The 72089-nt window shown below is 37.9% G+C and overlaps 5 protein-coding genes across 6 annotated transcripts; 4 read left to right on the forward strand and 1 right to left on the reverse strand.

The window, feature by feature from the left end:
- Nucleotides 1–22595: 22595 nt before the first annotated feature.
- LOC110865161 (F-box protein SKIP14) lies at nt 22596–25278 on the forward strand. 2 transcript variants are annotated; one of them, XM_022114385.2, is made up of 3 exons: nt 22596–22859; nt 23023–24145; nt 24259–25278. In XM_022114385.2, exons 2-3 carry the CDS (start codon nt 23312–23314, stop codon nt 24790–24792), a joined length of 1368 nt encoding a protein of 455 aa, XP_021970077.1. In that variant the 5' UTR covers nt 22596–22859; nt 23023–23311; the 3' UTR covers nt 24793–25278. The 2 variants fall into 2 exon arrangements, with proteins under 2 accessions (XP_021970077.1, XP_021970076.1); XM_022114384.2 differs by having other exon boundaries at nt 22596–24145.
- A 5822-nt stretch (nt 25279–31100) lies between these two features.
- On the forward strand, nt 31101–33672 carry LOC110865162 (trihelix transcription factor GT-4). Its single transcript, XM_022114386.2, has 5 exons — nt 31101–31716; nt 32383–32421; nt 32878–33009; nt 33084–33308; nt 33369–33672. Exons 1-5 carry the CDS (start codon nt 31194–31196, stop codon nt 33569–33571), a joined length of 1122 nt encoding a protein of 373 aa, XP_021970078.1. The 5' UTR covers nt 31101–31193; the 3' UTR covers nt 33572–33672.
- Nucleotides 33673–34260: 588 nt separating this feature from the next.
- On the reverse strand, nt 34261–36747 carry LOC110865160 (mitotic spindle checkpoint protein MAD2). Its single transcript, XM_022114383.1, has 7 exons — nt 36468–36747; nt 36347–36362; nt 36118–36248; nt 34952–35072; nt 34774–34877; nt 34570–34691; nt 34261–34476 (listed from the first exon to the last, which is right to left on the reverse strand). Exons 1-7 carry the CDS (start codon nt 36538–36540, stop codon nt 34420–34422), a joined length of 624 nt encoding a protein of 207 aa, XP_021970075.1. The 5' UTR covers nt 36541–36747; the 3' UTR covers nt 34261–34419.
- Nucleotides 36748–36952: 205 nt separating this feature from the next.
- Nucleotides 36953–39610, forward strand: LOC110863906 (5'-AMP-activated serine/threonine-protein kinase catalytic subunit alpha-like). Its single transcript, XM_022113126.2, has 3 exons — nt 36953–37142; nt 38231–38328; nt 38427–39610. Exon 3 carries the CDS (start codon nt 38747–38749, stop codon nt 39587–39589), a length of 843 nt encoding a protein of 280 aa, XP_021968818.1. The 5' UTR covers nt 36953–37142; nt 38231–38328; nt 38427–38746; the 3' UTR covers nt 39590–39610.
- A 26260-nt stretch (nt 39611–65870) lies between these two features.
- On the forward strand, nt 65871–71009 carry LOC110944602. Its single transcript, XM_022186257.1, has 7 exons — nt 65871–65969; nt 68747–68934; nt 69086–69797; nt 69892–70033; nt 70103–70210; nt 70281–70557; nt 70673–71009. The coding sequence occupies exons 1-7, from the start codon at nt 65871–65873 to the stop codon at nt 71007–71009; spliced, it is 1863 nt and encodes a 620-aa protein (XP_022041949.1).
- Nucleotides 71010–72089: the final 1080 nt, after the last annotated feature.

Genomic DNA, 72089 nt, shown 5'->3' on the forward strand with positions numbered 1-72089 from the left:
TTATTAGGGTTCATTACACGTGTCACCACATCATTGGACACGATTTTACGAGGTGTTACATCCTCACCCCCTTAAAAGAAATCTCGACCCCGAGATTTGCTCAAAAAGATGGAAGTACTTTCTGTCGTAAACTGAACTTAACTTCCACAGTCATTTAGGGACCCTTACGGGTATTCCAGTTGACCTATCCAATAGGTGCATGCTTCTTTTCGGAGTTTCTTAACCTGTCGATCCTTGATCGATATAGGTCTTTCCATAAACCTCAGGCTTTCATCAATCTATACGTCTTCATGAGACATTTCTAGCGATTTATCAGCTAGGCATTTCTTTAAGTTAGAAATGTGGAACACATCGTGAATTCCACTGAGCTCCTTAGGAAAGTTTAACTTATGAGCTATACTGCCATCACATTCGATGATCTCGAATGATTTATATATCCAAGGCTTAACTTGCTCTATATACCGAAATGTATTGTATTCTTTCATATTTGATATTTTCGATAGAGCCTTGTTCCCCAATTGAAACTTTAAGAGATTTGCGCCTTTTGTTCGCATTGCTCTTTTGCCATTTATTGGCAGTTTTTAGACGATTACGGATCCATAATATCCTATCCGTCGTCCTTAAGACAAATCTCAGATCCTGATAAATGAGCTTTCCCCAATTTCCTGCCCAACAAATGGGCGTTGGCTATTTCTCCCAAATAAGGTCTCCAAAGGAGCAGCTTTGATGCTTATATAACGCTTTTGGTTAAAAGAACTTATTCAGGGTGGGATAGTTATTCCAGCTACTACCCGAATCAATCTTAAGGAATCAACTATCCCCTCATGGTTATTCGAACAAGTCGACGATCCTGGGCAACTAATATGATTCTTAATCGCTTCCTAGTAGATTGCAGAAATTAATGCACAAGCGTATTGCATCGTGCTTTCCTTTATCAACCATAATCAGAGCTCTTAAGATGACGAGCTAGGTTGTACAAGCCTTTCTCCAAAAATACTCATCTAGTTAGCTCTCGGTTCTTCTATTTCCGTTGATGCTAACCGATATGGAGCTTCTGTAGTAGATACAGCTCTTAATAGGATGTAAATCCTAATTCCATTTTGCCTCTCTAGAGGTCAAACAGGGTAGTTCAACTGAGAAGAGATCAAGTTATCCAAATATGATAGAGGTAGCTTCAATCTTCGACGTCGGTCCACTTACCGTCGCTCGTGCCATGCAAATGACGCATTTGATTTACGAGTGCACGGATGCCTTAAGTAGAGACGCCTACTTAGGCATTTCTATTATGGATATCTTCTTTGAATACCACTAGCTGACTTTAGTACAATATGACCATTAGAATATCTTAGTGGCCCCATGCATTAAACTTCCATACTGATCAGGCATGGACATAATTTATGGGAGGCACTGGGATACACAATCTTCATATGGCGCTTTTGTCAATCATAGTTGGCACTCGCAGTTGATAAAATTAATGAGAAAAATAAGAAAAATAATTAAAATAACATATATTGTCGTACTCTATTCAAAGAAAGAGTACTCTTAGATTATACAGAAAGATCATCGCCGATAATAGAAGAACCGGTCTCTCAGGTTTCAGTGGTAAGCTCTACCTGACTTATAAGCGAGAGTTCTTATGAATATCATCAAGGTTTTGCTATGCTTATGGTCTATGAAAGACTTGTTATTGCCTGTATTAAAACAGGATACCTAGCAGAAATTATCATTGTCAAAATGACAAGAAATGTACTGGATGGCATCATGCACTGCCTCTTGGCATTCATCAGGTGAGTTCAGGCAATTCCTTCCTTAGCCTTTCCAGACTTAGCTGCACCTTCTTTGGCAGCTTTATGGCATATAATTCTGATGTGGCCTTACTTACTACAGTCGTGACAGACTGCATTCTTTATGTCCCTATATTCAGGGGACTGTTGACCATTTCCTTTGCAGATGCCACACTGCTTTGGTCTTTGATCTATTCGACACTGTCCCCAGTGTCTTTTATAACAAGTCTTACATACAGGCTTCTTACTGAACTTATGATAGTTCTTATTAAGCCCGTAATTTGCTCTTTTTCTTCGATTTCTGGGAGTTATCCTCCCCCTGGTTCATCCTTCACATTCGAAGTGCGAACAAACTCTTTTCACGAGCCATTGATTGAGGTTTTGAATGAAACTCAGAGCGAGAAGCATTCGGCTCTTTGAATTGTTTCATGACCTTTTCCATGGTCTTTCAAACTGTTGTGTCCATTACAGCTTGGAGATTAACTCCATTAATATTGAGGTTTACATTTGTAGCATTATTAGCTTTTGTCGCATCAATAGAATCGCGACTGCTATCCACTTCATTCGAGTTTTCCATACTCGAAAGTTGGTACTAACCAGCACGTTAAGCAATTGTTAGTCATCATCCTGATGACCTGACATAGATCAGCCACGACATTGTTAGTCATCATCCTGATGACCTGACATAGATCAGCCACGGCATCCATAAGCCGTATAGGCTTTTATTTTCCAAACATTCCTAATGAATGTTATTTGAACGTATATCCATTACATTTAGTCTAGATCTCAAAAGGACCATTAACGGCGCTTAAGGTTTGGAATGAGTTCATTACCTGTTTGACAGAGGATCATAATGTCACAATTGTCTTTGTCACAAGGACAATTAAGAATAGCTCGAAGGCTAGCCTTACATGACTTTTATTATAATTATATACATATATGGCATAAATGCCCGTCGCGAAGGACGTATAAATATATGGCATAAAGCCTAGTCATGAAAGACATAGATGATTATATGGCACGAAGGCCTTGTCGCAAAGGACAATGAAAACATAATCAATGATCTCTTGGATCAGTGATCTTTAAGGGTCGAGCATAGTTCATCGCCTTTTGACAAGAAGTTTATAAAATAAAACTATCATTGTCATGAATACACCTTCGCCCAATGGCATACATCTTAATTGGATGTTTTGATGTATTCTTCATACTGTTGTTTAATAGCCGTGATTCGTATTGATCATATAGGCTATGAAGGTGGCTTTGGAAAAAGTCCAAGTACTTTTGGAAGCTAGTGTGGTCTCTCAAGTCACACAGCCAGGAATGTTAAAATGTTCTCAGATGTTAACAAGGATTAATTATCTTAAGAGGGTTTTACCATCATAGCCATGTTTATAAACATATAGGCTAGGTTATACCATTAAGAGGATCTTTTGAAATATTTCAGCTGATCGATAAAGTTCGAGTAAATTCAGAACTATTGTTGGATAAGGGACGAAATGAATACCTACATAAAATTTTCAAAACTTTCCTAGATTATTAGGAATTTATAGTAGTGCCTTAAACAGGACTTTTAGTAATATATTTATCCACGGAGGACTTAAAGAAAAATATAAGTCCGTATAAGGACTATAAAATATTACAAATCCAATTATGGATTATAATGAAATATCAATGTCCTCAAAAGGGACTAATTCAAAATAGCGTATCCCCAAAGGGATCTTAATGAAATAACATGTCCATAAAATGACTATATTGGTACAGCGTGCACACAAAAGGGCTTTGTTGTACAGATGTCCTCACAGGGACTTTTAAATAACCCTAGTCCATGCAGGGACCAAAAGGGAAATATAAGTCCGAAAAGGGACTATAAAATATGTCCATATAAGGACTTTTATGATATAACATGTCCATGAAGGGACGTCAATATACAATTGCCCTCGAAGGGACTTTATGATGAAATAATATGTTCGCGAAAGGACTATGATGAATTATTATGTCCGCCAGGGGACTCTGATAAAATAATATGTCTATGAAAAGACTTTTAATGAAATACTATGTCCATGAAAGGACTATGAAGGAATATAATGTCCATGAGAGGACTATATCGAAATATCAAGTCCATGAGAGGACTAAATAGCAAATGCCCATATAGGGTCTTAAGTCAAAGGTATGTCCACACAGGGACTAAATAAAAGAGATAGGTCCTTTTAAGGACTTAAAAGACAAAGAATATTATGAAGGAATGATTATCTAATGTCTTCCTTGCTCCATTCGATTGTTTCTCTTCTGTGTTTACCATACATGGTGAAGGTACAAAAGACCTTAGTGAATAATGCAGATATTCCAATCAGGATCCGTTACGGAAATAGAATTCAAGGATTCAATGGTTAAAGGTATAATATGGATTACGGATTGGGTTTTGACTGATACAATCCAAATCTTGGGATTTCAAAACTTGAAGGTAAGGAATATGGATCATTAAGATCCACTGGTATTATTTTCAAAACGGGAGCCTTAGGGGCCACCTGGTATGGACTCCACTGGCGCAGACTTTAAAATTTGAGCCTCAGGGACCTCCGGTATGGACTCTGAAGTCTGATTCCAAATCAGATGGGTTTGGTTGTGGGAATGAATCCATAAAGGTCTTCCTCCAAACTGGTCGCACGCTTATTCCAGCCGTAGGGTGAAGCTTGGCATTCCTTGGCTTCGGATGAGGAAAATCTCTATTAACGGCTTCCATGCTCGGTGACTTATTTAAAATATATAAAATCGAAAACAATGTTTACTTATTAGGGATGAGAGCATTCCTATGTTAAGTCTAGACTCAAAAGGTCTAAGGAATATGCTACTGTGTCATTGAGATTAAACACAAAAGACTAGTGTTTAATTCACTCAATGTTGGCTCTGATACCAACCTGTCACACCCCGATATTTCCACATATCACCGGTGGGCCCGGTGGGGAGTATCGTGACGTAGTTGATATCTTCATGGTCAAACACACACAGAATAGCACAGCGGAAGTCTTGGAATATAAAATATTATTACAAACTCAAATGTCTGAAAATATCAAAGTATTTATTATAGACGAGTCTGTAATATCGAATCCACAGGAGGATCAACACAGAATGTTTAAAATGAAGCTTAGCAGGCTTTATGGCATCTTTAAGGATTTGCAAGATCCTCTTTTTTGACACCGAGCAACTCCCAGCCTATTACGAGTAGTACCTGCCACTTAGCCTTTTGAAAATACGTCAGTTTTCACTGGTAAATACAATTTAACTGACTCATTTGAAAAGAGTTTATAAAAATTGATTTAAGTGCACAAGGCACAAAACCTTTTATAACTTGGGACAATTCATAATAAAAATCTTGTATACTGAATTACATGTTTACCGTACATCTAGGGCCTAGTACAGAGACTGAGACATGATTAAACGACACACCACTTTTAAAACCCATAAAGGAGTTATCCCCAACTTGTGGTTAATCAATAATTTATTATTGGCATCTTTTCGGTGTATGCCTACACCCTGTGCATAAGTCGTGGCCATTTACAAATGAATGAACCAAGGATATATCCAGGACACGGTCGTTAACCCCCAATGTTTAAGTCATCAACAGAACAGTATCAAAACAAGTTTTGTGGATTTACTAGCCACAATCCGGCCTTTGATTGATCCACACCCGACCAAGCGGTATTAATCTACCGTATCCCAAACCCGTATAAGGGAAAATAAGTTAAAAGTATTTACCTGAGCTAATACTTGATTCACAGCAAAAATAACTCAGTCGTATCCAATCTATCTAAATGCAGGTAGCTTTTACCGGGTAGCTCTAGTCTGGAGTGATGGTAATATATAACCAATTCAGAATACTAACGGTCTTTATTTAAGTCATAGACTTAGACCGGCTAGCTTAAAGTATCTAAAGCGGTACGACACGCTTAGATCAAGCGATGACCGGAATAGAATGTTATTTAGACCCAACAAGTTTGGATACTTGTATAATATGGGTAAACTAAACACATTCCGGTTTTTGAGACAAAAACGATAAGGTTAAACCCGTTTCGGCAAACATACGTAAACTAGTTACATAAACCGATCTGAACGCGAAAAATGCGTAACGGGTAACCAAATGAATCATATACAAGTTCAATATGTTATTATGCTTAGAATATGTCAATAAATTAGTAGGATGTCAACATATATGCCCAAAAAGTATTTAAAACCATTTTAAGTCCCGTAGGGGCATTTTGGTCATTTTAATACTTATAAAAGGATTTTATAACAAACTGAAGTTCTGGTCCTTTCTAATTAGTAAAAATATTTATTTTATCTCATTACATCAGTAAGATATCATACATATGTGAGGTTTACCATTTATGGCCAAACTATGTCCCGAAAGGGTATTTTGGTCATTTCACATATGCTTTTACGTGCATTTTTGGAAGTCTGAGTTCACGAATTATACCTACTGTAATAATATTAAAATTTGTTTAAAAATTCAGTAGGTAATAAGTCTTAGGTGTTAATTATGGTTTAAAACCATACTATGCACCTAAATAGCGTAAAAATCGCTAATTGGAGATAATTAAGGGGTTTTATGGAAATCTGAGATTTTGATCAGTTTTGAATGCTCAAAATAATTTATTTAATATATGAAATCTGTAGGAAAAGGTTTGGCATTCAAATCATTTGTAAATCTTATTTTATGCATGAAAAGGGTATTATCGTCATTTACCGAATAATACAAGCACTTTATGGTATGATCAGTTTATAATCTGATCAATAATTCCAACAATCCCTAAAAATAACATCTTAACAGTAGGTAATGAGTTTTGGGTCAAAATCCAAGTTTAAACATGCTTTATGCAAGATATCGCAATTTACTTAGTTAAAAGTTTCTAATTACGATATCGAGCATAACTCCTATTTGGGACCAAGAACTGATGTCAAATTTTCGGGACAAGCTTATATATCAGTAACAAAGGTTTTTGTCCTCTCACATTTCTAAAAATCTCATCCTTATGTCAAAAGGGCATAATGGGTGTTTATAAGCATAATAGCGGAAGCTAGCGTATAATTCAAACCACAAGGAACCATGCAATATAACTTCAGAGGGTTATACTACTGAATAATATGGTCCTAATGAAAGCTTAAAACATGGAAGAATCAAGCTTAATCGGGTCAGAACTGAAAAGTCAAAGCAATGTCAAGCTTTTGCGACTTTCGGTTGTGAACCGACCCTAAACTTAGAATTGTCGGGTTGGACCAGCCTAGACATGTTCTAATAATCATTACCAAGTTATTAGAGTGTTAAAATATAATTTATAACCTCTGCATCTATGGTTTAATTAATACACACAAATCTACCAGGTTTGACTTTTTACCTAAACGGTTTGACCCGACAATTAACTAAGCAAACGAAGTAATTAGGAGGTGCCCTTTCAGGGGTTAATCACCTACCTAACTATGGTCTTATATCCACTTTCAATTCGATCAGTGACTGGACCATGAGAGTATAAACCGAAAGTCAAAGCTAATATACGATAACTTGACTTTTCGGTTATTAAAACATAAATCTGAACTATAAGGTGGGCTAGGACACTTACAATGGGTCCATGCTATCTTTTCTACTAAGATAAGTTCCCACTTCAGTTCATGAGCTCCAGGTTTGAGAGAAGGGAGGAATGAATGAAAAGTGAACAAAAGAATTGGATGGGTTCTTATCCTATATATAGTTTTTGGATTTGAATTGGATCAATACATGTGTTAGGAGGATTAATCAGGTCCTTACACCTCTTATAACAGCTGTTACTAATGTCTTGATGACCAAGGATTCGTTTATGATTGGTTGGAAGATGATAGGAGTGGTCACCAAGCAAAACAAGAGAGGAAAAAAAATAAACTGTAGCTCTGGGCCTCGCGGCCCGCGTAGATGTGCAGCCCAAGCTCACGCGGTCCGCCTGGGGTCTGGCCCAGAAAAATAAGTTTGGCAGCTTGGGAGTTTTAGCCCCTGCACCTACATAATGCCATTTTCAACACATCCGAGGCCCGCCAAGCCATGTTTAAGGCTCTACAAAGTCAATAATGTTGAGAAGATTCAAAATATGCCTGGAAGTATCTCGGATGTCGGTTCGTTTGGTCGTATGGCCACGTTATGCGTCTAATTACGACGAAACACGAACGGACGCTAAAAATGGTTCAAATTACGCGACGAGTGGAATTTTATCATGCCACACACTAAGATAAAATATTTTAGTGCTTACATAAATTTTTGGGTATCCAGATGTGGTCAGAACGTAAGATATGTGCATAAATGCAAACTTACGCCGTTTTTGACACTTTTAGTCCCTGTAAGATCAAATAAGCATATTTTCGCACACCAAACCATTCAAAGCTTATTTCTAAGCTATGTTTAGGTTATTTAAGGCATGTTTAACTTATGATCATATTCCGGAAGGTTCGGAACCACACAAAGCGGCATATTTTTGCAGTTGACGCAATTAGTCCTTTAATTGCGCAAAGTAGCGCGAAATGTCGCTTATATCCGAGCTTTCCATGGCCCATAAAGGGCATTCACAAGCATGTACCTAAATATTACTACGCTCCCGTTTGCTTAAATGGTCACCGAAAGGCGTAGATTCAAAAGTTGACGCTATTGGTCCTTCTAATGCGCAAACTTGCGCATATCATCGTTTAATAGCATCGAAGCCTTATGTAGTCCATGTTAGGCATTCTTGAGAGTATTATAATACATCACGATACTTCGGGTTCGTTAAAAGGTCATTCAGAGGTATAATTAAACATGTTGACACTTTTAACCCCTCTAACTTTTAAACTTGCGCATAACTTCACTTATTGGCATAAAAGCCTTGCATAGCCAATATTAGGCATTCCCGAGAATATGATGAAACATAATGAAGCTCTCGGTTTGTTAAAAGGTCATTGAGAGGTAAGAATTAACATGTTGACGCTTTTAACCCTTTATCGCGCAAACCTTCAAATAATTATGCAAACGGCTCTTCTCGTCCAACAAGTGGCTCATTTGAGAATACGGACACCGTATAAAGTCACTCAGAGGCCTAGTTTAGGCATGTTGACACTTTCAGTCCTTCTATAGTCAAGGTTTTCGATTTTTGACAAAATTAGTCCCTCATAGTCAACGTTTGACTTTATTAGGGTTCATTACACGTGTCACCACATCATTGGACACGATTTTACGAGGTGTTACATAAATGATGCACAAAACACAGTTAGCACAGTGAGCGGATAACTCAGAAAAATGCTGACGAAGTTCAGTACATAAGCAGACAGTGTTTTGAGACCCAGTATGGGCCAGAGACTAAGTACTACACTAGTATAGTGTGTAGAGAAGTAAGGACCACAAAAAGTGCTGAATTCAGCAAAAATCAGCTTTTTAACAAGCTAGTAACATGCAAAAATATGACTAAATGGTTGTGAATGCTTTCCTAAGTGTCGGGAATTAAAAGTGTCACAAAAGGGTATATAAAGAACACTAAACGGTATAGTTTGACACTTTAATGAACCGGTACCTAACCGAACAACCGGACATTACCTGAAACACCAAAATTATACTAGAAGCATTGTTTTAATGTTTCTGAGCTAGTTATGATCCCCGAACACCCTAACACACTATATAACACATAATACACTTAAACACTAATCATCACACTTGAAATCTAACTAGATTACCTAACCTACCATTAAACCCCAACCAAGACCCCCCCCCCTCTAATTGACGGTCACAAGTGGGTCCCCCACTTGTGATTTCTTTTGATCTCATAAGATTGTGATCTTGGATTTGTTATGTACTTAGAGAACACTTTATCCATTGGTCAATCCCTAAACATGTGTATAAGTAAGACACAGAAGATCACAACCTCATATCTCACACACACTCAAACACACACCATCTTTCTCCTTCCCTTCTTCCCCCTCTCGGCCGAACACCATCAACCATACCACCACCATTGTCAAGCTTTGATCATCCAATCCAAGTTCATCACAAGGTGCAAGAAGGTGTCTAAAGAAGCTTGGAGCTCTTGGAGATTGAAGGACCACTTCCATTTGCTTTTATCCATCACATTTACCACCTTCATCTTCTTGTGTTCTTCCCTAGCCCTTGTGCTAGTAGTAAGCTTCTTGTCACTTGAATTTACTTCTCTTTTAGTTGGTTAAAAGATGATATGTGATGAAAATCATGAAGAACACTAAAGAACCTAATCATGAAACATGAACATAAGCTTGATATATGAAGTAATCTTGATGAAACTAAGTTGTTTATGTTATGAATGCATATTGCTCATTGATTTGTTTGTAAAGATGATGTTGATCATCATAGCATCTTGCTAAATCATGATTAAAAACATAGTTTAGCAAGATGAGAAATGTAAGAAGTTGTAGGATGAAAGATCATCCACCACTAAATCATGAACTTGAAAAGAATACTTGATTTCTTGAAAAATAATAATCAAAGTGAGTTAATAATCATATTGATCTAAGATTTATGAATGGTTTTCCAAAAAGAACCAAGTTCAAATTATGATTTTTAGTAGATCTTGGTTCTTACTTAAACATACACTATTTTTGGTGGTAAAACAAGTGTAGAAACACTTGTGAAACAAGAAGATTTCATAAAAAAAATGTTTTTGTAAAACATGCTTACAAGTTGTAAACACCTAAATCTTTCAAGAATGAAACTTTTAAAGAAGCAAACACATTTTAAAGGATAACTAACCCTACTAAACACACTACCAAGTTACTACAAGTTTTTATGAAAGTTCAAGTTCATGTTGTTAGGTAAATTACATAATTTTGGCACTAGGTAAGTGTTGATTGAATTGTTGATTGTTTGAGATGATTTTAAAAAGAAAATGATATGCTTTGATAGCATTGACACCTCCATTTTTAGGGGAAACTATGGCAAAATTTTCCAAAAATATAAACACTTAGAAAAATATTTTCAAACAAGTATTTATAAGCGTATTTTAACCGTGGATTTTCTACACAAATTTTGCCATAATTTTTGTTACAAAAATACAAGTATTGGAGGTTGATTTTTTTAAAAAATGGCTAGATATATACTAAAGACACGTGTGTGAATATTTGTATACTTTGTGTAATAGTTATATTATTTTAGGGTTAAAATAATATGACATAACAAAAATACCAAGAAATTACAATCTAAAATATTACCAAAAATCTCAAGGAATAAATATATAAGTTACACACATAATAGTGTGAAACTGAACGAAAGAACGTAACTTACAAAATATTCCGGAATACCTTTATAAATATATTTTTGGTAAATACTATTTTGGATACAAGAAATGAAAATATGATTTTTGTAAATATTACCAAGTTATATCATATTTTTGACAAGGAGAAAATATATTATTTTTTGGAAGTAAAAATATATTTTCTTGGAATATTTAGAAGATATATGATTTTTGGAAAAATATATATTTTCTTGGACGAACTTGAAATACATTATTTTCTAAAGTAAGACTTGAAAATATGTTGTTTTGGAAATATATATTGGATATTTATTAAGAAAATACGTACACACCGGAATACGACACCAATACGTGGCAAGATATACAAATACTAGAATACGGATATACATATATGAGATACCCCCATCCTTGGGAAGGAAATATGAGAAGTATTGTTACAAAATATTGTTTAACAATTATTCCAAAATTAAATATAATTTAAAGTTAAAATAATTATTATTTTAAGTAATTATAACTTGGAATAATATTGAAGGCATAAAAGAAACGTAACTCAGAAATGTAAATACTAAGGCAAGGCACGGCCCGTTCGTCTAATAGACCCTAGTACATTGTAGGTAGTCGTGTTTGCTGAAGGGATTTGAGTTACGAGTACCGAAGACGCAAGTAGTGAGTTCACGTCCCCATTTTCTTTTAACTATTTTCAGTTTTATAACTTCGGGGGTGAAATACATGTTACAATTGTTTACAAACGTTTTATACATGGTATGGTTAGCTAAGGAGGGTTACTGCTTGATCATGTGAGTGGTGGGTACAACACTTAAGGCCATTAATCCTCGTCGTAGGGCCGAGGGACATGAGTGATAGATCTATTTGGGTGTAGCGAGCCCACACCCATGAGGACCAGGGTGGCCCATGTGGTGACTATGTCCACATACTAATGCCGTGGCAAAATCCGCTAGGTTTGAGTTTTCATGCACCATTTCACACATACTATTGGCCTTGCAAACCATTGGTGATCTGTTTTTCCTTATTGCCACATACCAGGGCTTACATACATACAGACATACTTTAAAGGTTTATTCATACACACGAACAATCACATGAACTCGCTCAACTTTTGTTGATGTTTTCAAATTACATGTATTTCAGGGAACTAAGTGGATCTGGCAGGTGTTTGCATGTTTCAAGCTGCGTCATGAATAAAAGATGTCATCCAAAGTAATTAGGGTTTAGGAGATGTATCTTACTCCTGGACGAGATACATGGTTCTAAACTCGGTTTATCTAAGGTCTTTTGTCAAGTCTTAGTGAACTCTTTCAAACATGTTGTGGTTTGTAATTTAAAATTTGGTGTCGACGTTTCAGACAATTTATGTTGTGGTATTTTCAAACTTAATATATGGATGAACATCTACTGGTTTTTATCATATAGTGTTGTTATGATTGATTGCTATGGTATTAAGAAAGTCACACCAAGAATTACGCTTCCGCAAAAGTCAGGGTGTGACACTTTCGAAGTATAGACCCGAGAACTTCTCGGGTCGTTCAGCGTGATTAGCCACTGTGGACGCTCCCACAGTGGTGGCGTTCAGGGGGGTTCTCGTCACAACATTCGTGTTGTTAACGTTGACATTATCGGTCGACATTCTGAAAAATTAAAATTTAAAGTTTTAGACAAAAAATCTGATTTACGCAAAAACCAGAAGTAAACTAGTAAATTTTAATTTTACCACAAAATTACTGTTTCGGCTTCTAAGTCTAACTTTGAAGACCAAAAAACAGAAATTTTTAATAATTAGAACTTACTGATTGGCTTCTAAGTCCCACTTTGAAGACCAAGTCAGAAAGTTTTTAGCAAATTTTTAGGGCAATTCTAAAGTAACCAAATTGTTTTCAACCAAAGTCGCTCATTTGAAGAAGAAAACAACAAAAAATTTGTTTTTAAAACACAAACTGAGTGAATCAAAACTGGTTTGAGTCACAAACCAGAATGGTTTTGATTACACGAACGGTTTTAAAAAATTTGTTTTAAGATTGTATGAACCGTTCGCTTAAATAAATAAAATAAACAAATTTTATTACCGATTACAATACAAAGAAAGCTGAAAATAAACAATACTATTACAACTGAAATAAACAAATACAAGAAATGGAGTAGAAGCAGAAAAAACCGATAACTGAGGCACGTGTTCAACACGCTTCCCTTAAAACAAATTCCGAGTCTCCCAGGAGTACTCATTTTGTTTCCCAGGGTATAACAGCTGAAGCAGCGTACTGCCGGTGTTAGCCTGCAACCCGAAGGCTACCTTGACGAGAGCAGAAGAAGATTAGAAAGTTGTAGAGAGAATGTTGAATATGCTGTTGTGTAGCTGGTATCTTCTGCAGCTGGGTATGGAGCTGTATTTATACAGCTCCTAAGTCGAAACAGTCAAAAGGAATTAAGGAGAGGTTTAAATTGCATTAAACGTCTTCAATGCAATTTAATACATATTTAATTCGCTGTTATAACCGTTTGACTTGTCAGTTTCGAATGCAGAACTGAAACTGCTTCGTCATTAAATGTTGGAAGCTTCTGCGCGCGCGCGCAAGACACACTGGTGCGCGTGCAGGTCTGCACGCTCATGCGTGTTGCGTCCTTTTGGCTCATTGCCATGCGCGTGTGCGCCACACTGACTCAGGTCCATGCGCGCGTGCGCCACGTCACCTGTGAGCCTATACGAGCACGCCACACAGTCGCGCCGTATTGGCTCACTCTGGTACGCCGCGCACGACACATCAGGGCCATGCACCATGCGCCTTCATGCCATGTGTACTCGCGCGTGGACTGCCACGTCACGCGCCTTGAACCTGCACGCCTCTTCACCACTTGGTCCTTGCAGCCTCTGTGATCCACCACTCGCACGTGGTAAAAAATACAAAGGCGGCTCTCTCGCGGCTCGCGGCGATGCGAAGTGCAAAGTGCGCCATCAAATCGCCACATTGCGCCTCATCGCCCACGCCACGCGCGCGTGTGCGAGTGCGAGTTAGGGTGCTCCGCACCCTTCGCGAGGATACTTAGTGTGTGTTTCCATGAAACAATAAGGATGGAGAGTTCCCACTTAAATACCCATTTAAGTTTCGTCTCTCCTCCTATGTGGGACAAGGTGCTACTCTCCCTTTTATTTCAGCATTCAATATTTCAAACACCCAACTTTGAGCATCGATATCTCATTCATTTTAGCTCCGTTTTGGACGCGGTTTAGTTCGTTGTGAAGCTCTTCCAACATAGAACACAAACCCACAAATAAATATATAAAACCCGCTCATTTTATTATATTTATTTCTAGTCCAAAATAGGAAAAAATCATTTTCCTATATTTGTGAAAAATGCTATTTTCACCTATTTTTCCAACACTAAGGACATACACAACGCTCGCAGAAAAAATTAGAGCCTCAAAGTTCGACCAAAAAAACATCTCCCATGTAGAGACTGGAACAAATCCTTCAGGAGAAAAAGATAACATATTACATACAGGAGGATCCTTGCACCAACGTCGTTGAGAATATATTTTTTGTCATGACAAGTCCTTTGAAATGTGGCAGGCATTCCCGCATGTTCTTATGACCGACACGACCTACCAAACTAACATCTACTATCTTCCTTTTTGCAACTTGTGGGTATGACATCGACAAACCAAACTTTTTTTGTTGTGCATGCCTTTCTTTCAAACAAGCACGAAGTAATGTACGTTTGGGTCCTGGAGAGGATCAGGTCTATGTTGCATAAGTGTATGGAACCGCGTTTAATTCTTATGGACAGAGACCAAGCTCTGATAAACGTGTGCCAAAAAATATTCCAAAGCACACACATATATCTTTGCAGGTTCCACATTTTACAGAATATCGTAAAATACTACAAGAATTCCTTGCTCAACCAGACTGGGAGGACTTTACTCATAAGTGGAAAACTGTGTGTGAATCTCCGAATGAGGAGTTATACAATTATAACCTCGCCAACCTTCATAGATACCTTATCAGTCAACGTAAGTTTTGTTTTAAATTTATACATTCATTTAAATAGATACATAATTTGAATATGTTTTATATTTTTCAGATGTTTTTGTTTACCTATGGGATAAATGGTTAAACACACCCCGACATAAAATTGTATCTGCATGGACCAATCAAACGCTAACCTTTTACCAAAATACGACAAATAGAGCCGAAGGTGCACATGCTGCTTTAAAAAAAACTTACTACACCTAAATTCAGTCTGGATACCATGGTTAAATAGGTCGACACTTTAGTGTTAAAATAATATTCACAAATAAAGAAATGTTTGCAAGAAGGTAACACCAAGCGAATGAACGACCACCTTGAGATTCCTTTGTTTCGCAACCTACTTTGTAAAGTTTCCATCCATGCTCTTAACATACTAGAAAAGGAGCTAAAACAGAGACTATCCATCTTGCGGTCATTTGGATCAACATGTTGTTGCCAGCTGTACATGGGTCGCGGGTTGTTACGTGTCTGTCGTCTAGAGAAATTACAAAATATAGGTAGTTATAAGCTTATTTCAAGATTTATTATATTACTTTAATATGCTTGCGTAATATTTATTTTTTTGTTTGCATAACACATTATTGGGCTCGATGATATAGATATCTTCTGAAGAAATCTTGACCTAAATCCATCAAGAATTGGCGATGAAGACGTTGATCTAGAAAAATAATTTGAAGATGTGAAACAAAAAGTGCGTTCTGAACCCCCGCAAGTGAAGAAAAGCATGATGTCAAAGATAGAAGCGGTGTTAAACCCACTTATGAATGACAATAAAACCTCCCGTTGTACAAGAAAACACTCGCAGGCGTCCAACATCGAAAGTCCAACAACAAAGGAGAGAACATGCTACTAAGCATAGTTCAGTGGGGCCTTCCGAACAAAGCAGGTGTGACCCTCCCCGACACAGCTCCTACGTACCATCGCAAGACTCTCTAATACCATCTATTTCTTCTATGTCTCAAAAGTCTAAAAAGTTGTTAATGCAACGTGATCTTTCAATGGCTTCCAGGAAAAAAGAGCAACACGGGGACCATGGATTTCCATTAATCCCGGAGGTAGAATCGGTTAATTATCTTATCAGATACAAAAATAAATTCCATAACTGTTCCACATATACGTTTCAAGAATAAAAGATGTCAAGCCGGATGGACACTATGGGTTTCGGGCTATGGCTTTGGGTTTAGGGTTGGAGCAAGACTATTATGGTTCTATTCGGAGCGAACTAGTTGAGGAGTTGACGGGCAGCAACAAAGAAATATGGAGGTACATTTTTTAGGAGGGTTTAGCGAGAGAGTACGTCGTGCAATTAAAGAGAATAAGTTTTACCGGAGTTGGGAGAGCACCCACGGAGCATTGGGTGGAGATGCCTCAGGCGGGACTCCTGCTTACCCATAGGTATAGTGTGATTGTTCACATATTAGACATGGGAGGCAGTTCGACTTTTTTCCCCTTATATCCTCCAACACGCAGATGTTTCCCTCATCAAGTGGTTACATTTCATCCATGTAAAATTGGAACCATCCATTAGCAACTTCCCTTTCTACATTATTCAACTCTTAGTTTTAATACCCATGTCAATAACACTCGTTCGCAATGATTTATGTTGTGCATGCGACATGCAGGAACTTACTAGCTCAAGTGTTTGTAAATTTGACATGATTCAATAGAAAGCTTTCCATATTTATATGAGTATCAGGTTAGAAACTCATGTATCATGAATTGAATAAACAAAATACTAAACAAGTAGTAATGAATTTTTACGAATTATAAAACAAAGTCAAATACAGGGTCGTCTCCGAAAATTTTTGAAAATTTGCGGGCCCTGTGCGAAAATAAAATACGGGCCCCTACAATATAAACTTTTAGAAAATACACAAATTTATTTAGAAAATACACAGAGTTGAAAAACAAAACAAAATAAGACTTTTTTGATAAAAAAAATGGAACACACAACTAGTTGTAGATTGAATAATATTTTAAGAAATTAACATAAATAATCATTTTTAAACTAGATTTGAAAAGTAACTATGGTTCCCATTTTGATTTAATGTAACATAAAATTAGTCAATTAATGTCGTTTGCATTAATGCATAGGTAACAAACATTAAGAAAAAAAATCAACTAAAATTGACGCTATCAAGAGTAGAACCCAAAGTCTATTTGCTAATAAAGTGACATGGGAACCACCAAACCATGCGCCTCATCATGTTATTTTTCAATTCAGTACTTACATATTCTAAGTTCTATAGCGTAACTTTATTAAAAAATAAATAAATTTTCGGGCCCCAGAGGGTTTGGGCCTTGAGCCGTCGTCCACCCCGCACCCCCTCCAGGCCGGCCCTGGTCAAATAAGAATTTAATATATTTGAACTTAAATATCTCACGTAAGTTACAAGCTAATAGTTTAATATATTATGTTTTATTAGTATTGTTTTCTTTCAATTATCTTTTTCAGGTTCTTAATTTATAAATTGTGAAATAGAATACGGATGAGTGAAATAAAAGAATCAAGAAAAAATATATTGGGATTTGGTATCACAAAAACATGACACGTGACACAACCAATTAACTATTTGTTATGATAGATTTTCTTTTTGCTTTCAATTGATATGTGATCCATGTTGTCTTGTTTGAGATTTTGATACGAATCTAGACATGGGTAATGGGTGGGAGGCAAAATGATAAGTTCCTACTGAAAGTGTACACCTGAAAGAGAAAGGGATTTGGGTTCAATAAAAAGGTGGGATGATCCATGGAGCAGATTCAGTGGGTTTTCGGGTATCACCTTGACCCATCGGTCAAAGTCTTTCCCAGATTTAAGCCCTTAGCCTACTATGTCAAGTAATTCCCATTTTAAGCAATTCCTAGTTTTAAGTTAGCGAAGAATTAATAGCAGCTTTGTAACTCCTTAGTTAACAAAATAAATAGATGTTTATTTACATTCTTCTTATTATTCAATTTATCCGTAATTATATTATAAAAGCAGAAATATCTCATCACAAATCACGTCGATTAGCATATCAATTTCAGTGAATTTACTTTATAGATTTTTGGATTCTATCATTGGTTCCATTGTCGAGAAACAAAGAGAAGAAGACCAAGGAGACAATTTCTGATTTTGGTTTACTTATCGCTTAGTTAGCAACCATTGCAACGCGATTAGACTCTCTAATTGCTCTGAAGAAGGATATTGCAGCCATCAAGAGGCTTAGATGGATGAAAAAGAACCCAATGATGAACTTCAAGGTACATTGACAGATCTTGTCAAGAATATCACAACCACTTAAACGGAACTAACAGTTCTTCCCGGTAACACGAGTATTGAACCAACAGTAGGAAGTAGAGCATTGTTGGAGTGCTACTAGGAAACACCTTTCATACATGTCAATACCCATAACGGTGACGTCCAAAAGAGTGTTTGATGATGGAATTGTAGATCAAAAACATTAGAGGCATGCAGGTGCACAACAAGATTCGAATTGCAGGGAATAATTGATGTGGGTGATGTTGTTTTGCAAATCCAACCCTATGAGAAGCTATTTCCCCGACCTTTTGGGACATACCATACCATTCGATAGATCCAATATTTGGTTTCTCATTGGGACAATGACGTAAACTCACTCACGTCATATAGTTATGACGCAGTTAGAAAACCCCATGATATGTATGAACGGTTAAGGATCCATGTTTACAAATTATTATAGCGTAATCCACATGTACTGACCACACTGGCTCAATACATGATGCCTACCACATTGGTCAAATGGTTGCATAGGTCTGCAAAACGTGCACCCTTTTGACTCTTCAATGGGTCTTGAATTAGGGTCAACCTACAATTAAATGGATCATCACTTGGCACGACAATTCTCATCTTTTCCGACTTGAGGACAAGTCGTTTTTCCAGGTGGGCATAATTGATACGAATCCAGAGCTGGTTAATGGGTCAAAGGCAAAAATGATAAGTTCATGTTTAAATTGTACACCCGAAAAAAGAAATGGACCTGGGTTCAATAAAGAGGCGAGAGGATCCATGGAGCAGATTCAATGGGTTTTCGGGCATCACCATAACCCACTCGGTCAAAGTCTTTCCCAAATTTAAGCCATTGACCTATTTGGTCTGCTTATTTCCTTCGCTTTTATTGTTTAAGCTTATCAGTAATTATATTGTAAAAAGAGAACTAGCTCATCTTGAATCGAGCCGATTATCATATCAATCCAGTGAATCTAATTCCAAGATTTGTGGGTTCTATCTCATTCTTATAAATCAAAACAAACACAATTAAGATTCTTAAATTGTAACTAGTTATTAATCACATTAACTGTAATTTTTTAATTTGATTAGGAGATTGTTATTAACGGTATAATTTAATATGTCTTCTTCATGTGTTAGATACAAGAAAATTCTCTAACAACACCATGGGTTGTGTGAAGTTTACACAATAGTATGATGAAGCTTTCAAAAAAGTTAGGTTAGTAGGCAATATCATCTTTTTTGAACGTTGTATTTTTAGAAATAGATGTCGAGCATACTTGAAGAGAACCATGTCAAACATGAACCTCTAACTTCCTTTTATGTGTTATGTATGTGTACCTAATATTCATATTCCTTCTTTTATTCTTTTTCCACTCCTACTTTTGTTTCTATTTCTGTTTTTCGGTTTTTATTCTATAACTATAATATGATATGATATGATTTAGTGAATAAAATCATTGTCTCATACTATAACAATGATAACATGAGTTATCTTTTAAACACCCATAATATTTGTGAATTTTATATGTATTAAGGTGACCCGGGGCACATGCGTTATTCTATAACGGAAATGTTTTCAACGCGTGATGGCCGGCCGCCGCTACCACTTCAACGCGTTAATCTTCCACGCGTTAATCATTTTCGTGATGGTGACAACGCGTTATGGTTTATTTTTGTGAGGGTATTTGTTGGTTGGGGGGAATTGTTGGGTGTGGTGGTGAGTGATGACCACCCCCACTAAAAATGGTTGTGAGTGATGGAAAAATGATCAATGACATGGCGAAACTTGATTGGTGCTTGTGAGTGATAAATTCTATCACTAGTGAACCACCCCTAGTCCCCTAAGAAAGGATTGCAAGAAGCCTTGGATAAACTTGATATTATTGATAAATTAGGTTAACGACATTTTGTAAATTTCTATATGTACCGAGAAAGGTTTTGCAAGAAGCCTTGGATAAACTTTACATTATTGATAAAAACCATATCAATGATAACTAGACTTATCTTTTAAACACCCATAATATTTTGTAAATTTCTATGTATTGAGAAACGTTTTGCAAGAAGCCTTGGATAAACTTGATATTATTGGTAAAAGAAGCCTTGGATAAACTTGATATTATTGATAAACCAAACTAAAACGTAATTATCACTTCATCTTATATAAGTCAAATTCGGAAAATATGGACTGATCCTATATATTATACTTATTATATACCACCCTTGAAAGTTTTGGCTACCAAATATTTAGTAAAACATTATAAGAGAAAACGAAAGCGTGAACATGTAAAACATTAAGAGAAAACAAAAGCATGAACATGAGGAAAAAGATATTTAAAAAATCATACAACACAACAAACCACATTATGGGATTTCCTTATGTACAAGCAATGCCAAGCATACCATTGGGTGTTGTTTATGTTAGGCAACCTTTAATTATATATCGTACGAATGGGGTTTAAAATACACAATTGTATTTGAGTCTCATGTTATAGCACTTCCGATGAGAAGTCTAAAAGCACCATTCATGTCACCACTTGTCTTGGTTGCCTTTCTCAAAGCAAACAACACACCACTCTTCCTCTCCTCCCCTTTTACAGAACCGTTCCACCCATCCTTGTACACGAATGACGCATCCAAGAAATACGCAACATAAGCTCAAACACACCCATTATGCTACTATAAAAGTTATAAAAAACCGAATATATTGCTTTTAAATATTATTGATTATGATTACGATTATGATGATATGATTAAATATTAGAAACTAGCAGGATTTCCTTGCACTACGCTGCAAGAATTTGTCCGTAATTGTTCAAATAATGTTTGGTCGGAGTTAGTCGGTTAATTGTTAAGGTACCGACAATACGTTGTATTATTTTTTTTTTTGACACAACCGAGTATTCTATTTTTTTAAAGTTAACGAATAAAACTTTATTAAACGTGTTAAATAGGTATATCATATCAGTGTACGTTAAAAGAAAGAAACTTTAAATATGTATGATTGTAAAATAAATATGAGAAGACAAAGTAAGAAGGGACTAAAACAAAGAAGTTTGAAAATTTGGTGATTAAATAAAAAAACAAAGAACATTACTATTCCTCAACACGTTATAAATATGTTATACTACATATTAAAACACATCATCAGCTACAAGAAACTTTTTATGTTTTGTTTTTAGCCACACTTTTTTGTTTTACCACTAAACTAACATGTTTGCTTTGGTATCAATTTTGCTTTAATTACACTAATGCCATCTATACTCATATATTTAACTTTTCTTTTTTATTGCATTTATGAAATTTACTCAATTTTTTGTGGCATTTGTAACAATCCTACGAGACACTTTATTAATTTTTTTTTTATGTTTTGACCACAAAGGTTTTGGTTCTTACACTTTAACCCCTTCAAATTTTGTTAAGTTTTTTAAAACAAATTTACATTCTTACCCCCTGAGTTTTAATAAATTGATCACATGTCCGATGAACTTAAATAAAGTTATTTTTACTCTTTTAAACCCACATTACACTACAACCCCCGAATTTTAAAAAAAAGTTACTGCTTTAAATTTTAAATGAATTTTCGTGGTGACGTCATGATTTTTTTTACATGTTTCATCTTTTTCTATATATTTTCAAATAATATTAATTTATGTTGTTGTACTAGAAATTTGTAGCCGAAACATAAATAAATCGTTGTTAATAACTAGACTTATAATTACTATGATTATTTTGGTTTTCCAAAAAAGTTTGAAATACCGCAGCAACACGCGAGTTGAAACAAGTAGTGATCTATACATATAGTAAAAAATAGTAATACTAATCACATCTGAGTTTCACACAGAATTTATGGAATTTGAGGCGGGTATGCCAAGTTTGTTGAACAAAAAACTTTTTTCTTAATGTCCAACAATACAAATATAATTTATAAATCTTAATTTATCCGATAAGAGTAGTTTAAAACATATTAAAAATAACAAAATTTCTTTTCTAACAAATTTTCTTGCTCCCGAAGCAAAACTATTAACGAATATTAAGACGATAATAATAAATAATATTCTGATCTACCAAAAAGAACGAGTAATTTGACTTTGACCACCCTCCAATCTAACCGGTCACCGGTAAAACCCACCACAAACAGTCCGAAAACTCGGGCTCTCACCACAACAAGAACCAGTAAAACCATTCCAACCAGACACGTGTCGGTCACCCCCTCTTCTAGATGTAATATTACATTTACATTACATATATCTATATCCCCTCTTTCCCCAACACTCTTTCTCTCTCTAGAGATAACCCTTCTCTTTCTCTCTCTCTCATCCATCTCGCTCTCATAAACTCGATCGACAGATTCGTTCGTTCATAATTCGTTCGATTCTCGTTGTTATCTATCGTTACTATCAGGTTATGTTCGTATTCCACCCTAACGGCGTTTGATCAACGTTATTCACGGCGTTTTAACGGCATCCTGTTCGTCGTTTCATCAAATTCTATCGATTTGCGTTTGTTGTGAGCGAAATTACAGGTTTTCTGATCTTAATTTAGCCTTATTGTCCCACTTATTGATTGTGTTTTGTTTGTTTTATCGGTTAGGTCGATCTAGGGTTTCGAATTGAACCTGTTTATCGTTAGGGCATTATTATTATTCATTGATTCTTTGTCTGTACATTTGTTATTGTTTTTTTTAGGTTTTTGGTTAGGATTGTTGCTGATATGTATATTCGTTTGGATATTGATTCGTTACAAGAAACTCTGTGATATTTTTCGGTGCGTTGTTTTAGTCTGCCCCCAAAATTGAGGGTTTTCTTGTGTGAGTTTTGCCGGTTTTTTCTAGGGTTAGGTTATTATCGAACCAATCAAAAGAAACAAAAAAAAAGCGAAAAAAGCAGAAGAAAAAAGATTTGATTTGGTGAATTAGCCGAATCTAGGGTTTTCTCAGGAGTGATTGTTTGTTTCGGATTCGTGGGTGTATAGAAAATGGCGCTTAATTATTCTCAGCGGCCGATTTTTCCTGCCCATACATCGGAAGATAATATGGTGTCACCGTTGAGGATTGTGAATGGGTATGTTGTGGAAGGGTTGACGGAGAAACCGAGGCATGGGAATGGAGAGATTTGTGAGTGTTTTGGTTATGGAAGAGAGAAAGTTGATAAGGGTGGCTCACCAGATCCGGTGTCGGCGGATATTATTGACTTACTGCCGTCGGATCCGTTTGGGATGGATATTGATATTAGTACCACTTTTACGGCCATCACCGGGTGGCTTGAAGATTTGGAAGTGGATTACGGGGCTTATGTTAGGAACAGCATTGTGAATACGAATGAAGATTACGAGTTGTTTGCGGGGCTTAATTTGATTTGGAACCGTGCTATGAGGTTTCAGTCGTTTCCGAGCAATGAGGCACCTGATGATAAGGGTGGTGCTGGATCTACGGCTTTTGATTTTGGTAGTACGAGTGCTGTGTTTACAAAAGGTGAGGATCTTGTGGATGATTTTCGACGATCTTCAAACACAGTTGGAGGAGACCCCCATGAGGCTTTTGTTCTTGCTCTCAGTTATTTAGGAACAAAAGATCTTCTTTTAGTGGGGCGTGTTTGTAGATCTTTGTGTTCTACCATTCACAATGATTCGCTATTGTGGAGGAATATTTACATCGACCAGCCACTGAATGAGAGGATTACTGATGACGTTCTTGTGCAACTAACTAACAGAGCTGACGGCAATCTTTCTTCTTTGACACTTGTAAAATGTCCAAGGATTACTGATGATGGTCTGAAGCGCGTATTGGAAACCAATCCAAAATTAACCAAGGTGAGCAGTGTTTCACTTATGTTAACTCTACTTTAATATCTTTAATATCTTTCTTCTCAATAGTTTTACTTTGTGGTGCAAAATTGACTACATGTGTATTGTTTATCATGCAGTTGTCTATTCCTGGATGCACACGACTCAGCATCGAGGGTATATTGACCAACTTAAAGGCTTTCAAGTCAAATGAAGGCACTTCAGGCGTCAAACAAATAAGAACCGGTGGGTTCTATGGCATCACACTTGATCACTACAAGGAGTTGAAGTTTTTATTGGGCAGTGATGAGGACACGCATCAAAATAATTACAGTCCACATTATTATCATCGTGGAAACTTATATTTACCATCCGATGATAACCGTGACATAGATGTTGAAATATGCTCAAGATGTCAGAATGTAAGGCTTGTCTATGACTGTCCTGCTGACAGCTGTCAAGTGAAAGATGAATCTGCTGATTTATGCAGGGCTTGCATAATTTGCATACCAAGGTGTGCCCAGTGTGGTCGTTGTGTACACAACAGCGAGTATGAAGAGACGTTTTCTTTGGAGTATCTTTGCTCGGGTTGTATAATAGAGCTGCCAAGTTGCCATGTGGCACAACCAATGGAGGTTGATGTGCCAGGTGGGACCGTTTGTTTTCATGGCTAGGTGATGATACTTTGATTAAGTGGTTTATCCGTTTATGAAGTTCCCTGATGGTTTTCTGATGAAGAAATTAAAAGAAACGAAATAGATAACGAATGGGTGACTGTTGAATGAGTCTGTTGGTGTTGGTGTAGCTTTGGATGATGAGATAAGCACCGAGATGGGGTTGACTATGACTTTTTGTTGACTTGCTGTCGAGTACAGCTCCAATACGGAAGAGGGGATTGATGAAAGTTTTCACCGTCTGTATTTGAAGGATATTGATGACCGGTTTGATTCTTGCTGGTTTGCAGGTTGTATTGGTTGGTTTGAAAGGACTATGGTGTCTAATTTGGGATTCAGGGTTTTATATTTTGATTTGATGTTATGTAGATGTTCGTTCATGTTGAACTTAAAACCTAATGTTTTCTTGTGTAACACTTGATTTGATGATGTTCATGTTGAACTTAAAGCCTAATGTTTTCTTGTGTGACAAGATTTAGTCGTTCAGATGTTATGTTTGTGGAAATATGTGTTCCTGTGTTTGCCTTTTCATAAGCCAAGAGCCGTGCAGGTGGACTTGATGGGGTTAGTTGACTAGTTTAGTCGAAGTCAACAATCGGTGATTGTAGATCGGAGTAGTTGATGGGCAGGGTAAGAAAAAGTTGGGGACTGAAACTCGTTGCTTTATGGTGAATAAAAAGGATTCTAATAATGCAGCAGGCATTTCATTTCAGAAGTCTACAATAACCATTATTAACTGAGAAAATTGAATATAATTTGTAACTAATTTTTTTTTTGGGTAAACATGTGTCCCTTTTGTTCATATATGGGTAGAAGAAAAACCAAAATGCCCCTCACATGAGAAGCACATGGCTGAAATCAAATGACAAAATTGGATAATGTTAATGACATAGTCTAGAATGACAGCTTTAATGTCCCTCAGGGTGATAATATAAACAACGAAAACCAGCCAGATTCTGGGTACAAACACCTTAAAGCCTCTACATGTTGGGGGATTAGTAACTAAAATTACACCAAGCAATTCAATCAAGAAAATTTAACTTGGCTCTATTTTTATCCACATAAAGCTAGCTGTCTTCCAACACCTTATACATCAATGCAAGCTTCCGTTGAAGATCATGTGGTTTAAAGCCCGCAACAGGAACCAAAATGTACCAGGAAAACTGAGTAAACTGCTTTCTTATGTGCAGGGTGGGTTTGGGTGATAATTATAACCAATTATGACAACCCAGTTTACTACGAATTTTTTACGAAGGACCGATAGTTCTTTTGTACCCTATCCTTGCTGTTTGTATTGCATCCAAGGCAAGCTACAGATTGTAGGCTATAGTTAGTTGTTATTATCAAATTATGCCTTTTTTGTAACTTAGTAATCACTTTTGCAAGGGATGCTTATCATGTGTTCCTTTTGGCGTCTCTTCTTTTAAAAAAAAACTTTGATTACACTAATTTTACTATATATTTGTTTAACTCACATAGTTAAAAAACGTGATCACTATAAGACCTAGTGTAGTGGATGCTAAGGGCACCCACGTGAGTGTGATAACAGGCGCGAGGGGAGGTGCAAAAATCTGTGTTGGATCCATTTATTAGTCAATAAGAAGTCTCGTACGGGACGCCATTGCCGCTACACATAGTCTAATTTTAACTATTTATCTTTTTGAGTATCACTTGCTAGAGTAGGGTTCGCATGGAAAGTGTGTTTTTCCTAGAAAGTCTAGGAAGCGATCTGATCCATCCGATTGGTGTGTTGAAGGGTTGAAATTAAATCAATAGCAATCTTGTAATATTTGAGTTATATAATTAGAGACTTTTAATATAGTGAGGGTATTTTGGTAATTGGAAGTGTTTAAAATAAGTCGAGAAACTGCCATATCAATAACCAATCCCTAAATTCATGCAATTTCCCCTCTTTCTCTATCTCTTTCTCTATCTCCCTCTCTAAACCGATCTCTTTCCCCTTGCTACTGGCGACGCAAAATAGGACCCCAAGAGCATTCAGATTTCGGTTCCAAGGCTTGTTCATACCCCTTTTCTTCACTAGGTATTCATATCTTGTGTTGTGATTAAAGTTCTTGAAGTGCATATACGTTTTCGGTCTTAATCTGCTTGTAACTTGGCTGCGTTTTTTCTGTTTTAATTGATGATTGTAGAGAGGCTTGTACCGTTGTTTCTGAGTCGTTCTTGATAAATGGAAGGATTACCAGCATGGATGGTAAAACACGGCGTCAAGAAATCTGCTTGCAGTTAAAACACAGTGTCAAGAAATCTGCTTGCTGTTAAAACACAAAGTCAAGAATCCTCCAGCAATCTGCTTGCTGTTAAAACACAGCGTCAATAAATCTGCTTGTTGTTAAAACACAATGTCCAGAATCCTCCAGCAATCTGCTTGCTATTAAAACACAACGTCAAGAATCTGCTTGCTGTTAAAACACAGCGTCAAGAAATCTGCTTGCTGTTAAAACACAACGTCAAGAATCTGCTTGCTGTTAAAACACAATGGTCTGCTTGCTGTTAAAACACAATGGTCTGCTTGCTGTTAAAACACAATGTCAAGAAATCTGCTTGCTGTTAAAACACAATATCAAGAATCCTCCAGCAAATCTGTTGACTTAAAACACAATCAGATTTGTTAAACTCCAGTATAAAAACAAACTGTTGTAAAACACATTATGATGTAATGTAATCATAAAAAAACACAATGTGATGTAATGTGACATAGACAACAACATAAAACACATTCAGAGTGTTAAAATGCAAAAAACTGTTAAAACACAACCTGATTATATATTGACTTCAGAGTGTTAAAACACACTGACTTCAACCTCTCTAACTGGTAAAACACATCACCAAGACATGCTGATAGTTTTTCCAGATAAACACATTGACTTCCAGATTTGAATTCGAAAACAACAAAAATTCCGAAAATCATGGAATGTTAGTTAATGAAAAATAAATTCCAAAAATAAAATTAAAATGTGAAATTACATAGTTGCCCTTTTAGTTAAAATAACTCAATGCCACATGTCCAATTCTCATTGCTTCCTAGACTTTCTAGGAAAAATACACTTTCCACCCAACTCCTACTCTCACTTGCTATATGTTTTTGATAATACAGCGAGCATACTTATGTTTTGTAACATGTTCTATGCGTGCGCGCAAATTCGATATTGTGCTTTCTACTCATAAGTTCGAAATCCTTTTAAAAGAGTTACTTCCTCGCTTACAAAATTATCCTTATTTCAATTGTTTTTATAAAACGTATATAACTTCCATTAAATTTTTAAAGAGTTTTAATTTCTATATAGGAATTGAAACCGAGTGTGTTGAGACTCAATGAGCACGCCTCTTCCGTTGGAACAAGCACCATATTTGAGTTTAAATCAACCAGTAAAATTCCTTATACACACATTAATTTCCCAAAAAAGAAAAACTTATGGTCCAATCATGGCTTGCCACGTGACAAATGGACCAACCACAACAAAACACTATTAATTAGCCATGGTAAATTATATATAGATAATGATAGGTTAAATAATAATCGTTAAAAAATTCGACATTGTCTATTAAAAAACCCTAGGGCTAGTGTTTTCTATTTCAGGGTTAAATTTGGAGGGGAAAGTTCCTGTACAAATAAAGTCAACGTATTAAACATACGAATAGCATGAAAAAGCAAAAAGCACACGATGACATTTTTATAATTATCTGCTTGTAGGGTAATTATCAAAATTACTCTACAAAATGATACTGTAGAGTAATTTTGTAAAATGTTCTTGTTGTAGAGTAATTTGGTCAAAAAACTATACCTAACAAAAAAAAACCCTCAAAAAACCTAACCACCCCCCACCCATCCCCCCCCCCCCACCCCAAAAAAAAAAAAAAAAAAAAAACTAAAAAAAACCTAACCCCCACCCCAAAAAATCTAGAAACCCCCTCCCCCCCCCCCCCCACCCAAACCAAAAGTAAAAACTAAACCATAAACCTAAACCCCATAACTAAATACTAACAAAATTACTCTACATGATCATTTTACAAAATTACTCTACAGGATCATTTGTATAGTAATTTTGAATTGTATGTTGTTTTGATAAACTTGCAGGGTAATTTTGATTCACTTGTAAAGTAATTTTGATGCAGAGTAATTTTGATACATTTATAGAGTAATTTTGATAATTACCCTACAAGAACAAAATTACTCTACAAGAACATTTTACAAAATTACTCTACAGGATCATTTGTAGATTAATTTTGATAGTTACTGATAATTACGAAAGTGTCACCGCGTTTTTTTGTCTTTTCTTTCAGTTCGTACGTTTTGTACGTTAAAATTATTTGTATTTGATCTTTTGTCTAAATTTGGATTGTTTTTTTTAGTGACAAACTCCACATTTTTTTAAAAGGCAAAAATTCATTTATGAGAAAAACTATCGAGGAGTTAGAACAAACAAATCGAGAACCAACAGGTGGAAAACACAAGAACACAACCAAAACACTAAACTATCGAAACTCGAACTTTCTCCAACAATAGAGAGAAGATAAATTTTGGTGGGTTTTCTGTTTGTGAGAGGGTATGAGAAACTATCGAAACTCGAACTTTCTCCAACAATAAAGAGAAGATAAATTCTGGTGGGTTTTTTGTTTGTGAGAGGTTATGAGAGAGAAAGCCATGAGCAGACATCATGTCTCACTTGTTTTTGAGCCTCTTATTGTGGTTGCTCTTAGATGTCACGAGATGGCATGGTCACATCTGAACATTAACAGGTAGTTGTTCTTGCATTCTTCTCCTCTCCCTTTTCCTTCCCTCTCTCTCTATTGTACATGTTGTGTGATTACTTTCCTCTCCCTTTTCCTTCCCTCTCCCTATATTGTACATGTTGTGTGATTACTTTCTTTCTCTTTGGACTCTTGTACATGTATAAAGTCAGTTTAAGACTATAACTTGATGAAGTTTTGGTACTATATTTATTTATCCATATAGAACTATCTTATCATCACCTAATAAATTATATAAAGTTATAGAAAGTATATAGAACATATTAAAATCTTCTAATAGAGTCTACTATGCTATTATATAAACTTATGATGTTAACAATAATCAACAAAGTTTGCAATGATTAGGGGTGCAAACGAGCCGAGCTACTCGCGAGCTACTCGAGCTCGGTTCGAAAAAAAGCTCGAACGAGCCGAGCTTAAACGAGCTCGAGCTCGAGCCCGAGCCTAAAAACAAGCTCGTTTACTAAACGAGCCCGAGCCCGAGCTTCGCTTATCGAGCTCGAGCCGGCTCGCGAGCTTAATCGAGCTTTCTGTTTATATATATTTTTTATTAATATATTAAACATATATTTATATAATAACAATTACCATTTATATATATATAAATAAATAGCTAAATTTTATGTATAATAATAATTATAATTAATATAAATTAATTAATAAATACTAAATGAGTCGAGCCCGAGCCGAGCTCGAGCTTGAAAAATTACCTTCGAGCCGAGCTCGAGCTTCAGAAATAAAGCTCGAATCGAGCCGAGCTCGAGCTCGAGCTTTCATATGTTAAACGAGCTCGAGCCCGAGCCTAAAAACAAGCTCGTTTACTAAACGAGCCCGAGCCCGAGCTTCGCTTATCGAGCTCGAGCCGGCTCGCGAGCTTAATCGAGCTTTCTGTTTATATATATTTTTTATTAATATATTAAACATATATTTATATAATAACAATTACCATTTATATATATATAAATAAATAGCTAAATTTTATGTATAATAATAATTATAATTAATATAAATTAATTAATAAATACTAAATGAGTCGAGCCCGAGCCGAGCTCGAGCTTGAAAAATTACCTTCGAGCCGAGCTCGAGCTTCAGAAATAAAGCTCGAATCGAGCCGAGCTCGAGCTCGAGCTTTCATATGTTAAACGAGCTCGAGCTCGACTCGTTTGCACCCCTAGCAATGATATGTTGTTAGTTATTGCAATTTGTTGTAAAGAGGTTTTCTTTATAATAACCAAGAGTTTAAATCCTCAACATGCTTCCATCAATCCATGTATATATTTCATCTTGACCAAAGCAATTTTCTGGTTGTACCAAAAGCTTTTTAATTAAGAGTGTATAGTTTAGGATTAGGATTAAGATTAAATACAAAAGCTCCTAAAAATAAGAAGTGTACAAACGTTTTAAAAAATAAACCCACTAAAAAAACCTAAAGTAGAGCATGGTATTATTTTTGCTAAAAAAGAATATAATTATATTAACGATTATATAATATAATATAATGTAATATGATACTAAATTTAGTAAAGCTGTATATCAATCATCATCATTCCATCACCTCCTATAAACATTAAACCAAAATCAGTCAATCTCTCTCACTAAAACAAACACTTGAATCCCCAAAATCCCAAATGTTTTCACCTGCAAAACCTCAACAACCCATCAACTTCTACCCCCAACAACAACAACCCACCATGATGATCAACTCCACCCCCCAAATCATCGACACCACCACCACCACCAGCAGCGAAGACAACACCACCACCAAGTCCTCCGCCATCGCCGCCGCTGCCACGTCAGCACCGGTCAAAAAACGCGCTGAAACCTGGGTCAAAGAAGAAACCCGAACCCTAATCATCCTCCGTCACGAGATCGATTCACTCTTCAACACTTCAAAGTCAAACAAGCACTTGTGGGAACAGATTTCGTTGAAGATGAGACAAAAAGGGTTTGATCGATCCCCCACTATGTGTACGGATAAGTGGAGGAACTTGTTGAAGGAGTTCAAGAAAGCTAAGGAGAATAATAATAGTAATAATGTTAATGGGTTTTCTGCTGGGAGTAAGATGCAGTTTTATAAAGAAGTTGAAGAGGTTGTTAGGGATAGGGATAAAGGTTCTAAGGTTGACTCTTTTATGCAGTTTTCTGATAAAGGTATGATTTTTCTTCATTTTAGATCTCATTTAGATCAATAGCATCCTGAAAATTAGGAATTCTATTTTGTTTTTTTAAAAGATTTCTTTGTGGAGTGTAACCTTTTTTAGAGTGCGTTGAGTTGTTTTTTATATATATTTATATGTTATTTAATTGTGTTAAAGATTGTGATTTCTGTCATATATTTTTATGTTTAAAAGTTTTGAAGCTTGTTTAGGGTTAGAGACATTAATTTTTCTTATGACTTGTCTTTTTTGTGGTGTGGTTTGACTTTTTGAATCATGATAGTTGGCTTTTTTGTTCGAATCAGCCGTTGTTCTTGCATAAATGTTGAAATAAACACTATGTAGCTTTTTCAAATGAGCAATTTTATACGAATTGTGGATATTTAAATGCAAAACAAACCGACATACTTGGCACTCCCTTTTGTCGGAAATCGCCCATTCTTCTAAAAAGTAGTGTTCGTTTTGCATTTGCATATGAACAATGTGTTAACTACAAAAAGTAAGCACGATTCACCTTTAAAGTCAGGGTGGACCGTTAAATCCCTTGTGTAACCATTTGTCTTCTAGTTGATAAACCACAACACCTTTGTAACATACAATCATCCTCCTTCTTTGTAATTGTCATGTGATGCAATTTGTGCACCCTTTTGCTTTCGTGCAGGTGTAGAGGACACCGGCATTGCATTTGGGCCCGTGGAAGGTAATTTCTCTAGCACTTGATCCTTAAGCTTTTGTGTTTACAATTACGCTGTTGTGAGCAGTAATTATCTCATTTTTCATGTTCTGTTATCGCATTATGTTGTAAATTTCGTCTGGATAGGGTAAAACAGGTCTTGTTAAACCCACTGGGGTTCCACTCTAAAACCAGTTGACAATGGAGCGAGTAACCCATAGGCTTATCGCTTATGTATGTATACATACACCTTTACTTACTTATTTTTCCAATGTGGGTGGTCAAATAAATAGGGGCACTATCGTTCCACATTCGAGCTAAAGTTTGCTCCGATACCACTTGTTAGGACCATTTAATTAGCAGACATGCCAAACATATAAGCCCACTAGGTTTATACCATAGAACCAATTGGCAATAGAGGGAGCAGCCCATAGGCTTTTTTAGCCTTTTATATACAGGCATTTACTTTCTTCTTTTTTCTAGGTGATGCTAGAGGTGCACTTAATCTAGAAAGAGGGCTGGATCAAGAGGGACACCCTCTTGCCATCACTGCAGCCGATACCATGGCGGCAAGTGGTGCTTCTCCGTGGAATTGGAGGGAAACCCCTGGAAATGGTTAGGCTAGTTACCAACTTTGTAGCTTTTACACTCCTGTGTGAGTGACAAGTATGTGATATTTGTATATGCAGGTGTTCAAAATAACAGTTATGGTGGCAGGGTAATTTCGGTGAAGTTGGGAGATTACACACGAAGAATTGGTATTGATGGTTCACCTGATGCCATTAAGGATGCCATCAAATCGGCTTTCAGGTTGAGGACAAACAGAAGTTTTTGGCTCGAAGATGTTGATAATATCGTGAGGACAATTGATAGGGATATGCCACTTGGAAACTATACTCTTCATGTTGATGAAGGTACATGTTTCATTCAAAGTTTTTTTATTTGTTAGTCAAATGTCTAAAATATCATTTCAGGGCTGATGATCAAAGTGTGCTTGTTTGATGAGCCGGATCACGTGCCGGTCCATACTGAAGACAAGGTCTTTTACACAGAGGATGATTTTCGTGACTTTTTGTCTCGCAGAGGCTGGATTTGTTTGAGAGAATACACTGGCTACCGCAATGTTGATGTTATGGATGAGCTTTGCCCCGGTGTTATTTACCGTGGTGTTAGCTAAGATGTTATTATGTATGCACACAAAAAAAAAAGCAGTCTTGAGACATTGTAAATATTCTGTGCTATGATGTTTTACTTTAGTGGATAATTTTGCTTGTACAATGTGCATATTATATTATATTATATTATATTATATTATATTATATTATATTATATTATATTATATTATATTATATTATATTATATTATATTATATTATATTATATTATATTATATTATATTATATTATATAATTAACGAGAGCCGATGAATAGTAACTTTATTTTTAAAATAATATATAGTTTTTCATTATTTTTATTAAATACATTATAATTTAATATATTATGATTGTTTTATTATTATATTTACTTTAGTTAACATATTTTATTTTTTTTCTTTTTTAAAATCATATGTTTCCTTTATCATTAGATACTTTTTTAATAATTTACGTTTATAACTTTTTTTTTCTAAAAACTTAAGTACGTAGTTATGCTTGATTTTTTTCCCTCGACATTCCGTTATAAGTTTTGTTAAAACGAAGTTGTATTCAAAATAAAATAACTAAACCGTTCTAATGAATTGACTTTCTAAACAACTTGTTTTATTTTCAAATCACGTTTGTTTTGCTCGGTTTCGAAGCAACGCGCGACGTCAAGAAAACTAGTTATCTTGAATTGCAGTGACAACACAGTGTGCCATCTATGATAATGATTCAGGAAAAGTAACAGTTGTCATTAAAATTAAAAGCCAAGAGGAAACAATTTTCCAGATTCATATTTCATGCTTGTTAGGTTACACAAGAAGGGAATCAAAATGATTCACATCAATCTTAAAGGATCAACACACAAGATTAAAGTAAAATCCCATCTTTTACTGCTCATCCCATTCATCATTCTTGTAAGACACCAAAGTGTCAACCTTGTGTATCTGCAGCATCATAAATAAATACAATAATATATTTTGTTAGGACATCATTCTTATTTAATATATGTCCAAAGTTCATATATTGATTGATGTTACCTTGGTATCAAAAGAATGCAATTTCACCATTTGGGGGTTTGCTATCAGTTTTGGATCACTCTCTGTCCAAGTGAATGGTACTGCAACATCCGCATCAGTATACGCCAACACATCAAAGATACCTGAAATTAAATCATACTTACTAAATGAATCAATCAAACACGATACCATAATAACAAAAACAGCATGAAAAATCTTACTTACAGGGTTCATCAAGGCATGGCAGGTATGTAATGCTGGAAGCAATCTGCCTCATGATAGCTTGAATCTCCCTCATGATTTCTTTATCGCTCTTCTCCCTTGAAACTCTGGAGACCAACAAACATTAGCTCGATACGAAAAACAACGTGCAAAGGGGTTAATGATTCAATGTGTATCTTACCCTTTTTCAACCACTTCACTATCAGTCTCTATACTGAAATTCCACCTTTCAAGTACTTCATTGGTGGCCTTACTCATTATCACAAGAACAATCCTCTGCAGTTTCCCAGCTTCAAGCCATTCTTTACATGTTCAAAAGTGAGCCACATAAGCAAAATACAACCATAAGTTTACCCAAACCAAATATTAAATATATTGTAATATATGGCACATGAACAGTGGCTATAGTCTTTAATCCATTCATGGTTGCAAAAGTCACTAGGCGCTCCCTAGTCGGTTGACCAGGGAGTTGAGAGTACTCGGTCTACGCGGAGAGTACTCGGACATGTTAGATTAAAAAGAAATTGCTTTTTGGAGATTAAATATATGTCAAATAACACAAATTTACTAATATTTATAACAAAATACGTGAAAATGATATTCATTCTTTAATATGATAGGCATAGAAATTATGTTATATTATTATTTAAGTCAAACTAGGCCCGAGCTGACCTACTAGATCCAATTCTGGCCGAGGTTGACCGCGTTTGACCAACTCCGAGTAATTAGGCGGAGTTAAAGAAAGTCGTCTCGGCAGCCTGCCTTGTAGCGACTACTCGGGGAGTACTCGGCCTTGGAAACCTTGTTTTACAACCATGAATCCATTTAATTATTATTTGATTTACTTTTTCTCTAATAACTTGCATTCGTTAACTTTTTTATAAAAGTTGAATACGTAGCTATGTTAAATATTTTTTCTCGACATTCCGGTATAAGTTTTGTTGAAAACGGAGTTGTATTCAAAATAGAGTATTATTTTGGAATCATAGTGTCGGTACCGTACTGTCACCATTACGAACCAAACCGATTTCGAATGAACAACTTTGGTACCAGTATTAGTATTATCGAAACTAGTTCAAGCATTCGTTTCTATGGTTTGCGGTCGAAGTAGAACATGTCTCGTTAACCTTTTGTGCACATCGCAGCTTTACTTTTAAAGTAATCTTTTCGGTTGCTATAGTGAGTGTCGATAACATAGCGAATCAAACCTATAACAACCGAATTCACACGCGATATAGCGAGTGCCAGTACCCTAACAAATTGAACAGATACCGACCCAAATCAAACCGCATCGCGTTAGGTAATCCCACTAGTAGTTATATTTGATGAAATGGAAGGCTAGGTTACCTGAAAGCTGTGTGTTCAAATTTGCAATGAAAGTCTTGACACCTTCATCTTGAGAAAGCAACAATGGAAGTCCATATTTCTTCACTCTTCCAAAACTTTCTTCAGGATAAACACCACGGTTGTACAGAATGCTACACATTACACATTATCCCCGTCAAATTTAGCAGTTTTCAAGTCAGACCCACAAAAGATTTCACCCACAAAACGAGAAATCGCTAGTAATTCTTACCTGTTTGCCGCATAACCTGAAAAGGGGTTGCAAAAATGGAGAAATATAAGCATCAGGGAACATCAAATTGAGTTTCAAAACATAAAGGACATGATGACGAGAAACAAGAGATGGGTATTACCGAAGAATTCGCTGACGATGGCGGTGGATCCACGGAGAGTGATTATGTCTTTGCTGGCGGTTTTTGAAGCCATATCTACAGTAGAAAGATTCGAACTTCTTAGGTTTGTTTAAATGGGTAGAGCGTTTCCTGATGTTTTCCTTTGGGGAATTTTATCGAACAGGTTTAGTGCATCGTGAAGAAGCAAATAGGGCTAGGGTTTAATCGAGAAAATGAGAGCAACGGCTACTAAAAACGGTCGACTCAAGTGGGCCCTTCATAGATTCAAACACACCACCATTCATGATTTGGTAAAAAAAAAAAAAAAAAAGGATTTTTACATATTTCCCCCTATTAAGAGGCTTAATTACATATTTACCCAACTCTTAAATTTAATTACATATTTCCCCTTTTTCTTAACAAATTACCACTTTACCCTTTTGTAATTCCTTTTCTCAAAATTAAAAACATCAAACGAAGGTTCATTCTCCATTCGTAATCTGGGTTATGATGCTCCTTCCCCTTCAACAATCTGGTTCACTACGATCTGGTTCCCCACGGCGAACGACAAACCATACTTGACGCAAACGGAAAACCCTACACTATGCAATCTGGTTCGTGACAAAACGAAAAACCCCCACACGATGCTCCTTCACTCCGCCAACCCTACAAATTTGTTTCATTGATTCTGGTCCAGTAAGTCGATTTTGTCTATATAGCTTATGTTCGAATTATGAAAAGGTTCCATGTTGATTTAACAATGATGTATCATCCCTTGATTATGCCTTTTGGTGATAACGTGACATTCATTGTGTCTTCAGGAAAAAACCTATTTTTAATTTCATTGTTTACAGATTTAATATCATGATTGATTCTTAAAAGTGTGTTACTCAACAGCAACAAACTGAGAACAATCTTTGTTGCAGTTTCTTGAAGGAGTAGGGTATCTTTTTGACTTTTTTACAGGCATATGTGCTTTTTAATGTTGAAGATTGACATATATGCATCGGTTTTTAATTTCTTTTATCATAGAAAATTTACTTTTATATTATATTTTTTTAAACTTGCTCAATAGTGGTATAAGTGAATGTGGATTCAAGGTCTTACTTTTCAAAAAGCTAGAGTACGACATCAATGCTCAAAATATGAGTTTGAGACACTGTATTTCTTTTGAGCAATTAATTATGTGATATTATGATATTGTATTGGAAGAAGATGAAGTAGATGAATTGGGGGAATCTGTAAATAGTTGTTCATTAAGGGTAAAATAGTAACTTAATAAGAGTATTTTTAATGAAATGGACAAATATGTAATATATATGATTTAGGAAGGGGAAATATGTAATTAAATATAAGGGTTGGACAAATATGTAATTAAGCCTCTTAATAGGGGGAAATATGTAAAAATCCCAAAAAAGAACACCGAATGGAAGAGGCTTTAATAAAAGAAAGAGTTAAATTGATCCCTGTGGTTTGCAAAAATTTCACACTTGGTTCCAGTGGTTTACTAATTACACTCGTGGTCCCAAAACTTGTCAAAAATGCACTCGCTTGGTCCCCAGCCCTAACTTAAGTTAAATTTCTCTGTTAAAACCCCTCACGTGCTTATCACGTGAGGGTAATTTGGTCTTTTCACCTCGATTTGATGTCTACTTTTGCAATTGCACAGTATAGTCCCTGGATGTCAGTTGATATTTATGGTTTTCCCTCTCATTTCTTCTCATCTCTCTCACACTAACACCAAGAAACCCTCCCCGTCTCTTCACTTTCTCTGCAAAATCCAGGCGATTGAAAAGATAATCAGCCGTATAGGATCGATCGAACAGAATGGGTTGGTACATTAGGGACGAGTATGATGATTTCATTCCAAATCGTGATTACAGTAAGTTTTTTTGTCTGATTGTGCTAAAGTTCAAACATTTAGCGATTTTGAAGTGTCTGATCGTGTTTTGCCTGTTTTTTGTTATGATTTTTGAACAGAAGGAAACCCTAGTGTTTATGCAAAAATCTTCTATGGTGGATCTTTTAGGAGGTTTCCAAGCAGCAGGTATCTACAACGAAGGTCAGCGTATGTGGATTACATCGACATTGATGAGTTTTCTGTTCATGAAGTTGATTGGATGATGTGAGAACTAAAGTTGTTCAAAGAAAAGGTGCCACTTTATTATCATTTTCAAATACCAGGTAGAGATTTAGATACTGGTTTGGTAGCTTTAGGGTGTGATGCCGATGTTCGTAACTTGGCAAAATATGTGGGTGACAATAAGTTAATCAACTTTTACATTGAACATGGAACATCTATGGTTGATACTTATTTAAAATCACCTGAGGGATCTAGGGTTGTTATTGAGGAATTAGTAGAGGAAAACCATGAGATTGTTGGTGTTAGACAAAACAAAAAGAAGCTGGTACCTAGAAGGAGATTGATGCTTGAGTATGTTGAAGGGTCCTCTAGTGCTAATAAGAATACAAGTAATATAGAGACTGAGACTGATAATGCAGTAGGTAACAATGATAATGCAGTAGGTAACAATGATAATCCAGTAGTTAACAATGATAATCCAGTAGGTAACAATGACAATCCAGTAGGTAACAATGATAATATAGAGATTGAGACTGATAATGCAAAAGAGGGTACATGTGTAGATGGTTTTAACTTTGATGACATTGATTTTTCTGGAGTATTCCTAAACAATGAGGGTCATAAGGATAATGAGGGTGAGGTGAATTGTACGAATGAGAATGAGGGTAATAGGGAGGCTGAGGATAAGGGTGGTAGTGAGGATGAGGGTGGTAGTAAGGCTGACTGTTCTCATCAAAGTGAGAATGAGGGTGATGATTCAGAAGACAGTGACTACATAGTTGATAATGATTATGAGGTGGAAGAAATGGAAGTTGATACGAGGGACTTCAATGTTTTTGTAGATGAGGATGAAGAATATGTGGGCAGTCGTAATTCTGGCATTGATGATGTTAGAAATGAAGTGGATTATGAAAATGAAATTGATGACAACCTTAGCTATGAATCATTTGATAGCTTAACTGATGAATCAATGGAAGATTTTGAAACAAGAAGGAGCCAAAAGCTAAGGGAAATCAGGAATAAACAAAAGGTTAGCATTTGTATAACAACCCTAAACTGACACCTTCGTAATATTTTCTAACACCCTAAAAATATTTAAAATATCCCAATACGTCTTAAAATACACCCCATATGCGAAAACGGGCCCTGAATACCTTAAATATTATTAAAAATAATTAAAAATCTGATTTTGGGGTTTAGGCGGGCCGCGTAAGCCACCCTTAACCCTTACGCGGGCCGCAACAACTTAAGGATCAGGCAAGCCCCGGTGTTGACACGTGTCGTAACGCGTGCTGAACCTATTGATGACTCGAATCACCTACAACCCTATTTCCCTACTACGCGGGCCACGTAGACCGTGGCCTGTGTTCCCGCGGGCCGCGACAAGGCCAAGATCAGGCCCTATATAAAGGAGGCCTCGGATCTTCAGTCAGTTCGTCCCAAATCTTTCTTTCTCACTTAATTTCTTAATAGTAGAGGCTATACACGGGTATAATACCCTCCTAAATAGCGAAGTTCTGCTCCGTTGTAAGTATTATAACCCCTGGATACGTATTAGATACTCTGCCCGATTGATCTAGGGTTCCGTAACGGCTGTCGTGGTTTTTCCCGACGTAGTCGTTGGAATGTCGTCTTGGGGAGGGTATTGCTAATGTTAGAATGGGTTATTATACTAACACGCGTGCATTTGTGTAAGTTATAGAATATTCCCAGGAAATCCTTACTGAAAATCCTAAGACAACAATGTGAGTAATCCTCTTTTTGTATTAACTATTTTTACAAAACCTCACTTAATTAATTATATATTAAACAGTTATTGAGTATTTGTAAGAGTACAATTATCATGAGTATGTTGGGGTTTTATATACAAAATTTGTTACCACCTGGTCAAGGAGTAACATTTCCACAAGTTGAGTATGACAGTACCATGGATGTTAATTGGTATTACTTGGAAACAAATGTAATTGCGAGATCGCCCTCAATATTGTACAATGGTTTTTATTAAAACTTGATTAAACTGGGATTCACTCACCAGTATTTCCCACTGACAAAATATTTTTAAAACGCGTTTCAGGTAACAAAATGTGAAAGCCAAATAGAAGCCAGCTGGACAGCACTGAAGATTTGGAAAAGTGGCAATAAAGTTACCTAATAAGAAAATAGATGTTTTTATTAAATAAAATAGGGTGTATCCCTATGAAGATATGTGTCTGAAAACTTGGGTTTTACCCATGTGTTTAATGATATGGAAATGTGGTATTTTACTCTGATAAAATATTTCCTAACTACGGTCTTGATGAAAAAATTTCGTTGCCAAATTAGACAATAACAGGATACCACCGAAACTGGCTCGCGGCAGCTCGTTCCTGGGAATTAGGAAACGGGGGTTGCGACAGAAGGTGGTATCAGAGCTAAGCCACTGATTCAGCCACAGAAGTGTTCTGCTGACGCCAAAATTCAATGTGTTAGGAAATAAATAACGGAAATACGTGCATAATTGTATTTTCTTGTCATGTGTTATCTGACTATTTGTTAGTTTATAGTATGAGCGACCAAGGACCATCTGACATGTATCGTCAATTGTCTGGTTCGCCTAGGAGCGAAGGTGCCTCTTCTCAGCCTGCCCTCTCGGGGTACTCTGCTGATACAGAAGAAGGAATATTCGTATTTAAGGCTCAATCTGAAGAGCCATTTCCTCAGAAAAAGATGGGATGGTTTAGTAGGGGAGCAAACGAGCGTAGGAAGCGTATGAAAAAGTTACAAGAACAGAGAGCACTAGCCGCAGCTAAAAGAGAAACTGATGCATATGCCCAGGATACCCTTAATAGGGGTATAGCCAATATCCATATCTTAGCAACCACTGCAGTTGACCCTAACCTGGAGCAAATGCTAGCACCCCAACCACAACCACCAATTCCTGATCAACCGATGGAGATAGAAAACCCTGAAAACCAAGTAGAAATGCATGACTTCAATCTAGAGGAAATACCTAGGATACCCGCACCAAATCCCTTAGACCCAAATTACGACCCATGGTCGGACGATAATAGGGATTATGTGCCACGTTACCACATGCAAGAAGACATGCCCATGCAAAACCTAGGAGCCTATCCAGGGTTAGATCCTCTAGATCCCTATTTCGACAACGATGTGTACATTAGGGAGATCTTAGAGAACCCTTACCCATTTCAGACCCCTACACCTCCATACCAGGAACCCGCACCCCAGATTCCGAACCCAGTCCTAGAACCTGCACCCCCAATGAGTGCAGACAATGTACAAGAACTTAGGACATTTGGTTAGGAAATTTTAGAGAGTAGTGAGAGAATGCGACAGGTGGGAGAGCGTCTCGTATGGAAATACGACGAACGCAATATGGATTTCTGGATGAATCCATACCCATGAATGTGATGGTGGAAACGGTAGTAATATTAATAATAATAATATAATATAATATAATAATAAAATATATGTGTATGTGTTAGAAAAAAAACTACGGATGCCTATTATTAGTAGTGTAACTTTAAATTTCAGTTGGTATTATAATTTTTATTTCAGTACTAGTGTGTAATAGACGCATAGTATATGAATAGAGTAAAGTCGCAATGCTCGACGCTTTTGACCAAAGTGTGTGTCATGTGATTGGCTATATTCAAATATTATTGATGATATTAATATGTGGTAAATGTTTAAAATTCAGATGGACAACGAAGTGAATCAGGAAAACCAGAATGATAATATCTAGAACGACAACAACTCGAATAATGATAATCTGAATAATGAGAATCCAAACAACAATAAGAATGGAAACCACGTGGATAATAGTGTCATCCAACACATGGTGGCACAAGGAATCATAGATGCAATGCCATTTATTATCCAAACTGTTAAAGAAGCTGATAATAAAAGTAAGCGTAGCAGTAAGCGACCAATTGAACCAGAACACATCGTGAACAATGGACCCGTACTTCAAGTGCCCATTCCCAAAAGAAGAAGAACCATGCCATATGGTTGTTCTTATAAAGAATTCTGGTCCTGCAAGCTAATAGAATTCTCGGGCAATGAAGGACCCATTGCAGCTCTACGCTGGATAGAGAAGACTGAGGTTGTTCTGAAAATAAGCAAGTGTGCGGAAGAAGATAAGATAATGTTTGCTTCTAATCTGTTTAAGAACTCAGCCCTAGAATGGTGGAACACTATCCTCCAGTCAAGAGGAAGTGATAGGGTATACAACATGGAATGGGAGGAATTTAAAAATATGGTAGAAAGGAAATTCTGCCCTCCTAATGAAAAGGAGCAGATAGCAAATAAATTTCTGAACCTTAGAATGACCGGAGTAGATAGTAAGGGTTATACTACTAAATTCTTTGAATATGCTAGAATAGCACCAACCCTTGCATCACCTGAACCGGTATTAATCTCCCGATACATCTGGGGATTAATCGGGGAGATTAGGCATGTAGTCAAGGCAGCTAGACCCCAAACCATAGAAGAAGCTGTAGAACTAGCCAATACCTTGACAGATGAATTAATCTGTACTAGAGAAGAAGACCAGATGAGAAACCTAACCCAAAGACTTACTCAAGAATTCCGTTATGGAAATTCCAACTGTAGGAATATAGGTTCTACCTCTGCACCATACTGCAAAACCTGTAGAAAGAAGCATTCAGGAAGATGCTCCACTCACTGCAATTTCTCCAAGGCACCAGGACATAAGGAAGAAGATTGCAAGAGGAAATCTAGTAATGGACTGTGCTTCAATTGTGGAGAAAAAGGTCACATCAGGCCAAATTGTCCGAAATTGGCTCCAGCTGCGAACAACAAGAACACTAAAAATGCTAGAGCATTTGTTCTAACTGCAGATAAAGCCAAGATGATCCCAGACGTCATAGCTGGTACGTTTTTAGTTAATGATATTTTTGCTAAAGTATTATTTGACTCTGGTGCAAACCAAAGTTTTATCAATACTTCATTTTGCAAACTTCTAAATCAATCGTTAACTAAACTACCACAAGAATGTCTAGTAGAGACAGCAAATGGAGAAAGCGTTAGGATTTCTGAAATCTTGCAGGGAGCAAGAATAGAAATTTTTAATCAAAAATTTATTGTAAACCTTTACCCAATGAATCTGACAGGATTTGATGTCGTATTAGGAATGGATTGGTTAATAGCCAATAAAGCCAATATTTTGTGTGATCAAAAGTCAATCCAAGTAAATTCACCAAGGGGTGAAAAGATCACAATTCAAGGAGATAAACCATTTAGATCCACGAAATTCATCTCTGTGATGAAAACTGCAAGTTATATAAGAAAAGGATCTATAGTGTATTTGATTTCTATAATCACTAACACTAAAGGAAAGGAGCTAAAAGACATTCCAGTAGTGTCTCAGTTTTCAGATGTATTTCCAGAAGAATTGCCAGGACTACCGCCAGATAGAGAAGTTGAATTCAGAATCCACCTATTACCAGGAACAGCACCAATTGCCAAAGCACCTTACCGTTTGGCACCCCCCGAAATGCAGGAGCTAAAGAAACAATTAGACGAATTATTGGAAAAAGGATTCATACAGCCAAGCTCATCGCCATGGGGAGCACCGATTTTGTTTGTCAAAAAGAAGGACGGATCGATGGGTATGTGCATTGACTACCGTGAATTGAACAAGGTCACGATTAAGAATCGGTACCCATTACCAAGAATTGATGATCTGTTCGATCAACTTCAAGGAGCTCGATTTTTCTCTAAAATCGATTTAAGATCAGGATATCATCAATTAAAGGTACAGGAAGAGGACATTCCTAAAACCGCATTCGGAACAAGGTATGACCATTATGAATTTACTGTCATGCCATTTGGTTTAACCAATGCCCCAGCCGCATTTATGGACATGATGAACCGAATATGTAAGCCATATTTGGATAAATTCATAATTGTCTTCATAGATGATATTCAAATTTACTCTAAGAGTAAAGAGGATAATGCGAAGCATTTGCAAGCACTTTTAAGTCGATTAAGAAAGGAAAAGCTTTATGCTGAATTTTCAAAGTGCGAGTTTTGGTTAGAATAGGTACAGTTTCTTGGACACTTAGTCGATCATGAAGAAATTCATGTGGATCCAACAAAAATCGAGGCAATTACCAAATGGGAAACCCCTGAATCGCCAACCGAGGTTAGAAGTTTCTTAGGATTAGCCGGTTATTATAGGAGATTCATTCGAGATTTTTCTAGAATAGCCATTCCTTTAACCAAGTTAAGCTGTAAATCCATTAAGTTTGAATGGGGACCAAAACAAGAAGAAGCCTTTAGAATCCTTAAGCAAAGATTAACCCATGCACCCATATTAGCGTTACCAGAAGGAACTGAAAACTTTGTAGTCTATTGTGACGCTTCTAAGTTAGGTTATGGATGTGTGTTAATGCATAGTCAAAAGGTTATAGCTTACGCCTCTAGACAGCTTAAGAATCATGAAGAGAATTATTCAACCCATGACTTGGAATTAGGAGCCATAATTTTTGCCATTAAGATTTGGAGATATTACCTTTATGGTAGTAAGTTTACCATATTCACTGATCATAAGAGTTTAAGGTATGTTTTTGGGCAAAAAGAGTTGAATATGAGACAAAGACGCTGGATGGAGATACTTAGTGATTATGATTGTAATATCCAGTATCATGCAGGGAAAGCCAATGTAGTGGCTGATGCTTTAAGTCGAAAGTATCATGAAAAGCCGAAAAGGGTACGTTCTCTTAAATTAAATCTACAAGTAGATTTAAATGAACATATTAGAAAAGCACAAGAATTAGTAATCAAGGATGATACTGAAAAATTAAAAGGAATGATTAAAGAATTAGAACAAGGAACAGATGGGATTTGGAGATTCCATAAAAAGAGAATGTGGATACCCAAATTAGGAAACCTACGTCACCGTATATTAGAAGAAGCTCATAAGTCTAAGTATACGATGCATCCAGGAAGTGATAAGATGTACCAGGATTTAAAGAAAAATTTCTGGTGGATAGGAATGAAAAAGGATATAGCAGCTTATGTTTCTAAATGCTTAACTTGTTTAACTTGTTCACAAGTTAAAGCTGAACAACAGAAACCCTCAGGTTGCTGCAACAATTGGAGATGCCAGTGTGGAAATGGGAATTGATAACAATGGATTTTGTTATCAAGTTATCCAAAACAAGAAAATGTAATGATACAATCTGGGTGATTGTAGATAGGCTAATTAAGTCAGCTCATTTCCTACCAATGAAAGAAACTTTTAGCATGGAACAATTAGCCAAATTGTATGTGATGATGGGGGTAGCCCAAGACAAAATAAAATGACTAAAATATATGAGTGCCCAAAGGGTTAAACGGTTCAAAGGTTGAAAAGCTGAGGAGGTGAAGTAAAGCAATGTGAGAACAGTAAATGGTCACATCTCCACCAACTCACCAGCCGCAAAAGCAATGCAGGTCCACAGAGCACACCCTATTATCCAGGGGTCAAAAGGCTTTAACCCCCGAAAGGGTAAGCCCCTCACTGCAAGCAAGGTCGCTAGTCAAATGCATCCCTCTTTGGGAAGGTGTCTTCTCCTATATATTTGACACTTCATTTACTGAGAAACACATTCCTGACCAGCCCTGATTCTCGATATCCCTGGTCATTCACTTCAAGTACTTGCATCTTGCAAGATACTTCTTCTCACATCCAACACACACATTCTGTTTGCTCCTTCATCTGAATCTGAAGACATTTCAGAGGAGGACCTATAGCAAACAACAAGAATAAAACTAGTGAACCTCCTTCCACGTCTTGCAAACGTGGGGGGACCCCACGACCTGCGTTAGGCAAAGTTGAACCCTTCAACCCTTTTGCCTAACCAGCCCAGCTACTACCCTTGGTCTATTATTTGTTGCATCAACAAGTTGGCGCCCACCGTTGTAACGTCCGCGTTTTCGTCTAATAAAAGACGACTAAAGGACACTAGAAGAATAAAAATTTATTAAGAGTGTCCAACTTTTCGCAATTTAAAATGATGATATCAATAACATATGCATTAATTTTAACAAAATTTGGGCATGACCCGTCCGTAAAACGGGCATACCCCTGTTTTAATCATAATCAAACTAGATACAATTCTACAATTCGTTCAACAAAATACTACTAAAAACCATTACAAAAATTTTTGGACCAAAAACATTTGGACAAGCTAGCGGAAGCATTTGGTATGACATAACATGAACACGCGCTCGCTCCGATTCTCCAAGCCGCCTAAATTGAGGATTTACCTACATTCAATAACAAAGTTTTAAAAAGTTAGTCAATATACTTATCTGCTTATAAAACCATCATTTTAATTCCATTTGAGTATGTACTTTCATTTTTCTTACGCATTCGATTACCCAATTAAATGGGTATGACATATATTTTCATGTGACTCACCGGTTAGTAGATGATGACGACCAAGCATAAAATATTGTATAAACTAAAACGTCCATAGCGTATTCTAACCGCATAAGTTACTTCCACCCAATTAACCTTCCATCATTCAATCGTTTTATTTCTATATCAACACTTCGAAAGTCCGACATACATAACCTGCACTTTCAAACATACTCAATAATAACTTGGTTAGCAAACCCGTAATCTCAACATGTTCAAGTGCTACATCTTCGTAAAAAGGGTGCCAACCGTTTATATACATCTATTTAACTATCACATAATGTACACCTTTCGCATAACTATGAACATGCATATGTATATATATATATATATGTATGTATTTTCCATACACATCATGCATACTAGTTTATACGATTTAAACTCACCATGACACCAATTATTCATACCTACATACCATCCTATTCACTTCAACTTAATTAACACACCTCCCTAGTCATGCATATGACCATCCGATAATAGACTACTTATAAACAATTCCTTCCGTACTAGTCAATTCATAAATCACGATTAAATCCCTTTTAATATTACAAAAATCCCATACTCGATATTACCACCCCTTGGTTTAATCCACCAAACCTGTTTCCAATAATCTTATCCCTATTAGTTCCAATTCCTTTACTTCGTATATTAGACAAGCTAAATATATATATAAAGATCACATACCTTATACTCAATACTCAATAAACGATCTTGTGGTAAGTCTACACTGCTTATTACTCCCAGTATCTGCATCTTACTCCCATCACCTTGTTTATGATTTAATCATACTAATAAACTCGGATATTTATATCACCGACAATAATTACCATTATCACACAACTTCGTACTAAGATTAACTCTCCTCTACAATTCTTACCGCACGCCATATAAATATTTTCACCAAGGAATTTATATAATTAATAAAACATGCTACATGAGTAAAGCGTCACTCACCTTTTCCCATAGAGGTGTTGTCTTCCATGCCATCCTTGTGACCCGTTGTTTCTCATCTATGTCATACCACTTTACTGAACAAGGTTAGATGTTTGCAAATTGAGGTTCATGCATCCGATTTTCATTGAGATTCCTACTGAATTTGATGAAGTTGGTGAAACTAGGGTTTCACCTTGCCTTCTGCCCCTGTACGATCGCAAGAAACCAAACACTGGTTTCTTTTTTTTTTTTTTTTAATTCCATTACACATTTACACATTAGCCCCCTTGTCTATCAAAGTGTGTTTAAGTTTGTTATTTCCCTTACTAACTTGGCCTTTTATCTTTATTTAACTTAGATACACACACATATATAAATTTACTATCATTTCCTTACGGTACCGTTTTACAGTACCGTCTTCCGTTGTCTAGCATCACAAAATAATATTATTTTATGACATACGAAGTTTGGGGTGTTACAAGTCTACCCCCCTTAGAGGAGGTTTCGTCCCCGAAACCTTGCTCATTTCCACTTAACATTGAATACCTTTCCTTACGGGTTATCACCAACCCTTCTATTTAGCACACTTAGGGCACACTTGTAAATTGTATACAATTAGATTTCGAATTCTTGCCTCATGTTAGTTCCCTAGTGATGATTATCAATACAAGTTCATTCGCTCGTTTCATTCAAAACGCATATCATGGCATTAATTCACTCATGCCTTATAACAGGGGCTTTGTTCAGGAACAGAATATAATCGTACGCATTGACCCTATCTCCTTAAATTAGTAATTTACTTTCATAATCACACAAGGGTCAGTGTCTGACCCAGAGCTCTTATTAGTGTCTTTTACTTTATAATGCTAGCTCATAGCGCATACCATCACTAGCGTTTCATTCATCAAATTTATTCCAATTCTATGCAATTATTAATCGTGCATACCCAACTCTATTACTTGTTTCTAACTTCCTAATTAAGCATATTACATTCATATATTTACTAATCGAAATAAATCGATTTATTTCATACTACTCATACACCATATGCTATCTTTCCTTTTGTTAACTATGAGTCATCCTAAACATTCCATTACTATCATTACTTTCGCTTACCTTTAAGCTCATAGGAGGGGTCGATATATTACCATACGCATACTATAATCATTCAAGGACTTATTATTACAACTATAATCACCCTTCCTAAACTTACTTATCCGTACTTAAATCACGAAGGCTAAACATTATTCCCATAGTTACTGTTGTCATTTATGCCATGTGTATCTTTTTCTACAATGTCTTGTTCAAATGAACATGGCCAACAAGCCGAGCATCAAGGTTAGTATTTCTTAACGATACTTGTCGTCTCTTATATTCTATCAGAATTTCCACAGTTACGAGCATTCAAGTTCTATACCACTCGACGATCATTACGAGCATTTTGAAATTCATTCTACATTTTTGCATTACGGTTTGTATATATACATTCTATTTTAACACATCCATCTCTAGTCGAGTCATAACCTCCTATTTATGTCATAACTCTTTTTATACATACCTGACGGAAGTAAATTCCATTGATTCGTTACCCATGCCTTACGATGATCATTCCTTTCCGATTAGTGACATTGCGTCTCTATTCTTCAAGCTCACCTATGAGTATAAAACTTAACAAATCAAATCATTAACTACCGAGTTCAAATGGCGATCGCCGTCTGACCCGTATGTCCCATTTATCATTTCTACCATTCTTGCATACGACACATTTGCATAAATATATTCATGTATATATATCATATATATATATGTAAGTTTAAACCTAATTTGGGTCATATCACTTAAGGAATATTTACTTGTTCGGTCCGTAACTACTTACACATTCGAATATTTTCATTCTTATCATTCTTTTGCTCATTTGTTTTACATTTACTTATCATGGTCAAGCTATCGACTTCTTCTTATGTAGACTAGTTTCGCCTTTTATATCTTAAATCTGTTTCGCGGATTCGAACAGATTGCATTCATGCCTTTCATTCCTTGAATCCGTCTCGCGGATTCAAGCATTGCATCCATATCTTTCATTCCTTGAATCCGTCTCGCAGATTCAAGCATTGCATTCGTATCTTTCATTCCTTGAATCCGTCTCGCAGATTCAAGCATTGCATTCGTATCTTTCATTCCTTGAATCCGTCTTGCAGATTCAAGCATTGCATTCGTATCTTTCATTCCTTGAATCCGTCTCGCAGATTCAAGCATTGAATTCATACATTGTTGGTCCGTACTTCTTACAGATTGAACATTTTATTCTTATCACTTGCACTTTTACTCTTACTTAGTACTCTCAATCTCCCGAGAGTCTTACTACTCATTTTACCCGTACGCCCACCTGCTACCCAACTCTAACGGACATACATGTAGCAATTATCGCGGTCTCACGAACGTGATATGTTTCTTGTGTACTGGCCAGGTACACAACCCATGTACTAGTTTCGTGTCTTCGCGTAATCGCCACATCATGCCCGAAGAATTAAGTTTCGGCTCGTGCTACATTTTTAAAACTCCTCTACCATGTCGTTGTTATATTCATTTAGAATTTCCTTTCACTTACCTAATTATACTATTTCATACATTAACGCGTTGAGTATACGTACCAGGGGTCAATTCATCTTATTACTTACCTTAATGCCGGTCCTAGACCGCATTCACAGATCATTCCTTCCGAACAATTGCGTTTACCCTTCACGTAACCCCCGTGCTCTTGGCCTTATAAATAACATATAAATAAATGATTAGCATATTCTGTTTATCTTATCCACTAATCATGGTCACATATATCGTACTAGGCCTTATATAGATCTTATACGAACATTCATTAAGCTTTTGGACAATTTGGAAACTCAAAGTACGAAAACAAGACAAAACAAAAAAAAGTTTCAGCGGATTTGATTTCCGCTAGCCGTCGGCGACGGCTTCATACCCCGTCGGCGACGGGCTTTGTAATTGTGCGTCGCCACAAAAGTCCGTAGACAGGAAAATAGGCCGTCGGCAAGCATGAGGGCGTCGGCGACGGCATCACAGCCCATCGGCGACGGCCCTTCCTATTGCTGAAACACCGAAAAACCGTTTTGGGGCGTTTTGACTATTTATCGGGTCCGTTTTTCAGCTACACGGGTCCCGGAACTTCTTATTTTACACACCTTATTACCCATAACCTACTTGAACCTTAAAACTTATACCGTAACAAACTATACATACTTATATTAATCGAAAATTTAAAATTTTACCTCATTGGGAATCTCGGAGCGAGCACACTTTTGCACGAGCCATCGGTTTGAGTTCAAGCACTGATACTCTTGCTCGAATCCCTCAAACCTAGGCTCTGATACCAACTTGTAACGTCCGCGTTTTCGTCTAATAAAAGACGACTAAAGGACACTAGAAGAATAAAAATTTCTTAAGAGTGTCCAACTTTTCGCAATTTAAAACGATGATATCAATAACATATGTATTAATTTTAACAAAATTTGGGCATGACCCGTCCGTAAAACGGGCATACCCCTGTTTTAGTCATAATCAAACTAGATACAATTCTACAATTCGTTCAACAAAATACTACTAAAAACCATTACAAAAATTTTTGGACCAAAAACATTTGGACAAGCTAGCGGAAGCGTTTGGTATGACATAACATGAACACGCGCTCGCTCTGATTCTCCAAGCCGCCTAAATTGAGGATTTACCTACATTCAATAACAAAGTTTTAAAAAGTTAGTCAATATACTTATCTGCTTATAAAACCATCATTTTAATTCCATTTGAGTATGTACTTTCATTTTTCTTACGCATTCGATTACCCAATTAAATGGGTATGACATATATATTCATGCGACTCACCCGTTAGTAGATGATGACGACCAAGCATAAAATATTGTATAAACTAAAACGTCCATAGCGTATTCTAACCGCATAAGTTACTTCCACCCAATTAACCTTCCATCATTCAATCGTTTTATTTCTATATCAACACTTCGAAAGTCTGACATACATAACCTGCACTTTCAAACATACTCAATAATAACTTGGTTAGCAAACCCATAATCTCAACATGTTCAAGTGCTACATCTTCGTAAAAAGGGTGCCAACCGTTTATATACATCTATTTAACTATCACACAATGTACGCCTTTCGCATAACTATGAACATGCATATGTATATATATATATATATATATGTATTTTCCATACACATCATGCATACTAGTTTATACGATTTAAACTCACCATGACACCAATTATTCATACCTACATACCATCCTATTCACTTCAACTTAATTAACACACCTCCCTAGTCATGCATATGACCATCCGATAATAGACTACTTATAAACAATTCCTTCCGTACTAGTCAATTCATAAATCACGATTAAATCCCTTTTAATATTACAAAAATCCCATACTCGATATTACCACCCCTTGGTTTAATCCACCAACCCTGTTTCCAATAATCTTATCCCTATTAGTTCCAATTCCTTTACTTCGTATATTAGACAAGCTAAATATATATATAATCACATACCTTATACTCAATACTCAATAAACGATCTTGTGGTAAGTCTACACTGCTTATTACTCCCAGTATCTGCATCTTACTCCCATCACCTTGTTTATGATTTAATCATACTAATAAACTCGGATATTTATATCACCGACAATAATTACCATTATCACACAACTTCGTACTAAGATTAACTCTCCTCTACAATTCTTACCGCACACCATATAAATATTTTCACCAAGGAATTTATATAATTAATAAAACATGCTACATGAGTAAAGCGTCACTCACCTTTTCCCATAGAGGTGTTGTCTTCCATGCCATCCTTGTGACCCGTTGTTTCCCATCTATGTCATACCACTTTACTGAACAAGGTTAGATGTTTGCAAATTGAGGTTCATGCATCCGATTTTCATTGAGATTCCTACTGAATTTGATGAAGTTGGTGAAACTAGGGTTTCACCTTGCCTTCTGCCCCTGTACGATCGCAAGAAACCAAACACTGGTTTCTTTTTTTTTTTTTAATTCCATTACACATTTACACATTAGCCCCCTTGTCTATCAAAGTGTGTTTAAGTTTGTTATTTCCCTTACTAACTTGGCCTTTTATCTATATTTAACTTAGATACACACACATATATAAATTTACTATCATTTTCTTACGGTACCGTTTTAGAGTACCGTCTTCCATTGTCTAGCATCACAAAATATATTATTTTATGACATACGAAGTTTGGGGTGTTACAACCGTGGGGCTGCGCCACTATTTTTCTCCAAAAGACCTAGTAGTGTAGCTCCATTCTCTTGAAATTGCCATGTCCGAAAGTGGATCTCCCGGAGAAGTGAATCGGGTTCCTAACACTTCCACTCCAGGTGCTAGTCAAGCCCATGCGACTACACCTGCTTCCTTCTCAACACCAAGAGGTACTCCTGAGTTCCTAACTTTCAGTACGCCTACTCCGTCCAGATCAGGGGTTCCTTCCCCTAACGTTGGTGTCACTAGTGCTCCGTCACATGTCGAGCTTACCTCGGAGGGGTTCGCCAACAATTTCCTTGAGTTGAGGTCTCTCCTCAATCAATATGTGAGTAGAGAAAGGGACAAGGGAGTTGAGGACTCTGATGAACCTGAGCCGACGTTGTCTCCTGGACCTCCTATTCCTCCTTTTACATCTAGAGATGAGGCAGGACCCAGTAATCCTCCAAATCCTAACCCGTATCTGTCTGCAAGGCCAAATCCTACAGTATACCCTCTCTTTTCGTCTCAACCTGCCGCAAGCGTGCTCCACTGGGCCATGAGCTGACCCTCGACCAGCTCCTGCTGTCCCCAGTAACGAGTCTTCCACCCTCAACGACAACTTCATGGGAACAAGCCTTGTCGGTACTCCCTTTAGCACGAAGTGCCGTTATGAGCACTCCCTTGGGAATTAACTGTTCTGTTGCACCCTGAAGCCTTCAAGGCTTCAACCTTATGCCCCAGATGATGACCCAGATGATGGCCAGCTTCCCGTGGCAACACTTTATTAATCAAGTGCTAGCCACTCAAGGGAACAATAATGGTAACAACAATGTGGGTACAAGGGTTGAAGAAGATTTGGCCAAACCTTATAAACCAAGCAACCTTTCATGCTTTTTACAGCAGATAACCGATTATGACTTCCAGACAAAAATCAAAATGCCGGCCCACATCAGAACATATGATAGGACTGAAGATCCTGAAGACCATCTTCAGATCTTCACCGGTGCCGCAAGAATCGAGAAATGGTCAAATGCTGAATGTTGCTTGATGTTCATGCAAACCCTTGTCGGATCAGCAAGAATCTGGTTCAATGACTTAACTGCTCGAAGCATTCGAAGCTTCGACGACCTCAGCAAGGGCTTCTTGGCCAATTTCTCCCAACAAAGGCGATATGTCAAAGATGCAACGGTAATCTTCCAGATAAAACAACGTGATGATGAAAGCCTTCGAGAGTTCATAGAAAGATACAAGAAGGAAGGTCTAACTTATGTGGGGGCAGACGATAAAATGAGGGTGGCCGGTTTTATGAATGCCATTACATTTAAATACCTCACAAGGGATTTCAACAAATCCCTCCCCAAGACCTTGGAAGAAGCTCTTGAAAGGGCTGAGGCCCACATTCGAGGGGAGGAGGCAGTAGATATCAAAGAACAAAGGAAAAGAGGATCCAGCTAGCGAGGTAACAGCCCAGCCAGAAAGAGAGGAAACTTTAACCCCTATGATAGATGCCAAAAAGGTTCAGACCATCGATGGTCTGAAGGTCGCAACCCTTCCAGCAGGGAAAAAGGCATGAGTTTCACACCTCTCACCAAGACTCCTCAAGAAATCCTAGCAACAGAAGAAGTCAAGCAAAACTTTCGGCCTCCTAGGCCTATCCCCAAAAGCAGAAAGAATGAGAACTCCACACAATACTGTGAATTTCATGAAGAAAAAGGTTACCATACCAATGATTGCTTCCAGCTTAAGAAAAGGATTGAAGAAGCTGTTAAGTCCGGAGAACTTGCTCATTTGGTAAAGAGAGTAAGGGACAAAATGGCTGAAGGTAAAGGCAAGGAAGTCAATATGGTGGACTTTGATGGAAGGGTTCCATACAAGAGGCAACGGTTGGAAGCTTGGGAGCTTCAGTGTGTTTGCTTTCCCCCAATAGAGATAGACACTCTTTCAAATCCCCTCGTGGTAGAAGCAACTGTGGGAACATTACAAACAAGTAGGGCATACATAGACACTGGGGCAGCTACTGAAATCATGTTCAAAAAGTTCTTCAACCGGTTGAGCAATGAAGAACGTTCAAGGCTTCAACCCTCTGGAACCTCCATAAAAGGTATTGCCGATATACCCCTTAAACCTTTAGGGCAACTGACACTTAATGTTCGTTTCAGCGAAGGTCAAAAAGAAAGAACTCAACCACTCACCTTTGTGGTTATCAATATTCCCTCAAACTATGACGTCATCATTGGGAGGCCAGGACAGTGTGCATTTTACATGGTTGTGTCCGTCGGCCATGGCACTGTCAAATTTCCCACCGAGAGGGGAATAGCAACCCTTCAACCTTCCCAGGAAGCCTACATGGTTGAAGGCGAAAGTTCCAAAAGCGAAGAAGACAAGCAAAGGCAAATCATAAATCCTAAGTACCCTGAACAAAGAATAAGGGTCAATCCAAGCCTTTCACAAGAAACCCTCTCATATCTCGAAAAGTTGCTAACACACTACAGCGATGTCTTCGCTTGGTGTCCAGCAGATATAACAGGGATCCCTCGGAACATTGCTGAGCACGAGTTAAGAATACCACCGGATGTCAAGCCCGTGGTTCAAAAGAAAAGAAGTTTGGCACCAGAGAGAAGTTTGGCTGCATGCCAGGAAGTTGAGAAGCTTGTGTCAGCTGTCATTCTCCGAGAAGTCAAGTACTAATCATGGTTGCAAACCCAGTTATGGTCAAGAAGCCAGACAACTCTTGGAGGATGTGCATAGATTTCAAGGATCTTAACAAGGCTTGTCCCAAGGATTGCTATCCATTGCCGGAAATTGATCTCAAGGTTGACTCCCTCACCGGCTACCCTTTCAAATGCTTTCTAGATGCTTACAAAGGGTATCATCAAATACTCATGAAAGAAGAAGATGAGGAAAAGACAGCATTCCACACCGATAAGGGAATCTTTTGTTACCAAAAGATGCCTTTTGGCCTCAAAAACGCCGGGGCAACCTACCAACGTCTAGTGGACAAAGCCTTTGCAAGCCAAATTGGTAAAAACATGGAAGCATATGTCGATGACTTGGTGATCAAAAGCAAGACGGAATATCAAATGCTCGATGACATTCAAGAAACTTTCAAGAACCTAAGAAAGGTTAACATGAAGCTCAACCCTGAAAAATGTTCATTTGGGTTTGAGGAAGGCAAGTTCTTGGGCCATATTGTTGGGAAACAAAGCATCAAGGCCAACCCAAACAAGGTGAAAGCTGTTCTTGAAGCCAAACCACCAAAAACCAAGAAGGAGGTTGAAAGCTTGAATGGGAAGCTTGCAGCCTTGAATCGTTTTACCTCAAACTTAGCGGAAAGGTCTCTCCCCTTTTTCAAAACGCTCAAAGGTTGCACTGATAAGAAGGACTTCAAATGGACTGAAGAGGCCGATGAAGCCTTTAACCAAATGAAGCAGCACCTAGCTTCCCTACCTGACATGGCAGCCCCAGAAACGGGCGAATTGATCTCAGTCTACCTCTCAGTTGCCGAAGAAGCAATAAGCGCGGTTCTCACCATTGAACGAGAAAAAATCCAGGTACCCGTTTATTTCTTCAGCAAAACTCTAAAATTGGCTGAAACCAAATATCCTCCTTTAGAAAAATTTGCCCTAGCCCTAGTCCAAACAGCTAGAAGGCTTCGAAGGTATTTCCAAGCACACCCTATACAAGTGGTCACCGACCAACCCATCAGGAGTGTGCTTGAAAAACCAGAAAACTCGGGACGATTAGCCAAATGGGCCATAGAACTAGGTGAGCATAACATCACCTATGTCCCAAGAAAAGCTATCAAGGCCCAAGTCTTGGCTGACTTCATCATAGAAGTCCCTAAACAAACCGTCACTGAGGTAAACACAGCCGCCACTGAACCTTCGAACCCCGAAGCCTGGAAGCTTTTTACCGATGGAGCTTCAAGCGTTGAGGGGTCCGGGGCGGGGCTTATTCTAATCAACCCAGAAGGGTTAGAATTCACGTATGCTCTTCGCTTTGATTTTCAGACAACCAACAACGAAGCCGAATACGAGGCACTAATAGCCGGCTTAAGGCTGGCTAAAGAAATGAAGGTCCAAAAGCTTGAGGTCTTCACGGATTCGTTGCCGGTATCAAGCCAAGTGAATGATAGCTACATTGCAAAAGAGCCCAACATGAAAAGGTACAAAGAAAAATCCAAAGAATTGATGAACACCTTCCAAATGTGTATAATCAAACAGATTCCAAGGTCCCAAAACAAGAAGGCAGATGCCTTAAGCAAGCTTGCATCTCTCACTTTTGCTCACCTAACAAAGAAGGTGTTAGTAGAAGTGTTAAAAGCTCCATCAATTGATGAGTTGGAAGTTCAAGACGTAGTCACTGATGAAGATCCAAATTGGATGACTCCAATCAAGAAGTTCCATAAAAATGGTGAACTACCCAATGATCAAGTAGAAGCTGAAAGGGTTAAAATCAAGGCAAGGCAGTACGTACTACAAGGAGAAACCTTTTACAAAAAGGGTTACCTTGCCCCCTTGCTAAGATGTGTTGGTCCTGAGCAAAGTCAGTATTTGATCAAAGAGATTCACGAAGGCATATGCGGAGCTCATTTTGGAGCTAGGTCGGTGGTTGCAAACTCATGAACCTTGGGTATTTCTGGCCCTCAATGCATCGTGACACCGGTGAGCAATTAAGAAAATGTGATGCTTGTCAGATCCATGCACCGATCCCAAAAAGTCCTAAGCATGACCTTGTCCCAATAACCTCGGCATGGCCATTCCATAAATGGGGAATGGACATTGTTGGTCCATTTCCCCCAAGCAAAGGAGGAGTAAAATTCTTGCTGGTGGCAATAGATTATTTTACAAAGTGGCCCGAGGTTAAACCACTTGCAAAGATTACAGGCAAACAAGTCATCAACTTTGTTTGGGAGAACATTATTTGCCGTTATGGATTGCCGGGGGTACTCGTCACTGATAATGGGAAGCAATTTGCTGAGAAGCCTTTCAGCATTTGGTGTAAAGAGTACAGGATCAACCAGGTCTTCAGCTCAGTGGCTTACCCGCAATCAAATGGTCAGGTTGAAAGGACAAATCGAAGCATAGTGGAAGGTATCAAAACAAAATTGGGAAGGTACGAAAGCAACTGGCTCGATGGATTGCCTAGTGTTCTATGGGCCATAAGAACAACCGAAAAAACAAGCCATAAGAGAACACCCTATAGCTTTTGGATCCGAGGCCGTGATCCCAGCCGAGGTAGGAGTTGTAACACAACAAATTGTCAACATGGATCCCGAAACAAACCAAAAAGAGACCATGTTGAACTTACAACTCCTAGAAGAAACACAAGACCAAGCCGTAATTCAAGAAGCCAAGTACAAGCAACGAATGGAAGCCTATTACAACAAGAGAGTCAAGAATGAACGTTTCAAGCTAGGAGACCTGGTCCTTAGAAACAATGAAGCTAGCAAGAAAGAGAATCAGGGAAAGCTTGGCCCAAAATGGGTATTTCTGGCCCTCAATGCATCGTGACACCGGTGAGCAATTAAGAAAATGTGATGCTTGCCAGATCCATGCACCGATCCCAAAAAGTCCTAAGCATGACCTTGTCCCAATAACCTCGGCATGGCCATTCCATAAATGGGGAATGGACATTGTTGGTCCATTTCCCCCAAGCAAAGGAGGAGTAAAATTCTTGCTGGTGGCAATAGATTATTTTACAAAGTGGCCCGAGGTTAAACCACTTGCAAAGATTACAGGCAAACAAGTCATCGACTTTGTTTGGGAGAACATTATTTGCCGTTATGGATTGCCGGGGGTACTCGTCACTGATAATGGGAAGCAATTTGCTGAGAAGCCTTTCAGCATTTGGTGTAAAGAGTACAGGATCAACCAGGTCTTCAGCTCAGTGGCTTACCCGCAATCAAATGGTCAGGTTGAAAGGACAAATCGAAGCATAGTGGAAGGTATCAAAACAAGATTGGGAAGGTACGAAAGCAACTGGCTCGATGGATTGCCTAGTGTTCTATGGGTCATAAGAACAACCGAAAAAACAAGCCATAAGAGAACACCCTATAGCTTGGTATTTGGATCCGAGGCCGTGATCCCAGCCGAGGTAGGAGTTGTAACACAACGAATTGTCAACATGGATCCCGAAACAAACCAAAAAGAGACCATGTTGAACTTACAACTCCTAGAAGAAACACAAGACCAAGCCGTAATTCAAGAAGCGAAGTACAAGCAACGAATGGAAGCCTATTACAACAAGAGAGTCAAGAATGAACGTTTCAAGCTAGGAGACCTGGTCCTTAGAAACAATGAAGCTAGCAAGAAAGAGAATCAGGGAAAGCTTGGCCCAAAATGGGTATTTCTGGCCCTCAATGCATCGTGACACCGGTGAGCAATTAAGAAAATGTGATGCTTGCCAGATCCATGCACCGATCCCAAAAAGTCCTAAGCATGACCTTGTCCCAATAACCTCGGCATGGCCATTCCATAAATGGGGAATGGACATTGTTGGTCCATTTCCCCCAAGCAAAGGAGGAGTAAAATTCTTGCTGGTGGCAATAGATTATTTTACAAAGTGGCCCGAGGTTAAACCACTTGCAAAGATTACAGGCAAACAAGTCATCGACTTTGTTTGGGAGAACATTATTTGCCGTTATGGATTGCCGGGGGTACTCGTCACTGATAATGGGAAGCAATTTGCTGAGAAGCCTTTCAGCATTTGGTGTAAAGAGTACAGGATCAACCAGGTCTTCAGCTCAGTGTCTTACCCGCAATCAAATGGTCAGGTTGAAAGGACAAATCGAAGCATAGTGGAAGGTATCAAAACAAGATTGGGAAGGTACGAAAGCAACTGGCTCGATGGATTGCCTAGTGTTCTATGGGCCATAAGAACAACCGAAAAAACAAGCCATAAGAGAACACCCTATAGCTTGGTATTTGGATCCGAGGCCGTGATCCCAGCCGAGGTAGGAGTTGTAACACAACGAATTGTCAACATGGATCCCGAAACAAACCAAAAAGAGACCATGTTGAACTTACAACTCCTAGAAGAAACACAAGACCAAGCCGTAATTCAAGAAGCCAAGTACAAGCAACGAATGGAAGCCTATTACAACAAGAGAGTCAAGAATGAACGTTTCAAGCTAGGAGACCTGGTCCTTAGAAACAATGAAGCTAGCAAGAAAGAGAATCAGGGAAAGCTTGGCCCAAAATGGGTATTTCTGGCCCTCAATGCATCGTGACACCGGTGAGCAATTAAGAAAATGTGATGCTTGCCAGATCCATGCACCGATCCCAAAAAGTCCTAAGCATGACCTTGTCCCAATAACCTCGGCATGGCCATTCCATAAATGGGGAATGGACATTGTTGGTCCATTTCCCCCAAGCAAAGGAGGAGTAAAATTCTTGCTGGTGGCAATAGATTATTTTACAAAGTGGCCCGAGGTTAAACCACTTGCAAAGATTACAGGCAAACAAGTCATCGACTTTGTTTGGGAGAACATTATTTGCCGTTATGGATTGCCGGGGGTACTCGTCACTGATAATGGGAAGCAATTTGCTGAGAAGCCTTTCAGCATTTGGTGTAAAGAGTACAAGATCAACCAGGTCTTCAGCTCAGTGGCTTACCCGCAATCAAATGGTCAGGTTGAAAGGACAAATCGAAGCATAGTGGAAGGTATCAAAACAAGATTGGGAAGGTACGAAAGCAACTGGCTCGATGGATTGCCTAGTGTTCTATGGGTCATAAGAACAACCGAAAAAACAAGCCATAAGAGAACACCCTATAGCTTGGTATTTGGATCCGAGGTCGTGATCCCAGCCGAGGTAGGAGTTGTAACACAACGAATTGTCAACATGGATCCCGAAACAAACCAAAAAGAGACCATGTTGAACTTACAACTCCTAGAAGAAACACAAGACCAAGCCGTAATTCAAGAAGCCAAGTACAAGCAACGAATGGAAGCCTATTACAACAAGAGAGTCAAGAATGAACGTTTCAAGCTAGGAGACCTGGTCCTTAGAAACAATGAAGCTAGCAAGAAAGAGAATCAGGGAAAGCTTGGCCCAAAATGGGTATTTCTGGCCCTCAATGCATCGTGACACCGGTGAGCAATTAAGAAAATGTGATGCTTGCCAGATCCATGCACCGATCCCAAAAAGTCCTAAGCATGACCTTGTCCCAATAACCTCGGCATGGCCATTCCATAAATGGGGAATGGACATTGTTGGTCCATTTCCCCCAAGCAAAGGAGGAGTAAAATTCTTGCTGGTGGCAATAGATTATTTTACAAAGTGGCCTGAGGTTAAACCACTTGCAAAGATTACAGGCAAACAAGTCATCGACTTTGTTTGGGAGAACATTATTTGCCGTTATGGATTGCCGGGGGTACTCGTCACTGATAATGGGAAGCAATTTGCTGAGAAGCCTTTCAGCATTTGGTGTAAAGAGTACAGGATCAACCAGGTCTTCAGCTCAGTGTCTTACCCGCAATCAAATGGTCAGGTTGAAAGGACAAATCGAAGCATAGTGGAAGGTATCAAAACAAGATTGGGAAGGTACGAAAGCAACTGGCTCGATGGATTGCCTAGTGTTCTATGGGCCATAAGAACAACCGAAAAAACAAGCCATAAGAGAACACCCTATAGCTTGGTATTTGGATCCGAGGCCGTGATCCCAGCCGAGGTAGGAGTTGTAACACAACGAATTGTCAACATGGATCCCGAAACAAACCAAAAAGAGACCATGTTGAACTTACAACTCCTAGAAGAAACACAAGACCAAGCCGTAATTCAAGAAGCCAAGTACAAGCAACGAATGGAAGCCTATTACAACAAGAGAGTCAAGAATGAACGTTTCAAGCTAGGAGACCTGGTCCTTAGAAACAATGAAGCTAGCAAGAAAGAGAATCAGGGAAAGCTTGGCCCAAAATGGGAGGGTCCATACACCATCCTTGAAGCACACAAGGGTGGATCCTACAAGCTAGCAGACCCAGAAGGTAAAAGGCTTCCAAGGCACTGGAATGGAAAAACCTTGAAAAGGTTTCATGTCTAAACGGGAAAGAGTGGTTTGTATTTTGCAATGTTACATTTCAAGAGTTGAACTATGAAAACCTTTTGTAAAAATGTCTCTTGAATGAATGAAGTTGTTTTATCAAATTTGTCTTTCTATCCTAAAAGCAGGTTGAGAACCTAGCAAGAAACTCCATGGCAAGGACCGGTAAGGGGTTGAGCTCCCAGGCCACATCGCTCAATAGGTTCAAGGGTTGAATGGACCTATATAAGGGGTGAGTTCCTAGATCAATACAACTCCATGAGACTTATTATCAATAGCAAAGAGGTCTCATACACAGGTTTGAACAGCCTACACCAAATGTTCCTTAAGCCTTAGAAAAATAATCAACAAATAGGCTTACGAAATCAAACAAAAACAAGAAAACAAATAGGATATGTGTTATGCCTTCTTGTTAAAAATACCAAGGCTAAGTAACTGCAGCACTGAACCTTTTAAGGTATAAAAACATAAGGACAACACAAACTCGACAAAGACAAAGTTATAAGAAGACAAAAATAATGTAACTTGAACGAAAAATTTTAAAAACACAAACAAAGTCAAACCAAAACACTAGGAAGCCTTCAAGGCTTCAAGCCCCTGAGGTAACAGCTTGAAACCTCAAAGGTTTCAATATATCTATAGATAGCCAAAAAGCTTAAAAGCTTAAAACCAACCAAGCTGCCTTAACAAAATAGGCACAAGTATAAAAACACAACACAGAAAACAGTTGAACATAATATCATAACAAAGAAAGCCCTGGAAGACTTCCAACAAAGCACAAGTTAAAACAAGTCCTACTGAATTGCAAGTTCGGATATTGTTCAAGCGGCCATACAGGCCTAAAAGCACAACCACATAACAGGAACCTTAGGGGTTCCTGCAAAACCTAATATTGTTCAAAGTTAGCATTACAAACCACAAATTGTTTTTTAGTGCTAAGAAAGCTATGAATTTCCGTTAAACATTGGCAGAAGGCTTGGAAACCCCAGAACCTTCAGCCTTGGCCTTCTTTGCTTTCTTGGACTTCTTAGCTTTTGCACCACCATCACCACCTACTGCTGAAGCCTCCAAGCTTGCATCCTTCGAAGAATCAGGCACACTTGAAAGAGTGTCATCACTATCTCCTGAGTAGGATCTTTTCTTCGAAAGAGAACCCAAGACTTCAACACAGACTTTTTCATTAAGGCCCTCCGGTTTCAAGTCCTGTAACACAGCAAGAGGCTCACCAAAACAAGAAGAAACCTGATGAATATCAGGGTAGGTCAGCCTCTCCATCTGTTCAACGGAGTCCTTAAAAACATCAGAAGCTTCAGGACGAAACAAAGGAGACTTTTCCAGAGGATGCCCAACTTCATGTAACTTATAACCAGCGATGAGACCTTGATGTTTCCCCAAGTTGAGCAACTTAGTATAAACTTCACCAAGAGCAGAGTTAAATTCAGCAGAGTGAAGCAGATAAGTAACAACTTGTTGAAAACCCTGCTCAATCAACCATTGGTTATCGCTGGTAGCCCGGGAAACCAAAGCCTTCAAGCTTTCCTTCTCCTCATCAAAGGCTTTTTGAGCAACAGACAAAGCCTCCTTACCCACCTTTAGCTTTAACCGATCGGCCTCAAAGCTTTTCTTAAAATCACTCAATTCAAGCTCATGCTGCTTAGACAAATCATCAACCTTTTTTGACCAAGCCTCTTCTTTCTCAGCAAACCCACTTATCTCTTTCTTTATCTCGGCCATTGAAGATTTCATATTATCTTTCTTCATAGAAAATTCTTAATATTCCTGCATCCTCTAACGAAAACGGGCAATGCCCTGAGGAAGCATGGCAGCAAGGTTGCAGGTACTCAGAATCATGCGAGATAACATCATGTCATCATCGATCTCAGAAATAGTATTATGAACTGAAGGAGGAGCAATGTGACTCAGAGCATCTTCACAAACACCAACATCCTTGAAACTGTCATCATTTTTCACCGACCAATCTAACACATAAACTGCATCCGGATCCAACCCTTCAACATCCCTGCTCGAAGAACCCTGAATAGGGGTAGCAATAACCTTTTTGGCTGAAGCCTTTTTGCCATGAACAACCAGTTTCTTCTCTTTTTCAGAACCCACTTCAACACCTTGATCCCTAGAAGCTTCGATATCATCGCTCAACTCCACCGGTTTAGTAGAGGTGGATTGAGGAACACCCTTCAAACGACGGGTAGATCGCCGGGTTGAAGCCTTGGGAACAATAGGTTTGGAAAGACCCTTCACATTGGAAACACTAACATAACCCGAACCATCGAACCTTTGTTCAGCAGTCCTAACTACAACGTTTTCATCAGGAACAGATGGGACATCCTCATACACAACATCAGAGGTGTCGTCACTCTTGATAAAATCCAGAGCAGACATAACTACAAATAACAAAAACAAAATTCATAAGACATAAATAAAGAAAAATGCAAAGATGGCAAACAAGGAAAATGTATACCGGTGACACTTCTCATTAGAACCGGATCCCGATCGGCCTTTTCCCACAAATCACTAACCCCTAACATAACTAGCAAATGTTCAGGGAAAGGACGAACCCTCGAAGGGCATACCCGGATGGCTTTGAGAAAAGCGTCATTCAACTCAGACTCAGAGGGCTCCGGTTCATTGAGAACGGCATCCGGGTGCCTCCACACCATTTTAAATGGGAGAATACAGTCAGAAACCCAGAAAAAGCGATCCTTCCAAGTTCCGAGTGTTGTAACCATAGACGAAATAAGACAAGCATCAACCTTGGAAGTTTCAAAGGTGAACCAATCACCGTTTTTAGCCAATCGGAAAAAATGGCGAAAAAGCAAAAGTGAAGGATCATACCCAAGGGCATGGCATAAAACTTCGAAATGTAAGACCCTAGCCATACCCTTTGGGTAGATCTGGCCAAAGGAGACTCGGTAATACTCCAATAAATTCAGAACAAAGAGGGAAAACGGATGACGGAGATTCGAAAACTCAAAATGACGGCAGTAAAGAGCAATAAAACCAGCCGGACATTTGTCAATCGGAACATCACAAGCAGGAGCAGTCGGTTTAAACATTTTCCCAATACCATATTCCTTACAAAATAATTCTACCTCTTCTTGGGTTAATCGAGAAAAGGACTTTGCCAAATCCTTACGAGCACCCATTTTACAAGAAAATATGAAGAAAGTAAGGAAATAAAGATGAAGTCGGAACTAACCTTGAAGAGAAGAAGGGAAATTGCAGGGAAAACTTGAAAAGATAATGTGGAAATTAAATGATATCTCCAAATATAAAACTCAAATAGTAGTGATAATTGCAAACGGTTACTTTCTGCAAAACCGTCGCCTTATGAACTGCCACACATCAATCAAATCAGTTGTCAGATATTTAAATTTCAAAAATTAACTGCCTCCAACCCTTTAAGCCTTCAAGCTTTGAACCCTTAAAGTCTTTAGTCTAAAAAACACGTGTATAAAAGTCAGAAGTCTTTGAGCTGATCTCCCAAAAACCTCTGACTTGGGGGGCTGATGACGGGGGTAGCCCAAGACAAAATAAAATGACTAAAATACATGAGTGCCCAAAGGGTTAAACGGTTCAAAGGTTGAAAAGCTGAGGAGGTGAAGTAAAGCAATGTGAGAACAGTAAATGGTCACATCTCCACCAACTCGCCAGCCGCAAAAGCAATGCAGGTCCACAGAGCACACTCTATTATCCAGGGGTCCAAAGGCTTTAACCCCCAAAAGGGTAAGCCCCTCACTGCAAGCAAGGTCGCTAGTCAAATGCATCCCTCTTTGGGAAGGTGTCTTCTCCTATATATTTGACACTTCATTTACTGAGAAACACATTCCTGACCAGCCCTGATTCTCGATATCCCTGGTCATTCACTTCAAGTACTTGTATCTTGCAAGATACTTCTTCTCACATCCAACACACACATTATGTTTGCTCCTTCATCCGAACCTGAACACATTTCAGAGGAGGACCTATAGCAAACAGCAAGAATAAAACTAGTGAACCTCCTTCCACGTCTTGCAAACGTGGGGGGACCCCACGACCTGCGTTAGGCAAAGTTGAACCCTTCAACCCTTTTGCATAACCAGCCCAGCTACTACCCTTGGTCTATTATTTGTTGCATCAACAGTATGTAAATGAAATTGTTTCATTACATGGAATTCCTTTATCAATTATTTCTGATAGGGATAGCCGTTTTACTTCTCATTTTTGGGCAAGTTTCCAAAAAGCAATGGGAACCAAGCTAAATCTAAGCACGGCTTACCATCCTCAAACGGACGGACAAAGCGAAAGGACAATTCAGACAATGGAGGACATGCTTAGAGCTTGTGTAATTGATTTCGGAGGTAATTGGGATGATCATTTACCTTTAATAGAATTTTCTTATAATAACAGTTATCACACAAGTATTAATGTTGCACCACTCGAAGCACTTTATGGACGAAAGTGCAGAACCCAGTCTGTTGGGCAGAAATCGGGGAAAAGCAACTATCTGGACCTGAGATAGTACAGGAAACAACCGACAAGATCATTCAAGTCAAGGAACGACTGAATGCAGCACGTGATCGACAGAAGAGCTACGCTGATAACAGACGTAAGCCATTAGAATTTCAGATAGGTGACAAGGTATTATTAAAAGTCTCTCCTTGGAAAGGAGTGGTAAGATTCATCAAGAGGGGAAAGCTAAGTCCCAGATTAATTGGACCTTTTGAGATTATTAGAAAAATAGGACCTGTAGCTTATCAGCTACAACTGCCAGAGGAAATGGCAGGAATACATGATGTATTTCATGTATCTAATCTCAAGAAATACTTAGCTGATGAATCACTTGTAGTGCCTCTTAAGGACATAGAGATAAATGAACAACTCAAATTTATAGAAAGGCCTCTACAGGTTGAAGATAGGAAAGTTAAAAATCTCAAGCATAGTAGATTAGTTCTGGTCAAAGTAAAGTGGGACTCCAAAAGAGGACCTGAATATACACGGGAGCTTGAATCAGAAATGCAAAGGAAATATCCACACCTGTTCCAGTAGACCTCGAGGACGAGTTCTAAAACAAGGTGGGGAGGATATAACAACCCTAAACCGACACCTTCGTAATATTTTCCAACACCCTAAAAATATTTAAAATATCCCAATACGTCTTAAAATACACCCCACACTTAAAAACGGGTCCTGGATACCTTAAATATTATTAAAAATAATTAAAAATCTGATTTTGGGGTTTAGGCGGGCAGCGTAAGCCACCCATAACCCTTATGCGGGCCGCGACAACTTAAGGATCAGGCAAGCCCTGGTGTTGACACGTGTCATAACGCGTGTTGAACCTATTGATGACCCGGATCACCTACAACCCTATTTCCCTACCACGCGGGCCGCGTAGACCGTGGCCTGAGTTCACGCGGGCCGCGACAAGGCCAAGATCAGGCCCTATATAAAGGATGCCTCGGATCTTCAGTCAGTTCGTTCCAAATCTTTCTTTCTCACTTAATTTCTTAATAGTAGAGGCTATACACGGGCATAATACCCCCCTAAATAGCAAAGTTCTGCTCCGTTGTAAGTATTATAACCCCTGGATACGTATTAGATACTCTGACCGATTGATCTAGGGTTCCGTAACGGCTGTCGTGGTTTTGCCCGATGTAGTCGTTGGAATGCCGTCTCGGGGAGGGTATTGCTAATGTTAAAATGGGTTATTATACTAACACGCGTGCATTTGTGTAGTTTATAGAATATTCCCAGGAAATCCTTACTGAAAATCCTAAGACAACAATGTGAGTAATCCTCTTTTTGTATTAACTGTTTTTACAAAACCTCACTTAATTAATTATATATTAAACAGTTATTGAGTATTTGTAAGAATACAATTATCATGAGTATGTTGGGGTTTTGTATACAAAATTTGTTACCACCTGGTCAAGGAGTAACATTTCCACAAGTTGAGTATGACAGTACCATGGATGTTAATTGGTATTACTTGGAAACAAATGTAATTGCGAGATCGCCCTCAATACTATACAATGGTTTTTATTAAAACTTGATTAAACTGGGATTCACTCACCAGTATTTCCCACTGACAAGATATTTTTAAAACGCATTTCAGGTAACAAAATGTGAAAGCCAAATAGAAGCCAGCCAGACAGCACTGAAGGCTTGGAAAAGTGGCAATAAAGTTACCTAATAATAAAATAGATGTTTTTATTAAATAAAATAGGGTGTATCCCTATGAAGATATGTGTACAGAAAACTTAGGTTTTACCCATGTGTTAAATGATATGGAAATGTGGTATTTTACTCTGTTAAAATATTTCCTAACTACGGTCCTGATGAAAAAATTCCACTGCCAAATTAGACAATAACAGGATACCACCGAAACTGGCTCGCGGCCGCCCGTTCCTGGGAATTAGGAAACGGGGGTTGAGACAATTTGTTTACTTAACTGTTTATTATTTATGTAAACATTTGTTAAAATATTTATTAACTGTTGAGACTCTTAACTGTTTGAACAGGGAAAGAGTAGGATGCATGAAGCAAGGTTTTACTTGGGTCAACAATTTGGATCTGCAAAGGAGGTTAAAGAACAAGTTAGGAGGCATGCCATTCTTACCAAAAGGGAGTTGTCATTTTTTAGAAATGACAAGGCTAAGATTAGAGTAGTATGTGAAGGGAACGTCCCAGTTTACATGAAAGGTGATGGGTTTGTGAAACAAGTACCCCAAGAAGGGCAATAAGGGAAAATCTGTTGGGCCCAAGCCCAATGAACCTACTGTTAGGCCCAGGTCTAGGGAATCTTTTAGTGGGTCTCAAAAGTCAAAAAAAGTACTCACTGCCAATGCCATATTCTGTAGAAAAAGAAAAGAAAGATTAGACAAAGTAGTTTGTCCATTTATGTTGTATGTTTCTAAAGAGAAAGATGAAGTGGAAACTTGGACAGTGAAAACTCACAAGCCGGAACACACCTGTCTGCAAACTAGAGAAAGCCTTCACCTCACAGCAAAGTTCATGGCTAAGGAGCCTGCTGTGAAGAGATTGGTTGAATGTAACAAAGACATCTCTGTGAGGACCATCCAAGAAGAGCTGGCAAGGAAGTATGAACTAAGGGTTTCAAGGATGAAAGCATTTAGGGCAATGTCTCTTGCTTCTAAAGAAGTTCAAGGTGACAACAAGGAACAATATTCAAGGTTAAGGGATTACATAATGGAGCTTCAAAGTGCAAATCCAGACACAACAGTGCACATTGACGTTGAGTCTGAACCCAACCCAGCTTCTTCAACAAGGGTGTTCAAGAGAATTTACATCTGCTTGGGTCCACTAAAGCTAGGTTTCAAGGAATGTGGGAGGGATATACTAGACTTAGATGGGGCTTTCTTAAAGGGTTCACAACAGGGTCAGGTATTAGTTGCAGTAGGCTTGGATTCCAACAATGGACTCTATCCACTGGCCTATGCAATTGCAGAAGCAGAGAACAAGAATTCCTGGACATGGTTTCTAGAATGTCTCAAAGATGATCTAGCATTACAAAACAACTCATGGTTTACCTTCATTTCTGATAGACAAAAGGTTAGCCTATGCAATTTCTCATCCACTGTTTATAATTATGTTGATTTATTGGTTTGAATTTTAACATGTTTACTATTTTGGGTGTTAATTTTAGGACCTTATTCCTGCACTTGAAAAGGTATTCCCTGCTGCAGAACACAGGTTCTGCCTTAGGAAAATTCACCAAAATATGAAGTTAAAATGGAGGGGCAAAGGCTTTAAAGATTGCTTATGGTCATGTGCAACTGCCAGAACAGGTAACTTGTTGATTCATTAGTTAGGTAAAGATTGTTATGCCTTTATTGACTCATGTTCTTGTGTAATAGTACCTGAGTTTAGGGAAAAAATAGAAGAGTTGAAGAAGTTCAATGAGGAAGCATACAACTGGTTGGAACAAATTCCACCAAAGCATTGGTCTAGATCTCACTTCACAGGTTGGTTATCAATTTAAGTACAAATTTATTTATCACTTTAAACATTGCTTTATTGGTTATCAATGTGTAGGTTGGGCACAATCTGATGTTCTACTGAGCAACATGTGTGAAGTTTTAAATGCCAAAACTGTTGAAGGGAGGGAAAAGCCAATCATTTCATGCTTGGAATATCTTAGGGAGTATTTGATGAAAAGAATAGTCAATGTGATGAAGGAGCAACATCAGTGTAAGGGCCCCCTCACACCAAAGATAACAGAGATTTTAGATGAGATCAAGAAGGCTGCAGCCCAATGCACTGTGAAATGGTGTGGTGATAGTAGGTGGCAGGTACAAGGGACTCTTGGGCAGTATGTTGTGAACGTCGAACAAAAGGTTTGCACGTGTAGGAGGTGGGAAATTTCTGGAATACGATGTAAGCATGCTGTAGCTGTTAACTGGGATATGGCTGCACACAAACAACAGGTTGGGCCACCTGAGGATTGGGTCCATCCATGCTACTATCTGGACACTTGGAAAAAAGGCTTATGCCTACAAGGTTGGTCCCATCAATGGTCCCAAACTCTGGCCAATATCACCAGTTCCAACAACATTGACCCCTCCACTTCACCACAAACAAGCTGGCAGGCCAAAGAAAAAGAGGAGAAGAGACCAAGTGGAGGTTGAAGATGCCATGGAGAAGAAAGGAAAGTTGACAAGAAAGGGTGGGACTGTAACCTGTAAGAAATGCAATGTGAAGGGGCATAATTCAAGAAGCTGTAAGGATCTAAAGAAAGGAATGGCAACTGAAGGCTGCAAATGATGAGGTAGCTGCTGGTGGTTCTGCTGGTGGTTCTGCAGCTGAAGAATAGCTTGGATGCTTTTGAAGGGCTGCATTTATATTATCTTTTGGTTATGTTAATCAGCCGTATGCTATAAACAATACTTAGTAACTTTTGGTTGTCTATTATGTTTGACATGTTTAACTATTGTGGCTTATGTTTATGCCACCATTTTGGTTGTCTATTATGTTTGACATGTTAATCAACCGTCTGCTTATGTCTATTATGTCTTTGGAAATTGAGTGTCTTTATTATGGTTGTTGTGAAATAATTATGGTTGCTTGAAAAATCAGCTATGGCAGGGTAATAAATAGCTTTGGCAGTTGAGTGTCTTTATTATGGTTGTTGTGTCTTTATTAAATAGGTTTGTTGTGTCTTTGTTAGGTTTGTTGGGTATTAAATGGTCATTCTTATCGCTTTTGCGCTTTATTATAAATTGGTCATCCGTATTACATTTGCGCTTTATTAACAATGGTCATCCGTATCGCTTTTACACTTTATTAACAATGGTCATCCGTATCGCTTTTGCGCTTTATTAACAATTGTCATTCGTATTGTTTGGCACACACACAATACCTTTGAACACCCAAAATCGACCAATTTCATTCAAGTAGTATTTGGTCAAATTACATAATTCACATTACACTCAAGTTAACAACATTGCAAACTGTAACCCTAACAGAAACAACAGTACTAAAATCAGCTTGTTCTTCCATCTTAGTTCAGCCAGTAGTTCATCCCTTTCTTGATCCGCACTGTTTCTTGCTCGAAGTAGCCCTGGAATGATGCGAACAGCTTGTGGGCACATTGGCGGGTCAACCCAACCAACAAATCCAGGACACGTGACATCCGGTCACATCATATAACAACCCTTGGTAAAACCGACATCCTCATAATATTTCTGACACCCTAATATATATTGTAAATATATCAACTTGTCTTTATATGCACCCCGTATGTGAAAACCGAGCCCCAAGATAGATTATACTATATAAAATAAATAAAAAAAACAATAATTATTAAGCTGAGGCGGGCCGCGTAGGGCCTCACCTCAAGCTTAA

The sequence above is a fragment of the Helianthus annuus genome, chromosome 6 (genome assembly GCF_002127325.2).
Source record: "Helianthus annuus cultivar XRQ/B chromosome 6, HanXRQr2.0-SUNRISE, whole genome shotgun sequence".
Lineage (NCBI taxonomy): Eukaryota > Viridiplantae > Streptophyta > Magnoliopsida > Asterales > Asteraceae > Helianthus > Helianthus annuus.

Coding starts and splice junctions, on each gene's coding strand:
- LOC110865161 (XM_022114384.2), top strand. CDS start 23,312: ATGGCGCTTAATTATTCTCAGCGGCCGATTTTTCCTGCCCATACATCG. Junction 24,146..24,258: donor CCAATCCAAAATTAACCAAG/GTGAGCAGTGTT, acceptor TTTATCATGCAG/TTGTCTATTCCTGGATGCAC.
- LOC110865162 (XM_022114386.2), top strand. CDS start 31,194: ATGTTTTCACCTGCAAAACCTCAACAACCCATCAACTTCTACCCCCAA. Junction 33,010..33,083: donor GAGGGAAACCCCTGGAAATG/GTTAGGCTAGTT, acceptor TTGTATATGCAG/GTGTTCAAAATAACAGTTAT. Junction 33,309..33,368: donor TACTCTTCATGTTGATGAAG/GTACATGTTTCA, acceptor ATATCATTTCAG/GGCTGATGATCAAAGTGTGC.
- LOC110865160 (XM_022114383.1), bottom strand. CDS start 36,540: ATGGCTTCAAAAACCGCCAGCAAAGACATAATCACTCTCCGTGGATCC. Junction 35,073..36,117: donor TTTGAACACACAGCTTTCAG/GTAACCTAGCCT, acceptor GAACATGTAAAG/AATGGCTTGAAGCTGGGAAA. Junction 34,878..34,951: donor AGTGAAGTGGTTGAAAAAGG/GTAAGATACACA, acceptor GTTGGTCTCCAG/AGTTTCAAGGGAGAAGAGCG.
- LOC110863906 (XM_022113126.2), top strand. CDS start 38,747: ATGGTTGATACTTATTTAAAATCACCTGAGGGATCTAGGGTTGTTATT.
- LOC110944602 (XM_022186257.1), top strand. CDS start 65,871: ATGGTCACATCTCCACCAACTCGCCAGCCGCAAAAGCAATGCAGGTCC. Junction 68,935..69,085: donor GTTTACATGAAAGGTGATGG/GTTTGTGAAACA, acceptor CATATTCTGTAG/AAAAAGAAAAGAAAGATTAG. Junction 70,211..70,280: donor GTCTAGATCTCACTTCACAG/GTTGGTTATCAA, acceptor ATCAATGTGTAG/GTTGGGCACAATCTGATGTT.